The following is a 72,089-nucleotide window of genomic DNA, read 5'->3' as shown; positions in this document are numbered from 1 at the left end:
TTTATCCTTGCCGTTGTTCAAAGCAGCATTATCATCGCCAGCCCTAGACGCAACTTTGCCACGTTTTCTTTTTCCAAACCAAAGTACGCCATATTTTTCGTCTGCGACAGAGGTAGCCAGTTGTCCTTAAAATTATGAAAGACAGCCGCATCTCAGTAGCTTACGATTTTATTTTCCTGTAGACTCACGTTTATTTCTGAAACCAAGTTTCTCGCCAGGTTGCTATACATGGTACGGTTATCATCTGAGGCTCCGTCTAGATCGAGTTTAAAAGCCAGTTTGGCGGTAACGGGTACAAATACGTCGTCCATGCCTGAACCGGGTATCTTACGTTTAACGTGTGACCCGCGGCTATCGTACTCGGGTTACGGGTAATGGTTCCTTCGCGTCTTTCGCCTTTGATCGCGCAAGGCACTTTAAGCCTGCGACTCGAGTTTACTTTTTAGTGTATTGATGGGAGATATTAGTTTTATCTTATACGATTTTTATTTTACCGAAATATTTTAAAGAGGAAACAAAAGGCGATTAACGTTAAAACCGCTACGAAAAATAGATCTTTGTATTGCTTTCTAAACGTTTCACCTAGGATTTCTAAAACCATATCGCCAACGTGATCGACATCGGCACGCATGTCACCCAGGATTTGCTCGATGTTGCTTAGGTCAGCTTGATAGTTGATCTGTAATTTCGCTATTCATTTAATTTACTTATTTTAAAAATGGCCAGTGCTTTTATGATGGTTGGAGGAGCTATAGTAAACGTCGTGGCATTCACGGTTCAAATTTTTTATTTAGCAGTTTATCAAAAAGTAAAGTCGACGAAGAACAAAAGCGTCACGACCTTGCGTTAGAGCTATTGGCGCAAGCGAAGGAATCATGGGAACAAAACCGCGTACACATGCTAGATTTTCTGAACGAACGAATACGACAAGAACGCACGAGTCAGCAAACATTTGTAAACGTGGACAAAGAGTTACAAGCTTACAGCGAATTGACCGGTAAAATATAATGCCAGTACCACCAGAACCTAAATTGTCCGATTTTTACGCGCCTACCGAGGATCAAAAATTTCGTGAGTTTGTCTGGATTTTAGGAGGGACAGCTTTAGTTGGTTTCTTAGCTTATCGATTGTGTAACTTTATTTTAAAATGGAAGAAACTTTTAACAAATGTTTTACAGCCCGCAAGGCTTCTGGCAAGGAGAAAGCGCCGTCGATTATCTACACGAAAAGACCGGTGCGGACAAATCAGTTATTAGAAACTGGCTAAAAAAACAGGCCATTTGACAAATATATTTACCCGCACCTGCGTACGTACCGAGACCAATGACTATGCAATTAGAATCGGTCGAACCAAACGAAGCGCATGAAATGGATATATTATATTTACCCTGGGACCGCGTTAAAGAAAAACGTTTAAATACGCTGGTTTGCGGTATAAAGAAGCAGAACCATTGACCAGTAAAACCGCCGAGCAAGTGAGGGTAGCGATCAAACAAATTTACGAGCGATCACCTCTGACTTGGCCCAAATTCATAATGGTAGACTAGGGATCTAAATTTAAAGGCGAGTTTAAAAAGTTAATGACAAAAAATAAAATAGAAATTCAAGTGGGCGAGCCGGGTGTTCATAGGTCGCAGGGGATTGTGGAAAGGTTTAACTGCACATTGGCCGAGCATTTAGTCGGCCATCAATACGCTCAAGAAATGTTAAACGTTGGTGAGCGAAACGTAGAATGGGTAGAACGTTTGCCCCAGGTCGTGAAATCTTTAAACGAGGAAAACACGCGTTTAATTGATGCTGTTCCTGCAGAAGCCGTCAAATTAAACCGAGTGAAACAAGTACCTAGTGTACCTGTTAAAAGCGCGTCGCGTGAATTACCTCCAGACGTGGTCGTTCGGTATTTATATAGTCCGGGGTAAAAGGGTAAAGACGGGTCCCACTTTATATTATTTATTAAACGGGCCAAATAGGAGTTTTGTCAGAGAGGAACTTCAAGTCGTACCCGGAAATACAGAATTACCGCCCGAGAAAGCTTTTTAAACGTAACGGGCAAGTCGAGACTTGTAGTGAGGGGAAGTCCCTTTTTTGTTTGAGAGTCACAGGGTAGGTTGTTTGTGCGATCGGTACTGGACGGTGCACGTCACGAGTTGTTTACAGAAAGTTCGCCAAGGTTGAAAGGTTGTGGAAAAAAATACTCTGTTTGCTTAATCTGGCCATGCAGATTCGAGAAAATGCGTTCCAACATTTGAAAAGAAGAGATGGCAGTACAAAAGAGTAAAAAGGGAACATATTTTGGGAGCACATGTAAATGAATACATGCAATCCAGGTGCATGGCGTGCAATTCGCACTGAACGCTCTGCCGTCCATTGTTTCGCCCACTGCTTGCCCACGCTTTTCAAAATCACAGTTGCACGTGCAAGACTGGTGGTCTATTTGTTTATATGTCTGTGATGAGTCCCCCACCCCACCCCAAAAGAACACGCGTTCTTGGTTCCGCTCTGAGTGAACATAGTTCAACAGGGTTAATAACCGTATTGGAGCAATAAGTAATGGTGCAATATCTTATGGAATGAGTAAAGTGAGCAAAAAGGATCAAGACTAAATTAAATCAGACAGTAAGGAAAGCATTATTATCCTAGCAGCTGTGGGATAAGTATAGCCTACAGCATAAACTATGAACCACTCATCTAATTAATATCATGAGTGATTCAATAATCCGGGTGGCATCTCCAGTGGTCTACCTCTCAAGACATTTTTAACTCGAGGACAACTTCACGTTTTGTTGATGAGGACACACCTATTTCATTTCTTGGTCCTCGAGCAACCTTGAAAAGAATTAGTAAATAAATTATTTTGGAATGTTTTCGGACCAACCGTTCTAAGAAAAATTGATGAAATAGATAAAATTTTATTTTTATTCCAACCACCTCTAAAAGCTGTGCCACCGTTCTTTATTTTTAAGTCCTTTCATTTCCAAAATGATTTTTTCTTTTTTCATCCTCCGTTCTTAAATTTGGCAATTGATATTTTTATATGTTTTGTCGCCTTTCATTCCAAATGTTTTTGCCTAAAAGCTCGAGGACCGAGGAATAAAAAATATTAACCTGATTTTAACCTGTGTGCAATTTGATTCAATACCTACAATGCACACAGGCGCACGCGTCGAATCTCCAGAATGCCACAAATTTCAGGATAGGTGTATTCTGCTCCAAAATAATGACATACCAGCTCATCTTGTGAACTTTTATGTCAACGTGAAGAGTTAAATCATATGCAAATTTCAGAAAATCATTGAACGTGAAGTGGGGGAAAGTTACACGACAAACTAATTTCTGAAATCGAATCAACCGTTCGGGAACTGTTATATGAGTCATGGAATGGAAAGTGGCATCACGTACAGTACTAGCGAAGGTCGTTTAGTTTGGAAAGGGGAAATAACCACACCGTATCAAGCGTCGATAGCACTGTTCCTTCTGCATCTTCGGCGTTTTAATGGTTTTAAGGGCAAATGCCGGCCAGACCCATGCAATCCAAGTAACTGGGTACTCCTTTCCCCCTAGCCTTTTAGGTTTTATTTGTATCACATCATACAAAAAAGTACCATAAACAGAGCAAAAAAAAATAAAATTTTTAGGGAAATGGAAAGCATCCCGCAGTCAAGTTGGCCGGATAGGCACCGAAGAACTTTTTGCATGAAGACACAAAAAAACACTGTGCTGTTGCCAGCGCAAAGAAGGATTCTTTAATGTGTAATCTGATGAAGTTGTGTCAAGCAAAACTAGTTCTAGCACAACGACTACTAAAAAGACTCCATAACGTATATGCATATCGCAAGAGACTTGAGCCTTTTCCACAACCTACCATAAGAAATTACCCAAATTGTTATAAATCGTTATCAGATAGAATTAGGTCATCAAGTCTGTGGCTGCCGTCAAAACAGCGCCACCTACATGCTAGCGAAAAAAAATCACAGAAACGTTACAGTGACGGTGCGACGGCACGACGATGCGACGATCCCACGCATAAACTGGCAGTAGTGGAATTCCGTACAGTGGGGTCGTGGGCCGACTTGGGCCGAATCTGCGCGGCATGCTGGATCACGGCAACGGTGAACAGGCTCCGAGGCAAATTGTTAAATGACGTAGCATACTCGCTCATATCAGTTGTTTTAGACCACAAACACCACTGATTAACAACTTGATTTCAAGTCTAATAGAGAACCAGCTGATGCGTCGTCTACTGATTTGTGAACAAAAACTTCGTGGATAACTTGTTTGTGCTTAGTACCTATTTTGGCGAATGTTGGTTCAATAGGCACTCAATAAAAACAGGGCTCTAGATTTGGTTCTAGACGCAAAATGCAGCCTGTCTGCCCATCGGAATAGAGAGAATGCAAGAGAGTTCACAGATTCGATGGATGAGTCCACCCTCCCCACCACACGATGATGTGTAAAGCTTTTATTCAGCAGCGCATGGGGACAGAAGGGATCACATCATAACCACAGGCGAATTAAAGCGTGAACTTCAAGGCTATTAACAACCGAGAGATCAAGCAGTAATTGGCTATAATTTCAGTACTGTGCGCTCAGCCCTCTTGCCGTCATTTGATCCGCAAGTTTGTGCAACAGAGCAGCTGTAAGTAGAAAGTATACACATTTCTTAATGCTATACTACACGTGCCATTTTTCATTTTCAGTCCTCGGCGTATCAGCAACATCATCGTGTCGGTTTCAATGCAAGAAATCTAATTACAGGCGTACTAATTGCTGTATGTTTCATCAGTTACAGTCATTATCTTCATGCGTGGAGTGAACCCCGAGACATTCACGCTTATATAAGATATATTCAAACACATCAAGATTATAGAAGTCTTTGTCGTGGAATGTCGCCTCAGCAATCTAATTGCTCCGTAGAGGCCAACATCACAGTGTCTTGTCGTGCTTAGTGTCTCTTCATTAACGGATTTGTCTAAATCCCGAGTGACGGGAAGGCAGATCTACGGGATTGGGCGGTGGCGGATGCGAGCATGAAGTGAAAGAGATATCCTCTTAAAGAGAGACAGCTCTGAATCTATCCTCATACGAGCACAGACCTCCGTGTATGCAGACTAGGCATAAATGCAAGGCTTGCTGAGCGCTCAAAATGACCCATCAGATTGACTTAAGAGGCTATAGGAGCTATCGACGTGGGCCTGATTCAGAATGAAGGTTTGAGTAAGATTAATGTCTAAACTCACTAAAATCTGAAAAGCAGTCTGATATAGAAATTACACCGTCGCGATATAGCATACCACAAAATGCTGTCAATTTCGGAGTTAACGTGGTAACAAAATTCCGTTTGCCCTGATAGTATGATGTCGCTCTGTTGAACTCCTGCGTTGTGAGTGATTAAGCAGACACATCGAAAATTCCACTTAGAACAAAACTGACCTCTGAAGTTCTTGGCATTCTGTCCAGTATGGAGACTGGTACAACCTGGTTATTCACGCTACCAACGGAGTCTGGCCACGTCTCGAGTAAAGGTCATTCCGTGTGGCCCAATGACAGCAGTACGGCAACACTGACAATGGAATCCCTGAATGGATCATATTCCACGGCACGCCCTGACACTACTGATTTCTTACTTAATGAAAGCATCCTGACCGAAACCTTGCTTTATACCGAGTCCGATCCTGTCCAAGATACGCCCAAGATATCCACGTGGCTAATTCCTTTCGCCGTGATACGTGCAGTTGTCCTGTTCATTACATTTGGGGCGAATGTTTTAGTTCTTTACGCGTACGCAACAACAAAGAAACTGCGCACCTATACCAATTATTACGTCGCAGGCTTAGCAGTTGCGGACTTGGTCAGTGGCGGCGTTATGCCTGTGCTAGGATTTTTGGAAGACTTACACGAGAACTGGCCTTTCAGTGAGGCCTACTGCACTTGCACCACATATCTTGATCACATTTTCCTGCAAGCAACCTTCACGATGACGCTCGTCATCTGCTACGACCGGTTCCAAGCGACCAACATGCCACTGAAGCATCTGTCGGAGAAGACGCTGGGCCACGCATGCTTCCTGATATTCCTCGGTTACTTCATCCCTGTCATGCTGTGGACTCCAACCTTCATTATTCTACCGTACGCAGGGGTTATCTCTCGGGTGCGACCTCCCTGTTGTCACGGCCCATACGCCTTTTATCCGGGGTTGTTGACATTTACGGTGCTCTCTCTATCCTGGGCACCCATGAGCGTGGCGGTTGTCCTGTACGCTCTAGTCTACTGCGCTATTACTCGCAAAGGTCTTGAAGAAAAGCGAGGAAAGGCAAAACCGACTGTCTCCGGGGCAAATCACAACAGACATGCGTTACACAAAGAACCTTTCTCCACGAGTTATCGCTCTGATGGCGAAGTACCCGAACAGGGGAGAGACACGGGGAAGGCCTCCTCTGTGTTGAGTGTCTCAGCCGTAGTGTCCCAAGGAATGAGCAGCCCAGCCTTTGAGGTTTCTCTGGAAAAAGATCATAGCGCTGAAGCGGCAAAGTACCCCGGAACGACTGGGCCAACACGAAAGAGTGCTGCACCTTCAACAGGGCATCGTCAACCCCACAACAGACCGAGCTACGCTACCCACTTTGGACAATCGTCCAAACGGGCGAGTCGTTCAGCCACTGGACGTGCCACCCGTACCCTTACCTTTGTCTTCACGACCATGATCGTGTCTGCCATGCCGTGGTCGGTGTTTGCCTTGTGGGCCGTAGTGAACCCAGCGAGCTTACCGCCGTCACTTACGAACATCTTCAAGGTGAGAGTTGTTTTATGAGCATTCCAGTCGTCGTTGTTGGTGTGTTTGATTGCTGATTAGTTAGTTTGTTTGTTGGTTTGTTTGTTTTACAATACAGTGGGATTCCGAATTTATTCTTCTTTCTAAAGCTTGCGTAAAGCATACGCTTTACACAAGACTAGTGCATGGATGAGCATGAGAAATTAAGACTAGTTAGTCATTACTCTTAGCCGAGTTTATTGGTAAAATATTGGATAATTGGGGCCGAGCTGGATTAAGTGAGGGTGCAGTTTCCATAGCCACTGAGTCTCCTGTGCTAGTACATGTAACTTTGCATCGCTGGTTCACGAGCGTCTATGAAACTCAAACGTTTCAGTCGCAACACCACCAAGAAAATTAGCCCTCCCGACCAAAATGGCTTTTTCTAAACTATGAGGGGGTGCTTCTGCTCACGGCAGATACTGCATTCAAGCGGCAAGATTGAAACTAGTGCACGTTCTAACATTTATTGCCACGTTAAACTCTACCGATCTCGGTGATATAGCAGACAGAATGGATAAATGGGTAGTTTGTCCCCTTAGTAGTTAACCAGGTGTCCAAAATTTATGTATCAAACTGAGATTTTTTAATGGACAACTGGGGAAATCCCTCTTTTGGGCCAAGACCACTGGGTGTGGAGAGAGTTGCGGCAGAACGATTTTCAAGATGGGGGCAGTTGTGAGACCATAAGTCACCAGCCATTAATAGGCCGACCCATTAAGTCTCACCATATTGTAGAATCTGCAAAGCGAGGGGAAGGAATCATGCTCCTCCAAGTCAAAGGGGGGGGCACTGAACACCCCCCTCCGCGATTACACTATCAGTAATTGTCCTCTGTCTGTTCTGTTAATAGCACTTTACATCGTTGCATTCAACACTTGTTCCTCCTTAACTGAAGGACAGTCGATCGTTTTGACCACGTGCCATACTTTATTTCATATTCAGGTATCGGGCTGGATGGGTCATTTGAGCAGCACCTTGAATCCGTTTTGCTACGCCGTCGCTAACCCAGTTTTCAAGGACGCTTTTCTGCGTATTCTCCGCTGCCGTAAGAACACAATGCCACACAGCACGGGGAGGTCATCTAACGTGACTGGCCGTAGCTCAAACAGGGTTAACTGGGAATTTTGAATTTATTTTCAGTGACATAGGACAAATATTTCCTCGAGTACTGATATAAGAATGAGGACTGAATACAGTTCTGGGTGTAACTTCGTCATCGTGCACGACCAGGGACGTTTACCCATCCGTGTAAAGCACTTTCTTTTTGATGTGCGTACACGTTGTCCCCGTCTTTTCACAAATTTTTTTTTTCTGCTTAGCAACCGAAAAAATGGTTTAGTTCGAGGTCCCGCCCTTCCTCAGGCGCATCACTTTCAATATTTGCTGAGATCATCAGTTGTCACTGCTGTGCCCACTGTCGTTTTATAATGCCCAATAAGTAGGATTTAACGCGCAAGCGGTAAAAGGAGCATCATTTGTATACAGCAAATTCTCTTTACATAGTAATTTCAAAAAGTAAGCGTTCGCCTGAAGGGAACACCCCAATACAATACTGCATATTTCAGAGCACTGATTTGATCTTATATTCTTGTCGATATTCTGATCACAGTGCTACGCAGCCATTCCATATTTCTTTAATACAATATTGTGTCCGTGCCCAATACAAGCAGGACTTCTTGCTTTTTCGCAAATTAATTGCTTTCTTTGCACGATTCATTCTGAGACGTTCAAAGTAAGCAGGCTAGCACAGCAGAGGAACACGAGAATGAAAGTTGGTCTGTTTTATGCACGGTACTAAAGAAGTAGCAAAAACACGTGTTCACGTTAGTGGTCTCCTGACCAATTAAAACTAAGTTTATTCCGTAATTCATCCTACCAGGTTTTTATCAAACACAGTCGATAGCTGTAAGAAAGCAGCACCGAGACATTTAGTAGTAAAACTGAACATATGTCTACTTAAGAAATAGTATGCTAACACAGCGCACTCGCATGGTTCTGTCTGACATCCTCTACACATGACCACCTGGGGTCTGGTGATCATTAAGATTTAAAAGTGTACATTTACCTGATTCCGAAGAAGCGTTTAAGGTCCAAGTTTGTAAATTTCATTATTGACAGTCAAGTTGGTATAGTGTTAGCCTGATATAATGATGTTTTCCACCCCTTGGTATGCACGTTAATGTTAATGCTGTGAATGTCATTGAAACATGTCTCTGAAATGATGAGCATTCAAGTGGTGATGTCAAGGCAGTATAACACCATTTTGTTTTAAAAAAAAGAAGCGCAGCCGGTAACTGACCGTTCTCACTCTGAGTCATATCTCCGTTTACCATCTTTGGGCCGTTATCTGAGGCGTTGTCCCAAAAGTTGCGACTGTGGTCCGATAGGCTATAACATACGCGCTCGCACTAGCTAATGGCAAGTTGCTGGAGCCAAGGTCTGTACACACACGTGTTACTGCCGGCCCATCCTTTCCCGGCGGGAAAACAGGGGGGTGTGTTTTATCTAAATGTAATACTGACAGTCCTTTGGTACGGAATCACCGCATCGGCGCGCAAGTTTAAGCGCGTTTGACGCAGGGCAACGAGTTTATTTTCTGGAATGCATGGCTTTGCATGAATGCAAGAACCCAGTTGGGAAACTTCGTACCAGACTTTCTTTCTTTCGCCTATGAATGTGCTCTTCAACTCAGGGCGGAAAGCCAATTGATTTTGGACACTTCCTCAATCAGCATTGTACAAACCAATGTCCATTAAGAAAAGGTGTTATTGCGTTAACACCTGTATGTAACTATTTAAAATTCAACCACCTCTTTTGAAAGGAACGTGTTTCGTTTTTGAAAGAGCGTTACCACGAGATAAAGGTGTTTTGGCGTCATGTTCTTCAAACCCAAAGGTGTCTTTGTATTTAAATTTATGAGCACGTCAACAAGTCTTTGTTCAGGAAATAGGCACCACAACATGCTAAGCTTTGAATTATTAACACAACATAATTACCAGCTGAGTTACATTGTAGAGGAATGAAACGTAAGCCTTCCCTACCGCAAAATGAAAATTACCTTACCACTCACGTTTATTAGCAAACTCCGTGAAGATGAAAAACAAAATTCAAATCTAGAACGACATAAGCAACATTATACCACCCCAAGTATTCTTCTTTAAATCTGTCGGTTTGCCAATTTGTGTTGGTTTTTATTCCAGTTGACTGGAAATCCCAATCCTCCTCCCTTCAAACGTTGCGGTTAAATCGGACCCAGCATGGTGCAGAAAATCAAGTATAGTTGACTAGTTTGTTTAAAGAATGTGTCGAATTTTGTCGGTTTTTCATTCCAGTTGACTAAAAAATCCCAATGCCCCCGTTTCATTGTTGAGGAAGAAAGCAGCCAGCATGGTGTAAAAAAAGTTCATTTCTCTGCGTAACGAAGTATAGCAGAGAAAATTAGTTTGTGCGCTGCAAGCTTAACGCTTGCGCAAGCTTCATTAGAATGAGGCTGATTTGAATGGAATGTAAGGAAGTCAGAAGATATAGCAGATGGCCTTGGGTGTGGCCATTCTAGCCTGTGTCCTTCACTGCTCCACAGTCGGTTACTCCTTGACCACTTCTTTGATATATGATCAAATTAATTTGGCAGGCCATGAGGTTTTCTAGAGCCTTTTAGCTCATTGAGTTTTTTCTCAGGTTTTTTAACCTGGGCTGGAAATTGGCAACTTGTACAACGTTTAAATACGAAACTATAATTTTCAATTTGTTCGTATAATATTGTACAATGGCTGGAAGAGAAACTCCACTGATAAAGACTTATAATATATGTACTGATATAAATAAATGCAAAGGTTACTTTAGCTTAACTGATTTCAGGATCAAGAAGTTCAATATGTTCTAAAGAGTCTCGCCATACAATGAAGTAGGAATTTAGAATTGTTAACGGATATATGATTGATATTTTTGCTTTTATAAGTTCCAAGGCTGTACCATGTAACAAGATGTGAAAGTTTTCATGTTACATTGGTCGGAAAAAACAGCTGACGCTAGCAAGCAGACAGGCTACATGCAACTTGCAATAATTTCCATGGGTACCCAAGTTATGTTGTATATTGAGGTAAGCGCAAGGTGGTGCACATAGAACAGACTAGAGTATAATTGACTACTTTGGTTCAAACAATATGTCAAATTTTTGCTTTTATTCCAGTTGACTTAAAATCCCAACCCAACCCACCCCCTGTTTCAATGTTGGGGTCAAAAGAGCCAGCATGGTGCCGAAAATAGAGTATAACTGAGTAGTTTGGTTTAAAGAATGTGTCAAATTGTTTTGGCTTTTATTCCAGTTGACTAAAGATCCCGATTCTCCCCCGCCCCTTCAATGTTGCGGTAGAAAGGAACCAGCATGGTGCAAAGTTTCTCCCAACATTGAAACGGGGGGGTATTGGAATTCCGTTCAATGATGGTAACTTTTGCTTTTGTTTTCAATGAAGACTTCTTATATTATTTTAGAGTTGAACACTTAATTTCTTTTTTCCGGCTAGTGCCAACTAATAAGAATAGTTGTTTTTTGTGGAATTCGGTTGTGAAAACATTAAATCCAAACTAAGTGATTAGGTTGGTCTCTAGTTGGTTTGTTGGAACTACTCCACTATGTCAATGTTGGTTTATTGCTCACTGCACAGTAAAGTCAGGTTATGCCCATACAACCTGTAGAGGGCAGACTGCAAGCATGCACTACATCAGGTTGTGGTATTGAGCTGATAGTTTATCTCTTTTTGGGTCGGCATTCAAGGGGGGATAGCACTAGGGGCGGGCGCTGAAAGGGTTAAATGAAGTAAACACAAGTGCGTGGTGACTGCTACATGTCTTATAAAAGTCGTTTTATATAATCATCTCATTATCTTGAATTTAGATATAATTTCTAAACATGGACAGTCTGTACTTTTGAATACGGGGTGGCATAAGCAAGTAAAGTGTTACAAATACACCCACTATTCTAATTCTGGCGAGGTCCTTTGGAGTTGAGAGGAATGAAATTTTTCTCTCCTTTTTTCATCAAAAGAGCTTCCCTGTGCCAGGCATTTGAGCTATGGTGAATCTCCTGAAATTATGTAAATTATTAATCAGACAAAAAATTGGCATCAATGTACTATCGATATATCTGTGCTCGAGCAAAATTACTGGAATACTAGCATTTACATAATATAAATATAAAATGCTACAAATGAAGGGAATCATATTACTTTATAGCCAAGTAAAGAGTTCACTTTCAGAATTTCCAGACCTCATGAAGCCACTGTATTTAACATTTTTTTAATCCAAATATTTCTAGACCTACCATTTCTTCAGGATAAATAAGCGCCCTACTCATTACAACGCTAAAGCACGAATGTTCTGTTGCATTTCCGGACGTGGATGAAGAATCAGTTAATTAAGGTAGTAGTTTTGTTCGTTTCGAACCACCTTATAAATTACATATCCAGACGTGTAACCAGTCTTCCTTCCTCCATGGTAAAACTAAAACCACATGGATGGACCATAGCGCGATGAAATGTGCATGTAAAAAGGAGAGTGTTTATGGTTAATGTGTTATTTTGAACCAATGCTTCCATTGCTTTACGTTGAAAGAGAGCGCAAATGTTGCTTTAAATTAGGGCTCAGCTTACGGGAAACTGGAGACTAGAGTTAACATTGGCATGATTCGCCTACGCTCATGCCAGATGCTCGGCTGACTGCCCTGAGATGATTCTCAAATATGCTGAATAAAATTAGTCAAAGTTAATCGACAGCTCCCTTTGGGCCGGTTCAATCCTGATTTGTTCAGCGTGTAAATGTTTGAGAAATCCATCAGCAGGACATGCAAAAGGTTTTGTTATTAAATAGTATGTCCGTACTGTTCACGTGTTTTGCCATCAGGTTTTGATGAGCCAACACTGAAAAAAATATCAATAAAATGATTTTAATTTTACACATTCTTGGGAAAAGTGTGCGAAATAAAACTCATTCATATATTGAGTACATTTTACTAAAAACCGGCATGCGGCACACGGAAGTATGAGAATGTTTTCTGTGACCACAAAGTGATCGCAGCTTTAAATGAGAGACCAAACTAACTTACTGCCGTTTTAAACACAGACACTTATAAATCAGATAAAATTCCCTTGGTAGAGGGAGCGGCCTCTTTTGGCGAGTCCATTGGAGGAAATTAACGTGTATTTTGTTTTTGTCCAAATGCAACGACTATTCATCATATCCTATCCCTGTACATGCTGAAAGACCTGGTTTCGTCACTTTACAGCCAGGGCAACCCCTAGCCAGAAAGGAAATTAAAAATCCAGCCGGCCTCCAGCCAATTCCCATAGGACTGTGTGCAAAGTAGCCCCTTGTGTGCAATCTAATGGATTGTTTACAAAACGGTGCCTGGGGCAGACAGTGGAATGTTTTTCATCACTGACAGCTGTCTGGAACTTGTCAGAGGCCTCTTTCAGCTGTCTTTTGGGGGGGGGGTAGTTGTTATGGTTGTGTGGCTTGGCCCCCCCTCAAATCGGGATAGCCTGGGAAAACGGCCGCCACCGTATTGTGATGTACTTTTGGTGGTTTGTAAGAGCTGTACAGGCTAGGGGACAACCACTGAAGCATTAATATACCTTTAGGACGAACTCAGGGCTATGCAACCCTGAAAAATGATACGGACTCAACTGGTGAGTCCGCTCCTGAGACCGTGTGAGAAAATTCATACCGCATCGGAGGGTTTTAAAAGGTTGAGTTCACAACCTGACTTAGATTTAAATTAGTCATTCAGTTTCTAAACCACTTTTGCCAATAAGTAACATTTCAGACGGTCTCAACTTCGAGATAGAGAAGTTTCATATACAAAGCCTGATAGGCTAAATAGACTGTCGTAAATTTCTTACTAGGCCTATATAGGCTTAAAGCTAAGCATTATAAAGTACAATTAGTAGTATGGAAAAAAAGAGAGATGTGGACCACCTCCCTTTCACCCCCTTTCACCCACCCGCGCAGGGGATGCCCACTTCACTCACCTTGACCTTTTGACCCCGGCACACTTTTTTCTGTCAACAACTCGTGACGTGCGCCGGCCAGCACCGATCGCACAAACAACCTACCCGTGACTCTCAATCAAAAAAGGGACTTCCCCTCGCTACAAGTCTCGACTGCATACCTGCATAAAAAGAAATGGTAGACCATACAACGACCGTGAATTGTTATTTTTGCAAAGACACGAGAAATTCAATTGACTTGATACGATTGGTTTCGTTGTTTAAATTCCAACTGTTTATGCAAATACACCGATTGTAAAGAATGCCACCACTGTCACGAAAGCAACGACTGCACCAGATGTAATGACTGCTCCACTTACGACGATTGCGGTAGATGTATAAATTGCGTGGCTTGTTTTTAATTCATACGACTACCAAAAATCAAATGCCTTGGACAGTTGCAAGGACTGTTACGCGTGCGGCAATTATATCGAATGTTTTGGTTGTACATATTGTACCTGCTGCGTAAATTGTGTCGAATTGGAAGTAATGGATCACGTGGTGCTCGTAGACGGTAAGCATAAAAAGCTGAGGCACGCGCGAGAAAACGAGCCACTGCCCAATTTAGCGACTAATGTCACCTACGGTCCCTTCGACCCGAGTAAATTAATTATTTCAAAACCTGTGATTAAAAAGGGGGCTCAAGTTAGCCAATGCACTTCGCCCATTTTTTTACCATCACAACGGCCAAAATAAAGTCTTGTTGATTATAACAAAAGAGCCCTGTTACGGTATAAACTCGCTTTACAAATACGGCACTCGAGATAAAACCCCCGAAAACGTCAAAGGCTGTCAAATTTGCTACCAAATACAACAACCTACGACAAACATACTCGATCACATAAATTTAGCCGTTTATAAATTCATCGAATCTCAAGAGTCTAATCTCCTGTCTAACACCGTAAACGTCTACAAAGCCAGTCGCGATATCGATGAATTGAAGAAGAATATGTAGTTAAACCACCTTATACGGCTAAAAACCAAATGTACGTTAAAATAGATCCCTATGCCTCTCTATTTGTTCACCGAAAAAGACCAATAAATATCGATAAATTTATCGATGAGAGACGCGATGCGCAATCATTTATTTGTCCAAAAGACGATTGATGACGGAGCGCCTTTGTAGGAGGGCAGCCACTCTTTACAAACCTCCAAGTTTGCTTTAATTTTTTCGATGTTAAAGTCAGTTTTGATGTTTTGCCTGTACCAGCTTTGAGTTTTAAGGTTTGTGCACCAGTGGGATAATTTTTGGTCTGAAAAACTGCCTGATGTTGCCACATTTAGAGACTTTGGTGTCATTTCTTCGTCGTAAATGGTGAGACTATAGACATCTTGCGTTTTGCCACTTCACACTTAGCTGCATCTGAACAATTGGCTCCTCCTTTGTGACAACTGAACAGCGACGCTAACAAAGAACCTTCAACAATTAAACTTGATGCTTGAATGGAGTTCGTCAAGGTATGTGTCCTCTTGTTCATACTGTGTACATGGCCCTGCAACTGTGCTACAATACAAAATGGTGTTTCTGCCCACCATGTATCAGCATTTTACAAGAAAACACAACACAGGAGATACCATAAAGCTGCTATCAGCTACTATGCCAATTCTACTTCAACGTTTCGTCTTCCAATAATTTGCTGTGGTGACATACAACCGAACCCAGGGCCTGTGGCCGCAATTAATAGAAAAATCCAGCAATCAAAGCTACCGGACAATCCACTCCGCTACAGCATCAAGGAACTGTACCATATCCGCTCTGTCGCTCCAAAGACATTCTTGCCCCAGCAAGTTTGGAATACAATCGCTGATCTCAATATTAAACGTTCTCGTAGAGGAACCAGGGGAGGAATCCGAAAACACAAACTCAAATGGCAGACTATACCAACGATCATTACCCCTGTGCGTATGAGGCCAACCACTGACAGAGAACGGATCTTGAGCAGTCTTACCCCAGTCCCTCTCATACAAACCCATTGCGTTGAGAAAATCAAATTGCCGTCCTTTCTACTCTGCAACGCACGCTCAGCCAATAATAAACTTGATGAATTAGCTTCCATGTTGCTTGACGGTGACATTGACGTATGTGCAGTAACGGAGACCTGGTTTAGGCATGATCTACCTCCACAACTTGTCTCAATACCAGGGTTCTCTATGTTCGCTAAGTCCCGGCAGAACCGCCTTGGGGGCGGAGTCGCTTTCTATGTTAGGCATTATCTTCGTGCAACTTACATCACAGGCATTACAGTCCCGATGGACTTGGAAGTTGTCTGGATACAACTCCACCCTAAAAGACTGCCAAGATCAATATCTTGCCTTTTTTGTGCGGTCGTTTATTATCCCCAACCTGACAGAGAGCTAGAAACTAGGCTAATTGAGCATATAATATCTACAATCGACTGCCTCACCACAAGACACCCTGATGCTGCCTATGTTATACTCGGAGACTTCAACACACTGGACACCTCTCCTCTTCTTACTGATCCGCGTTTTCGGCAGGTAGTTAATAAACCTACAAGAGGAGACCATATACTTGATAAGATCATATCCAACATTGGAAATTACATGTGTGATAGTGTCCAAATACAGTCACCAGTTGGCCAATCAGATCACAACACTGTGCTCTGGTACCCCAAATCTCGGCAAACTACAGGTGAAAGCTCCAGTAACAAAACACAGTACCGGATAACTCGACCTATGCCTGACAGTTCTATACGGGCCTTCGGCAGATGGATCAGCAGTTATGACTGGGCAGAGTTAACGAACAGTAGCAATGTCAATGATCAATATGGCCAACTTCTCCACACACTCCAATTTTCAATTGACGTATATTTTCCTCTACGCAAAGTTAAATTTCATCCAACTGACAAACCTTGGATGACTGCCAGAATCAAGAGTTTGATTTGTGATCGGCAGAGGGCGTTTCATTCTGGCGACACTGTGAGATGGAGGCAACTGAAACAGTCAGTGATCACTAGTATCATCCTAGCGAAGAAACAACACTATTCAACTCGTGTGCAAAAACTCAAACAGTCAAACCCATCTGCCTGGTTTCGTCAGATTCGCACCATCACTGGGGATGCGAAAGATCCCATACCTATTCAAGTCCCTGGTTTGAATTTGTATGACGATACTGCAGTTGCTAATGCTATCAACGATCACTTTACCTCTACAGCGGCTGAACTTGACCCTTTGGACCTCCACCAGTTACCGGCTTATCTCCCTGCACAGAAACCATGCCCCATCGTGTCTCCTTGGGAAGTACAAAAAGCACTTGAAAAAGTGCGGAAAACCTCGGCCAGCGGACCTGATGAAATCTCAGCTCGCTTCATTCATTTGTTTTCTGTTGAGTTAGCTACCCCCCTGGCCCACATTATCAACACTTCATTCCAACAATCGCAGGTTCCATACGACTGGAAAAAAGCTGTTGTTGTTCCAGTCCCCAAATCTAGTCCCCCCACAATTGATAAGCTGAGACCGATCTCTCTCACAAGTCACTTTGCTAAAGTAGCAGAGGGATTCATCACCAAATGGCTACTTCATGATGTTATACCGAGCTTGGACCCCAATCAGTTTGGCAATCGTCGTGGTCTATCCACTAATCATTACCTTATCAACATGCTTCACCTCCTCTACTCCAACGCCGAGAAACCCAAATCAGCATCTACAATAGTTCTTACTGACTTCACAAAAGCCTTTGACAGAATTGCCCATACAGTAGCTATTAGAAATTTGCTCGATCTAGACGTTCGGCCCGCACTGATTCATTGGATTGCGGACTTCCTGAGCGGCCGCCAACAGTGTGTGAGATATCATTCAGCGTACTCGAAGTGGGCAAACCTTCATGCAGGTGTTCCACAAGGGACTAAGCTAGGACCAGTCATATTTCTTACCATGATAAACAGTATTAAACCAGTGAACTCTGACGATGTTTCTATGTTCAAATACGTGGATGACATGTCAATTGTAGAATGCAGGAATTCCGCAAAGCCATCCAATATGCAGAGTACACTTAATGAACTGGTGAACTGGTGTGAACAAAAACAAATGAAACTGAATCCAGCCAAATGTTTGAAAATGGAAATATCGTTTACGCGTAATCCTCCTGATTTTCCAATATTGCGTATTGCAGACCACGATCTTATGACTGTGAATGAAGCTAAATTGTTAGGTATCATTGTTCAAAGTGATCTTAAATGGACCAAACAAGTGCAAAGTATGACAAAGAAAGCCAATAGTAGAATTCATATGTTACGAGTCTTAAAACGCCACGGTCCTCCACGACAGGATTTAATGACAATATATACTAGCTTTGTTAGGCCTGTTACTGAATATGCAGCACCTGTGTGGAGTGGTGCGCTTACTAATTACGACAAATCAAGCCTTGAGAGAGTGCAAAAACGAGCACTGCGTATAATAATGGGCCATGAGTACACTACATATGAAGACGTTTTATCTGTGGTTAATTGGTTTCCCTTGAGGCTCGTAGGGTCTCCTTATGTGTTTCTTTCATTGACAAAACCTTAAAGAACACTGAACAATTTAGGCAATTTCTTCCCCCTGAAACTACGAATACTAGGCCTTCTAGAAGTAACAGGCGAAGATATACAGAACTGCCATGTAAAACAAATCGCATGCAGAAGAGTGCCATCCCTTATCTCATTCGCTTATTAAACACTCCTAATATTTAATGATTTGTTTGCATATTTGGTTGTTTTTACAATTTTTAAATGGGCCTTTTTTGTTTTGCCAATTTTAAACTGAATTTTAGTTACATGTGTACTGGCATTTTAATCAACTCATTTGTAAATTTGCATTTTTAACCATGAACGGTTTTTTCTTATTTGTGTCTATATAAGATGTTTTCTCTGTAATTTGGTTTTTTGTTCTTTTTGTTTTTTTTTATAATGTTTAATTGTTTATAGTTTGTGATGTTTTAAACTTTGTAAATCATGTTCAATTCAGCTGACGCTGCGAGGCATGATTATTAATAAACCAATTTGAATGAATGAATGAATACTACCTTAACCACGGTTCACTGTCTTGCGGCACCAGCGTTCGGTATAGACTGACGGCGGCAGTGTTAAAAATTAGAAACGACGGACTAATTCCAAGTAAGTTGGCGTTGCAAGCGTTTAACATATCTGGATCTGAATCTGGATCTCAATCGAGGAACTAAAAGTCGATTAGATTTGAATAATTAACTTATAATTACCTTAGCAAAAATCAATTGAACCTCGGTTATTCCTCGGAAAAATTGAGGTTAATCTCGAAGGCAGAGATTTATCATTTAACCGGTTCATTACCTAAATGGCCAACCCCACAACCATAACCCCAAAACACGTGCAAACACGACATGTTTGAAATGGACGAAAGATATGTAAGCCGACATAGCAGGCTAATTTTTTTGGTGGGTTTCCTCGTACACATAGATATTACAAGCATCACGTTTGGAAAAAACTGCTACCGCCAAAATGGAGAAAAACTTTAAAAGAGTTTAACGTTCAATTGGAGAATGGTGAAGCGGGCGAAATAGAATATAAGTTAAACCGAGTTCTAAACGGCAAGATCTCAAGAGGTAAACCATTGAAGACTTTAATTGCGGTATGCTATCAAAACGTAACTGGGGAAACCGAATCTAACATAAAAGACCTATTTCAAGTTTCGGATAAGCACTGGGAAAACGCCTTTGACAAATTAAACCTCGCCAAACAAGATTTCCAAAAAAGTATAGATTGCTAAACAAGACTTTTCAAAACGTATAGATGAACCAAACAAGATTTTTCAAAGCGTATTTAATAAAATGGAGACTCACACGTTTTACTTAACCGAGAGCGAGCAGACTTTTAATTGAAAGATGTCATTAAAAACATCAAAAGTGGCAAAGTCGTCCGAGTAAAGGATATTCAGTTTGAAGCTGGATATTTTAACGTAACAAACGCGACTGGAATTGAATGGGATGCAAACTTGGACGGTAGGCCCACGGGGGTGCTTGGCGAACTACCGCCTGGAATACCTTCAGAGGAAAGAACAGAAGTATCTCCCAATTCAGAATTAGTAAAAACAGCTAAAACCAGATTGATCCAAGCAAATAAAAAGGCACTTTAGCGGAAGAAATCAGAATCATCGCTGAGGAAATTAATCAAGTAAACCAAGAAATCGCAACTTAGGAAGAGCAATTAGACAAAAGAAAACCATTAGAAATGCAAGCTCGTTTACCTAATGGTATCGACGATAAAAAAGTCAAATCAGCTTCACTGCTCGAGGGGCAAAGACAAGCCTTGGATGAAATTTATGAAGGGAATCCCCCAACTCGACCTACAACAAACTCTCCCGTACAACCAACGAGTCCCAGAAGAGAATTAACTAAAAGGCTTTTTTGACGGGGCTAACAGAACCTATATACGATAGACTTCATTCTCGAAGCGCATCTCAACCATTGTCCGAGTGTCAAAGAGGAAGCATCGTGGTATCTCCCGGTTATTATAACATGGAATGGTTTCACATTTTGTTAAACTCGATTCCAGGCGTTTCCTATAAGGTTCACTCAGAATGTAAAGGGTGACTTTGGCCATTACGGATCCCAATCTCAAGTTGCAACTAAAAAAAGAGAAGTGTCTAAGCTATTGAACTTACCCAAAATAAAACTTTACGATTTAAACCCCTTGAAACTTGCGTTTATTCACTGAAACAAATAAATACATTTAACAACTTTTATAACGGACAGCCTTTAGACTTGCTATACGTGACTGCTACCGAGCCTTGCACCTTAACACCCATGACGTGTAGAATGCCTACAAAGTTAATACACAGAAATATCAGTGAATTGACTTTTCTGTTAAAAACGATCGAGGTGAGTTCTTGAATAATATCGGCGAAATTTCAATCGAGCTAGACATTTTTAAAACGCGTATACAATAAAAAGATGATTTACCAGGATTTAAGTAAACACCCAGATATGACTTTAAACTTGGCCGAACAATCATAAACTAAAATTTACCACCTTTGCAAGATCGAAGAAATCAAATATCAAATCCAAAGAGAACGTAAATCGCGCGAAACTACCTACAAAAAGATTAAACGACTTTTAACCGCACTCACATACGTGGAGTACGGCGTGGAAGCATTGGGCGCGACCTTGGCAGCCGTCGGCATTCCCGCCATTTTGGGCGTCGTTACCGGACCGTCGGACTTGTCATGGAAGGCATTGCTATCGGTGCGTCGGTGAAAGCAAGCGAAGCGAACGGTAAAGAAGAATTTGTACGCCAAGTAAACGAGAGAGCAGAAGCGTTAGCCAACGAACGGGCGGCGGTTTTTAAAAACGATCTTATGAAAAAACTTGGCGAGTAAGTTTTACAAAATTCGGTTAAGTTCGAAGACCTACCACTCGCTTATCAAGCGACCCAACCGACCGCAACTCCTCTAAAATACGTATAAATAATTGGGAGCTAATTTTAATAGTTTCACAATTTTAGTCAACGAAGAAAATTTCTTTTCAGCCGAGTTTCCAAATTTAACGCACGCGTATAAATTACCAAAAGTAGCCATCGATGAAGCCGTCAATCGCTGGGTGACCTATCCAATTTCGTTTTATCAAAATCAAGTTAATTTCGCGGTCTATTGTGCAACGACGGCCTGCAGCGTGGGTTTTGATTTGCTGCTCGATCCCAATTCATACGTGTCGGCTTTATTTAATTTTCACGTATATTACACCGTACAAAAAATAATTTACGACTGCGTGATGTCCATTCCTAGTGACGACATATTTGACGCGTTACACAATACTTATGACCATCGGAAGTTTACGGACACGTGCCTTTTATACGGAGTTGATCCGAATAAATCGTATAAACAAACTTGCGACACTTTGTCAAACGGATTAGGTACCACTTATTATTACAACAACGGTTACGTACCTGTTCCAGGTAAAAACTATGACGCACAAGATTTACACGTGACCAACGGTAAATATGCAGGATCTACTTACATGGGCTTTGGCTGGGCTAAACCGCGTAAAGGCTCAGGTCACGCGAGTACCTACACGGTCAGTTGGATTTCACAGTTGGACGCGGTCAATTTGGCCTGGTGGGATCGTTCCTATAAAGTGTAGGTTAACGGAATTGGGAATCACCAAGGTAAACAAATCAATTCGAGCTTACGTATACACGTTACTCGGGGCACAAGCACAGACGAAGACTAGCGCTCCGGGGTTATACCTAGTGCCTTCAGACATGGACTTACGCATCGGCACTTTTGAGGGTTATAACAATAATTTACAAATCGCCACTGAGGATATGAAGACTGGTTACGTACCGAGTTTAAATTTGGGAGAAAGGCCCGAAGCGAGCGAACCAGAACTGTTACCCAAACCAAAGCAACTTCAACAATCGAAGGAGAAAAAGCCTTTAGACGTACACAACGAAGAACCGTTGGAGCCATTGCCATGGTTGTTATCGGTTTTATGTTATATAAAGTTTTAACTTAGACTAGACGAAAAGTAAAAGGCATAAAAAATCCACTTGTTCTCCACGTGGAAAACAAGCGTTTAAGTTTTTTTTATAACACGATTTACGTTGGTACAAAAGTCAAAATTATATAACCAACCGCTTAAAACAAAGTCCACGCGTGCTCTGCCATCCAACCGCTGTACTCGCCACGTTGAATATCCAACTTAAAACGCTACCTATGATTCCCGGAAATGCTGCAAGCACTTTCAACCCGAGTTTCTTCAATACATTGGCCAAATTCCACAGTTGACGCTTTATGCAATCGGTTACACCACCTTTGGAAGGAGGAGCTGGCGTGGGTTGTGGCGTTGGTTTAGGTTTAGGTGCAGGTGCCGTTCCAACAGCCATGACACAAGCTTCGATGCTACTAACGATTGTGCTCACGGCCATTCCAAAAGCCGTTAAAATACTTCCGATCGTTACACCTTGCTCCCGAAATAAAATGTTAATTCTCTCGCGTAGTGCCAAACCCCAATCCATTACAGCCGTAATCGTTTCTTTAATTGGATTGATTTGCGTACGAAGTTTAACCGTATTTCTATTTATAAGTTCCAATCCCCCGGTTCTCTCAATTTGTAAATTGTTTAATTGCCCCCGGAGTTCTTCTCTTTCTAATTCATTTTTAACCTGTTGAATCTTATCGTCTAACCAATCTAATTTACCCTGATTTAAAATTAATGCCCCTTTGGTGGTTTGTGACGACTCGTCTAAAAGGGCTAACTCACGATAGTTTGATCCTTCTGTTTGCACAAATTAGTTTCCGATGAAATCTGTTTGAACTTCTTTATTTTCTCCGATCAGATCTTGGACAATTTCGCTAACTCGATCTGCAGCTGCCGGTTATTCATTTAGCTCGATTTGTTCCGGTTAAATCATTTTTAAACTTTGGTTCGCCCAGGCTACTTTTTTGCCGTAATCACGGAATCTTGGAACGTTTTGAACAAAACCGTCCCGCCATATCCAGCCTCTCTTGCGTGGGCGGCAATCACATCGAGAGTTACAAATTGACCGACTTGCTTTTTACTCGTTAGTAGTACTTCCCGTTTTGGCCCTCATTCCCCACCTTTAAAAAATAGCCCTTCATTTTCTTGATATTCAAATAAATTGTAATATGGGTCATTCGGTATGTCTGTTCTACCCATGTCCCGGTAATTTTCGTAAAATTTATCGACCTTTGGATTAGTTACCTCTGGGCCTAAACCTGGTCGGTGTTTGAAACCAATTTCGGTCTAACTGACGTTGTTGTCGTTACTAATTCAACCGTGCCTGAAAAAAGGACCCCTCCAACCCTGACAACCCTCTCAACCCACCCCAACCTTCGTACACGGTAAATCAGACCCTAAGCATCCCCCAAAGAAATCCAAGGTCTCTTCCTCTCCGACGACTGGCAGGGGCGGCGCTGCTTCTGCAGGCCGAAGTTCCGCGTCTCGGCTGGGGCCTTGTGCCTCGCAGGCCGACGATGATCCCTTCTGCTCTGCGGGTCTCCCCACTTACCCGACGAACTCAACTAAGACCCATGAAAAACAGCCCTCTTCTCAAACGAAACTTGCAGCAGAGGACTTATAAACTCATTAAAAAGCTAGATGTCTAATTTCGTCCCTTTTTATTCTCATTATGGAATTTACTCGCTTTACTGTTCGTCTCCGATTAAGCATGCCTCTCTTCACACATATATTGACTCGCTTTGCAATAAACCGGCTATCATTTTTCTCCAGGAAACCTATACTTTTAATGATCAGTTTGAATCCTGGAGTTCATGGCCTGGCTACACTCCCTACTGTAATCCCAGTCCCTCTCGTTGAACCTGGGTCACTACTCTAATTAAAAATAATATCTCTGTCCTTGAATCTTCCTCCGTTTATGACGGACATGTTACTTACACTAAAATCTCTCGAAATAACGCCATATTTTATCTGCATAATATTCTCATCCCCCAATCTGACAGTGAAGCCTTAAAAGCCGTCGACTGCATTTACAAGCAGTGCAACCCCATCAGTGACGGTGTCATTATAGTTGGTGGTGACTTCAACTGCACTTTTGATCCTGAGTTAGACCGCTTAGGCATGCCAGCCGAGCATCGTCCCAAAAGTTCCTTGGCTCTCAAAAATATTCTAAACAAACTGTCCTTGTACGACGTCTGGCGTAGACGGAACCCTGATGAACAGAACTACACTTGGTACAGAGTTAACCCCTCCAGCCAGTATGGTGTTTCAACAGCCACTTCGGAATTCTTTCAGTCCTTTTGGCCTGTTTTCAAAGACGATTTTCTTTCTGTGATCTCCCTCACTTGCAGCTCCGGAATTCTTCCGCATACCTTTCGTCGAGCTGTCAATTTTTGCCTAGTTGCTCGCCAGTCGCCTCAAACAATCTATTGGTAATGTGGTCCACCAGGACCAGAGTTACTGTTTTCCTGGTCGGACTATTTCTGATAACATTTCTCTCACAAGAGATATCATTAATTTCTGTAATTTTAATGATGTTCTTGTAGCCATGGTCAACAAGGACCAAAAGAAAGCTTTTGACAACGTTGACCACGGTTTCTTGTTTGATACTTTGAGAGCCATGGGTTTTGGGGACGCTTTTATATCATATATTGAACTTTTGTATAATGGCGCCGAGAGCCTGGTAAAGGTGTGCGGTTCCTTGACTGCACCCTTCACCTTCGACAAGGGCATCCGTCAAGGATACCTGCTCTCGAGCCTCCTTTACTCTATTGAGATAGAACCCTTTTTAAACAAACTCCGTAAAAGTCTCAATCATCAAAGTTTTCTCCTTCCCGGTACTGATAAATATTGCTTGGTATCGGCATACGCCGACAACATTTCCATTTTTGTCCCCTCCGACGCTGGTTTTAAAATAATTGAGCACAAATATGGTCTTTTCAGCAGAGCCTCTGCTGCAAGGTTAGACACCAAAAAATCCCAGGGATTGTGGGTCGGTTCGTGGACCGGACGAGTCAACGGGCCCCTGAACTTTCAGTGAAGCAATCAAGGTCTCACTTTTCTCGGAGTTCGCTTAGGAAACACTTAAGACTTTCTCAAACAAGAAGGGATTATCTGTAAAGAAAAACTTAGCAAAACTCTCAGTCAAAGGAAACGTCTCTCTTCTACTCTGTCCTTTGAAGGCAAAATTCTCGTTGCCAATCAACTAGCCGTGTCAAAACTCTTTCACGTCTTGGCCGTTCTCTCTCCCCCCGAAAATGTCCTGAGCGAACTCCAAGATTTGCTGGTCGACTTTGTCTGGTCTGGGAAAAGACATTATCTTAAAAAACAAATTCTTTTTCAAAGACCCGACAGGGGTGGTTTCGGTCTTGCATGCCTCCAAGCACGCACGCTTGCCTACAGAATGTCCACTGTTCAACGTTTTCTTGATCTTTGCCCTCATCTTGCCTACGCCATGGTCAGTTATTTTCTCCAGCGGTACAAGAAACTCGACTTTGGCCTTCAACTCTTTCAAATTAATCTCGAACCAAAATTTTTCATCAGCATTCCTCCATTCTGGGGCGAGCTACTGAGTGCTTGGACGGCATCCGGAGTTCGGATTGACATACCTTTGGATTCGATCAGCCATGTTGTCAATATTCCTATCAATAGTACTCTTTTCGACATGTGGCTGACGATGGGAACACCTGTTCCCGGCTCCTCTCGTGCGGGATCAGGATCTCCTGCCATTTTCTCTACCCCTCCACCGGTCGCTGGCTGGAAGCCGGGGATTTGCCTTGTGTCTCCTCGAGAACCCGTCGTCATTCCCTCCGCCTCATCAACAAGTGGCTTTATCGTCTACATCTCGCCCTCCGCTCGTCTTTTCCGTCGCTCTTCGGCTTCTCCGGTCTGCTCTCTCCTCCGACCCTTCTCCGCACCATCCCCTGTTTTCCGGACACCCCGATACCCTTCGTCATCCCTCCCGACCTCAACGGACTCTCGCTATCTTCAAAGACTCTCTACGACATCTTCAACGTTTCCGTCAACTCTCTGAACCCCCCCCCCCACAGCAATCACCCACTGACATTGACTCGGCTTTTTCAAGAGCTGTAGTCTCTCCATCCCCTGGAATCAGATCTACAAGCTCCCCACTTCCAAGAAAGAAGGTGACGTTCAGTTCTGTCTGCTTCACAACTTCCTGTTCTTCATCATCTCAACTCTGACATCTCCCCCTTCTCATCCTGTGCCATGCCATCCAGCCAGCCCTCAACCTACTACATGCCCTGCTCTCCCGTCTTCTTCCCGATCTCCGTCTCAACTTTGACCTCTACTGGATCCTGATCCCAAACGCCAGGAGTCGGGACCGGGAAGCGGTCAAACTCGCAAATTATCCCATCGTCAGTCTCAAAAACGTCTTCTACTGGTCATATCGCTCTACTGCCTTTTCAGATCCTCTTCTCGTCTGGTCCCACCGCCTAAGTTCAAAAATCGTCATAGAATATCACTATCACCGCTTGAACTCCTCTCTTGATCTGTTTTTCAAAAAATGGTATATTAACAACTCTCTCTTTACAGTAGTTTACGACAAGATAACATTTGGCTGATCTAATCACCGTCTTCTTGCTTTTTTCTCCCTAACGGCCCAAGTCCTGGACGGCTGCTCGCTTTGTCGAGCGAGGGGATCCCACCGTCCCGTGACGCAGGCCTTTCTTTCCCTATTTCTTTTTGTAGTAAATTGTGTTTGAGTGACATCTATTATACTTGGATTATACTTCGGTTTATATTCAGTGTGTCATAAAGTCTTTAATCATGTTTTTGAGGCTTAATTTTCTCAATGTAATCTTTTATGCCCAAAGTTTGCATTTTTCTCGTGAATTTCTTTACCATGTTTAATGGGTCCCCCCGGGAGTGGCTGTTCGTGTAAACGAAATGTGGTGTAATTCATCTACTCCCGGGTGAGACCCTCCAGTTTTTTCTCCACTGTTTATCTGTTTCTTTAATCTAATTATACTTTGTGAGTTTGGTTTCTCATTAGTTTTTGTTACTTATCGTTAAATGTTCCTTTTCCGTCTCACTTACCTATTATTCTGCTAATACATTTGTGTAATTGTATGTGTATTGTTATCAGCTATTTGTTTTTCTTTGAAATTTTCGCTCCCCTCCCAGGATCGCCGTTGCGTGGGTAGTCACTGCTGACCCAAAAGCAGGACGTTGTGCCTTGTGCACAGCCCACTTCGGCGGTCCTACCACTTCCCAACCGGGGATTCGAGACAGTGGGCGTTTAAGATGCCCACACCAGTGATGCTTGGATCCCCAGTCCCCTTTCCCTTCCTCCCTTTATTCTTCTTCTCTTCCCTCCCTTTAATGCTGCCTTCGCTTATACCTACTAAACGAGTTACTATTGTGTGGAATTTTTCGAAAAGCTTGTCCTCGTTTTTTACAATTTTCTCTGTATCCCTTTCTTTTTTGATTAACTTACTTTAACGTACATATGTATTCCACTTCTATTTATCCAAGTGTAATCTTTGGTGAAATTCGTAGTCGTTTACTCCTGTCTGTCTCTTCGTTTAGTTTAATTATTATTTACAATTCTAGTGTATGTCATTTTGTTAAATTTATTTCTGTCCTTGATTACAAACTTTTGGTTACATTTGACACTAGTACAATTTTATTGTAATCCTTCTCGTCAATGATCTCATTTGTATATTTTGTACTTTAATTTGTGATTCTTGGTCTTAGGATTATTCAGTAACTTCTTGTTTGTATTCATTCTTCATTTGTATTTTTTCACGTGATCTGTTTTCAACTTTATTTACGTGTCTTTTTCATTGTTAGCAAATCTTTATATAAATGTTATATTAACGACTCTCTCTTTACTGTGGTCAATCGTACGATAACAAGGCTCATCTAATCAGTGTTCTATCCCCCTCCCCTTTCCCTTCCAGGAGCTTGGCCACGGCAGTGGGCAGAATTACCCACGTCCAGAGACACCGGTGGCCTACTCCGCCCCTTCTCCCACCTCCCCTCTCTCAGCCCGGCCTGAGTCCGGGGCAGCAGCTTGCCTCGGCGAGACATGGGCCGTAGTCCCTCTGCCTCATGACACAGGCCCTCCACCTCTCCTTCCTGTAACCCTCCCTGAGCCACATAGAATATTTTCATTTGTTAATTTTGTCAATAGTGTATATTTCCTTCCATGTATTGTACAATGTTCCTGACAAAATTTCGCTGCTGCTTTTTTCTCCTTTGTTCACCCTACCTGTCTTCTTGTCGATTGTAATAATTTCAACTCTTAAAAGTGGTTATCGGCTATATTGTGTTTCTTTATACATTCTTCTGATTTTTTCTCAATTATGTTAAAACAAATCTTTTTTGTGTAAATATTCAAATTTCTTGTAACTTATTGTATTTTTGTTCATTTCAATGGAATTAAATAAAGTTTCCATTTGAAAAGTCTTCTTCTTCCGGAGGTGTTGTAAAATCGTCTAGTTCAAATCCTCCTTCTGCCATTTTACTTTAACTTAAAAATAAACAATTTAAAAAACAACTTTAAGTCGTTGGTAGGCTGGTGGTCAATTTTCAACTGCTTCTTCATCTGTTTATTATGTTAGCTTTAGTTACCGTCCAAATTTGAGATTTTACCGGGTTGGTTGGTGCTGGCGTTGGTGCTGAGCTCACTTCGTTCGGGCTCACTTCCTTCGCTTCTATAGTTGTCGACATCTTTTATAATAGAAGCATTTTTATTTATCGATAGATGCTTAGTCGTAATTAACGTAACTGCTAATGGCGATAGATATACGCCGTATTTATAGCAAATTTCAGTTAAGTAGGTGTCCCATCGTCTGACTAATAATGGGTTCGTCGTTTTAATCTTTTGTTAGCGCTTCTTCTGATTTTAAGTTGCGGTAAAACCCGAAAAATTCAACCGGGTTTGCAAGCCCGAGTAAACGCCTGTATAAACTTAGAATCGCGTTACCTAATGTAACAATTACGGTAGCTTCAAACGCAAACCTACATTCAGTTTCTAATAAATTTAATATCCAATTTGTTTTTCCGGTACCCGTTTTACCCACGATCAAAGCGCAAATTCCCATCTTCCTCCGTCAGATGGACATCCATAACCAAGAACACGTACATCGTCAACGGACTCACGGTCTCTGACCGCGCTCCATTTGAATTAATATATCTCCGCCGCCGCCAAGTGGTCTACCTGAGCCGTGATCCGAGTTATCGTCGGGACTTCTGAAATCTAGCCACAAACCATATTTATCTTTCAAATAGTCAGCCATATCAAATCCCTTTTAAATTTAAATCTTTCACCACTGCTCTTGCCGATTCCGTTCCCGAGTCACCGAAGTACTTACTGATTTCGTTCCGATGTTGATACTCAAACAGTCCCTGCGAATAAAGTTGATTTGGCTTACCCTCAACCGTGACAACCGTTTGACTGATATGCGGATTGTAAAATCTCTGCAGGTTTTTAATAGCAAGGTTTCTAAACAAAATCAAAACGCCTTTTAAGCTCTTGATCGTTTGGTTGATGCTGATATTCAATAACGTGTCTGATTTATTGACCGCTTGTTTTTTCCACGGGGGTACACAGTCAAATAGATAATAAACGGGCCCCTTATGCTTGCTCCTCAAAGCCTGCGCCAGATGTGGGTTCGTGATAACTCCGTATTCCAAAGTCAAATCCAAAATTGAGTACCACTTTATCATGGCCGTATAAATTGATACGTAAGGGGCTCTTTACAACCCGACGGGTAAAAAGGGGAATGATCCGTCAACATCGGCGTGTCTCAAGGAATTGCGTATCGATTTTGGAAGCTTCGGCAATTGCACCATATTTTTCATCTGCGACAGAGGTAGCCAGTTGTCCTTAGAATTATGAAACACGAGGGCATCTCGGTAACTTACGATTTTATTTCCCTGTAGATTCACGTTTATTTCTGAAACCAGGTTTCTCTCCACGTTGTTGTACACGGTACGGTTATCATCTGAGGCTCCGTCTAGATCAAGTTTAAAAGCCAGTTTGGCGGTACCGGGTACAAATACGTCGTCCATGCCTAAAGCCGGGAATTTTACGTTTAACGTGTGACCCGCGGGTATCGTACTCGGGTTATGGGTAATGGTTGCTTCGCATCTTTCGCCTTTGATCACGCGAGGCACTTTAAGCCTGCGACTAGGGTCTACTTTTTAAGTACATTGATGGGACATATAAGTTTTATATTGTGGGGAACGCAACTGACACCTCTTGTGGTGGACCCACTAACCGGCCGGGTCAGGGATGGAATTGACCTGGCCCAACCCAAATATATTTATTAACCTTGAGCAAGGATGAACGGCTACCCTGACACAAGGGGGGATATCAGTTAACAAACAGCGGACTAAGCCTAGGGGCAGTTGGGTGGACGTTTACTACCAATTAGGAAAGACTGGATTTATCTGGTAATACAGTAATGAAACACAGGGAAACCTAAGGGACGGCGACCATTTAGACCCAGTTTGAAAAAGGCCTCCCGGTAGCCCACCCGGTATAATGCCTGCCCAGTATTCAGCCTACTCCAGGCCAGTATAAGGCCTGCCTGCACTTTGGCATTTCAAAGTCCCTGATGAAAGGCTTCCCCCACCATGCTTGCACAGATGAATAGGGGTCTAAGCGGATTAGTGTAAACATTGTATAGAGCTGAGGGATTAAAAACCACAAGCAGGTTCCTTCTGGGATAACTTACACGTACCAGTACTAACTTGCAAACAATAGACCCCAGGATGAAGAAGTTCGAGATCAACAACCAGTCCAGCATCCCAGGCCGGTAGCCAGGCCGGTATGAAAGGGGTCTTTGCAACCGGGCGAGCTTACCGGGGGCCCTTTTTAAACCGGGTCTAAATGGTCGCCGGCCCTAAATAAACCTCACAGTGACACAGGATTCCCAAGGTCAGTAATCAAGTATTTGATTTATTACAATGAAAATCAATAAGGTATATAAATCACACCAGGTTTATGTACACAATACATCTCACAAGGCAATACAATATGCCTCACGTGGTTAACTAACCATCCGACTAACTTAAACACAGGTAGTCTACAACCCAAGGGTTACCTCATTAAATAGTGATAACCCTCACACAAATAACACAGAGTGTCATGCAAAACAGGGTCGATCTAACGAAAGGGAAATTACCCTCATAGCAATCTGAGTACATCAAGTAAACCTCAAGGCTAGCTAGCACAATGACAAGATTGCCTTCCAGCCGTCACCCCACTATCAGTGCTTACAGACGACAAGCAATCCAACAGCAAAGACCACTAGCTCCCAGCCTAGGTTCACGACACTCAGCTCTATCACTAACGTAATCTAGACCCAATACGGTTCTCTACTACACCTACCCGTTATAGTCACTACACGCAACGCCCCTGGTGCAGTGTCCACGCTATACCTCGCACAGTCACAGCACAGAACGGTAGACAGCGTCCTCCACGATCCTGCCACTCTGCGACCCAGCAGCGAAACTCAATAACTGATCGTGCTCTCTCTAAGCACGCCGCAAGCGCCCAGACCTAGTGCTCTACGCAACGCTGATTGGTCAACGCAATGCTTTATAATTCATGTCTGCGACTGGCATTCATGCCTACCCCTGTTTCGTCACAATATTATTCGATTTTTATTTTACTGAAATATTTTACAGAGGAAAGAAAACGCGATTAACCTTAAACCCCTATGAAAAATAGATCTTCGTATTGCTTTCTAAATGTTTTACTTAGGGTTTCTAGAGCCATATCGCCAACGTGATCGATTTCGGCACGCATGTCACCCAGGATTTGCTCGATGTTGCTTAGGTCAGCTTGAATTTCTGACAGTTGATCTTTAATTTCACTATTCATTTAATTTACTTATTTTAAAAATGGCCAGTGCTTTAATGACGGTTGGAGGAGGTATAGTAAACGCCCTGGCATTCACGGGTTCAATTTTTTTTATTTAGCAGTTTATCATAAAGTAGAGTCGACAAAGAACAAAAGCGTCACGACCGTGCGTTAGAGCAATAAGTGCAAGTGAAGGAATCCTGGGAAAAAACCGCGTACACGTGCAACGAACGAAAGCGACAAGAACGCGCGAGTCATTAAACATTTGTAAACGTGGACGAAGCGTTATAAGCTTACAGCGGATTGACCGGTAAAGATAATGCCGTTACCACCAGAACCTAAATTGTCCGATCTTTACGCGCCTTCCAAAGATAAAAAAATTCGTGAGTTTGTCTGGATTTTAGGTGGGACAGCTTTAGTTGGTTTCTTAACTTATCGATTTGCGTAATTTTATTTTAAAATGGAAGAAACTTAAAAAAAAAAAAAACCTGTTTTACAGCCCACAAGGCTACTGGCGAGGAGAAAGCGTCGTCGATCATCTACACGAAAAGGCCGGTGGGGACAAATCCGTTATTAGAAACTGGCTAAAAAAACAGGCCATTTGACAAATATACATACCCGCACCTGCGTACGTATTGAGACCAATGACTTTGCAATCAGAATCGGTCGAACCAAACGAAGCACATCAAATAGATATATTACATTTACCCTGGGACCGCGTTAAAAGAAAAACGTTTAAATACGCTTTAACGATTGTAGAAGTGGGTTTGCGGTATAAAAAAGCAGAACCGTAGACCAGTAAGACCAACGAGCAAGTGAGAGTAGCGAGCAAACAAATTTAAGAGCGATCGCCTCTGACTCGGCCCAAATTCATAATGGAAGACTTGGGATCTGAGTTTAAAGGTGAGTTTAAAAAGTTAATGACAAAAAATGAAGTAGAAATTCAAGTGGGCGAGCCTGGTGTTCATAGGTCGCAGGGGATCATGGAAAGGTTTAACTGCACATTGGCTGAGTATTTATTCGGAAACGTTAAACGTGGGTGAGTGAAACGTAGAATGGGTAGAACGTTTGCCCCAGGTCGTGAAATCGTTAAACGAGGAAAAAACGCGTTTAATTGATGCTGTTCCTGCAGAAGCCGTCAAATTAGACCGAGTGAAACAAGCACCTAGTGTACCTGTTAAAAGCGCGTTGCGTGAATTACCTCCAGACGTGGTCGTTCGGTATTTATATTAACCGGGTGAGCAAGAGGGCGGCACCGTCAGAAGGGCAACCGCCGGTCTGGTCCGTGGACGTTTATCAAGTGGAAAAGCGCACCTGTCAATTTAAACGAGCCCGGGGTAAAAGGGTAAAAACGGGTCCCACTTTATATTATTTATTAAACGGGCCAAATAAGATATTTGTCAAAGAGGAACTTCAAGTTGTAGCCGAGAATATACAATTACTGCCCGAGAAAGCTTTTAAACGTAACCGGGCAAGTCGAGACTTGTAGCGAGGGGAAGTCCCTTTTTTGTTTGAGAGTCACGGGGTGAGTTGTTTGTGCGATCGGTGCTGGCCAGTGCACGTCACGAGTTGTTTACAGAATAGTTCGCCGGGGTCGAAAGGTCAAGGTGAGTTAAGTGGGATCCCCAAGGCGGGTGGGTGAAAGGGGGTGAAAGGGGAGGTGGTCAAAAATTCTCTTTTTCCAAACTACTCAACCTGAGAAAATTTCTGAAACTAAAAAAGTGCGACTCTCCGGTAATTCACTGCTGCGAACACCTCAACCATTATTCTTTCCAACTTCAAGTGCAGTTTTCTTCCGAATTTGACGATTGCAGCACACAAACCTCAACCGGTTTTTGAAAAACTCCATTTGAAAGTACATGCAACGAAATTCGCAACGCTTGTTATTTACCCTCCTGAAAATACGCATACGCGGGACGCGTGTTGGACGCAATGTCCCATCCGGGCTATAATGGAGATCAAGTACCACAGATCCATAAACACATGGACGCACGGCTCCTATTCAAAACAACAGCGGGGTACCTTGGCCGAGACGGCACCGGGCTAAATCCAAAGCGTGGGTAAATTCACCCCTCGGTATGAGGAATTTACACACAGGTGAAGAATTTCAGCCATAAAATTCTATGAAGCCATTTTTTGATTGTGAAAAAATCCTCTTTTTGCTTAATGTGGCCCATACAGCCTCGAGACAATGCGTTCCAACATTTGAAAAGAAGAGATGGCAGTACAAAAGAGTAAAAAGGGAATGTTTTTTGGGAGCACATGTAAATGCCTACAGCATATGCTATGAACCACTCATCTAATTAATATCATACAACTGAGTGATTCAATAATCCGAGTGGCATCTCCATTGGTCTACATCTCAAGACATTTTTAACTCGAGGACAATTTCACGTTTTGTTGATGAGGACACACCTATTTCATTTTTTGGTCCTCGAGCAACCTTGAAAAGAATTAGTAAATAAATTACTTTGGAATATTTTCGGGCCAACCAATCTGAGAACAATTGATGAAATAGATAAAATTTTATTTTTATTCCAATCACTGCTAAAAGCTGTGCCACCGTTCTTTATTTTTAAGTCCTTTCATTTCCAAAATGATTTTTTCTTTTTTCATCCTCCGTTCTTAAATTTGGCAATTGATATTGATATCAGGTTGCCTGATGAAGGCTAGCAGCACTAGCAGCCGAAACGTCGCTACCAGCAACACGACACCGCGAGTCATCGATTATCTTTTTACTGTATTTGATATTTTTATATGTTTTGTCGCCTTCCACTCCAAATGTTTTTTGCCTAAAAGCTCGAGGATCGAGGAATAAAAAAGTTTACGCTGAGTTTAACCTGTGTGCAATTTGATTTAATACCTACAATGCTCACAATGCGCACGCATCGAATCTCCAGAATGCCACAAATTTCAGGATAGGTGTATTCTGCTCCAAAATAATGACATACCAGCTCATCTTGTGAACTTTTATGTCAACGTGAAGAGTTAAATCATATGCAAATTTCAGAAAATCATTGAACGTGAAGTGGGGGAAAGTTACACTACAAACTAATTTATGAAATCGAATCGACCGTTCAGGAACTGTTATATGAGTCATGGAATGGAAAGTGGCATCACGTACAGTACTAGCGAAGGTCGTTTAGTTCGGAAAGGGGAAATAACCACACCGTATCAACTGTCGACAGCACTGTTCCTTCTGCAACTTTCTTGTTTTAATGATTTCAAGGGCAAATGCCGCCCAGACCCATGCAATTCAAGTAACTAGGTACTCCTTCCCACCTAGCTTTCTATGGTTTTAGCTGTATCACATCATAAACAGAGCAAAATTAATTGATGAGTTTCAGGGAACTGGAAAGCACTCTGCGGTCAAGTTGGTCGGATAGGCACCGAAGAACATGCATGAAGTCACAAAAGGACACTGTCCTGTTGCCAGCGCGAAGAAGGGTTCGTTAATGTGTAGTCTGATAAAGTTGTGTCAAAAAAGACTCCGTAAATTATAAGCATATCGCAAGAGACTTGAGCCTTTTCCATAACGTACCGTAAGAAATTGCTCGAAATTTTATAAATCGGTTACAAGATAGAATTATAAGACTTAAAGGTTTTCATGGTGAAAGAAACTAGATATATAGTAAAGATTGCGGTAACACCATGTATTTATCTCTTCTTTGAGTATGTGTGGTTCTGAGAAGAACCGGGGAATAAGATAGAATTAGGTCATCAAGTCTACGGCTGCCTGTAAAACAGCGCCACCTACATGCTAGCGAAAAAAATCACAGAAACGTTAAAGCGACGAAGCGACGGCACGACGATGCGACGATCCCACGCGTAAAATGACAGTAATGGAATCCCATATAAAGGGGTCATGGGCCGACGTGGGCCGAAACCAGTGATACTGAACAGTCCACGACCACACGTGGTAACCGCGCCGAATCAGCGCAGCACGCTGGATCGCGGCAAGGGTGAACAGGCTCCGAGGCAATTGTAAAACGACGCAGCATGCTCGCTCATATCTGTTGTTCTAGACCACAAACACGACTGATTAACAACTTCATTTCAAGTCTAATAGAGAACCAGCCGATGCGTCGTCCACTGATCTGTGAACAAAAAACTACGCAGATAACTTGTTTGTGTTTAGTACCTATTTTAGCGAAGATTGGTTCAATATTTTAGTTCTAAATTTTAGTTCTACACGCAAGATGCAGCCTGTCTGCCCATCGGGATAAAATCGGTTCAGAGAACGCGAAAGAGTTCACAGCTGCGCAGGATGAGTCCAACTTCCCCACCACACGATGATGTGTAAAGCTTTTATTCAGCCGCGGATGGGGACAGAAGGAATCACATCATAACCACAGGTGAACTAAAGAATGAACTTAAAGGCTATTAACAACAGAGAGATCAAGCAGTAATTGGCTATAACTTCAGTACTTAGCTGTAAGTAGAAAGTATACACACTTGTTAATGCCATAATAGACGCGGCATTTTTCATTTTTCAGTCCTCAGAGATTCAGCAACATCATCGTGTCGATTTCAATGCAAGAAATCTAATTATATGCGCACTTATTGCTGTATCTTTCATCAGTTAAAGTCATTATCTTCCCGCGTGGATTGAACCCCGAGACATCTACGCTTATATAAGATATATTCAAACATGTCAAAATTGTAGGAGTCTTTGTCGTGGAATGTCGCCTCAGCAATTTAATTGCTCCATAGAGGCCAACATCACAGTGTCTTGTCGTCCCTAGTGTCTCTTTTTATTAACGGATTTGTCTAAATCCCAAGTGACGGGAAGACAGATCTACGCGATATGGCGGTGGCAGATGCAAGCATGAAGTGAAAGCGATATCCTCTTAAAAGGAGGCAGCTCGGAATCCATCCTCACACGATCACAGACCTCCGTGTATGCAGACCAGGCATACATGCAAGGCTTGGTCCGCGCGCAAAATGACCCATTAGATCGACTTAAGAGGCTATAGGAGCTATCGACGTAGGCCTGATTCAGAATGAAGGTTTGAGTAAGATTAATGTCTAAACTCACGGAAATCTGAAAAGCAGTCTGATATAGAGATTACAACGTTGCAATATAGCATGCCACAGAAAGCTGTCAAAGTTTGGAGTTAATGTGGTTATAAAATTCCATTTGCCCTGATAGCCTGATGTCGCTCTGTTGAACTCCTGCGTTGTAAATGATTGGCAGACACATCGAACATTCCATTTAGAACAAAACTGACCTTTGAAGTTCTTGGAATTCTGTCCAGTATGGAGACTGGTACAACCTGGTTGTTCACGCTACCAACGGAGTCCAGCAACGTGTCGGTTGAAGGTCTTTCAGTCTTTCAGCATGGCCAAATGACAGCAGCATGGTAACAGTGACAATGGAATCCCTGGATGGATCATATTCCACAGTGCTTTCTAACACTACCGACTACTTACTGAATGAAAGCACCCTGACCAAAGCCTTGCTTTATACCGAATCCAATCCTGCCCAATATGCATTCGAGACACCCACATGGCTAATTCCTTTCACCGTGATACGTGCAGTTGTCATGTTCATTACATTTTGGGCGAATGTTTTAGTTCTTTATGCGTACGCAACAACAAAGAAACTGCGCACCTATACCAATTATTACATCGTAGGCTTAGCAGTTGCAGACTTGGTCAGTGGCGGCGTTATGCCTGTGCTAGGATTTTTGAAAGACTACAATGAGAACTGGCCTTTCAGTGAGGCCTACTGCACTTGCACCACGTATGTTGATCACATTTTCCTGCAAGTAACCTTCATGATGACGCTCGTCATCTGCTATGACCGGTTCCGGGCGACCAACATGCCACTGAAGCATTTGTCGGAGAAGACGCTGGGCCACGCATGCTTCCTGATATTCCTCGGTTACTTCGTCCCTGTCCTGCTGTGGACTCCAGTGTTGATTATCCTACCGTACGCAGGGGTCATCCCCCGGGTGCGACCTCCCAGTTGTCATGCTCCATACGCTCACTACCCAGTGCTGTTGACATTTACGGTGCTCTCTCAATCCTGGGCACCCATGAGCCTGGCTGTTGTCCTGTACGCTCTAGTCTACTGCGCTATTATTCGCAAAGGTCTTGAAAACAATCGAGGAAATGCAAAACCGACATTCTCCGGGGCCAATTTCAAGAGAAACGTGTTACCCAAAGAATCTTTCTCGACAAGTAATTGCTCTGACGCGGAATTACCCGAACAAGCGAGAGACGCGCAGAATGCCTCCTCTGTGTTCAGCGTCTCGGCTGCAGTCTCCCAAGGAATGAGCAACCCAGCCTTGGACGTTTCTCTGGAAAATGATCACAGCGTTCAAGCAGCAAGGTACCCTGGAACGATTGGGCTAACACAAAAGCGGGCTGCGCCTTCAACAGGGCATCGTCAAACCCACAACAGACCGAGCCACGCTGCCCACTTTGGACGATCGTCCAAACGGGCGAGTGGTGCGGCCACTCGACGGGCAACCCGCACCCTCACCTTTGTCTTCACGACCATGATCGTGTCTGCCATGCCGTGGTCGGTGTTTGCCTTGTGGGCAGCAGTGGGCCCAGAGAGCTTACCGCCGTCAATTGATATTATCTTCAAGGTGAGTGTTGTTTTAAGAGCATTCAGTTTCAGTCGTCTTTTGTTTGTTGGATGTTTGGTTGTTTTACAGTTGAAGGGGATTCCAAACTGATGCTGTGATAGAAGTTGATACACTGTTTTGCTGAAGCTTCTTTCTAAAGCTTGCGTAAAGCATACGCTTTGCACAAGACGAGTGCATGGATGAGCACGAGAAATTGAAAATGGTAAGTCATCACTCACCGCCGAGTTAATTGATAAAATGTCATGACAGCAGGCTGTAATTGGGGCAGAGCTGGATCAAGTGAGGACGCATTTTTCCTAGCAACTGAGTCTCCTGTGTCTGTACATGTAACTTCCCTTTGTTGGTTAAAGGGCGTCTATGAAACGCAAGCGTTGCAGTCACATCACCACCGAGAAAATTAGCCCTCCCCAACCAAAATGGCTTTTTCAAACCGATTAGGGTGCTCCTGCAGAGTCATGCTCAGGGCGGATACTACATGTTAGCTTCAAGCGTAAAACTAGTGCACGTTGTACCATTGAATCGTCGCGTAAAACTCTACCGATCTCAATGGTAGAGCATACCAGACAGATGAGTGCGCAGTTTGTCCACTTTGTGGTGAACCAGGTGTTCTAGATTGCTGTGTCAGGCTGAGATGGTGAACTGGGGAAATCCCTCTTTTGGGCCAAGACCAGCGGGCGTGGGGAGAGTTGTGGCAGAATGATTTTCAAAGTGGGGGTATTGTGAGACCATAAGTCATCAGCCATTGATGAGCCGATCCATTAACAACTTGATTTCAAGTCTAATAGAGAACCAGCTGATGTGTCGTCCACTGATCTGTGAACAAAAACTTATCTAATAACTTGTTTGTGTTTAGTACCTATTTTAGTGAATGCCGGTTCAATAGGCGCCCAATGAAAACAGGGCTCTAGATTTAGTTCTAGACGCAAGATGCAGCCTGTCTGCCCATCGGGATAAAATCGGTTCAGAGGATGCAAGAGATTTCAAAGCTTTGCTGGATGAGTCCAACCTCCCAACCACACGATGATGTGTAAAGCTTTTATTTAGCCGAGCATGGGGACAGAAGGGATCACATCATAACCGCAGGCGAATTAAAGAGTGAACTTAAAGGCTACTATTAAACAACTGAGAGATCAAGCAGTAATTGGCTATAACTTCAGTACTGTGCACTCAGCTCTCTTGCTGTCATTTGACTCGCAAGTTCGTGTAAGAGAACAGCTGTAAGTAGAAAGTATACACATTTCTTAATGCCATACTAGACGCGCCATTTTTCATTTTTCAGTCCTCGGCGTATCAGCAACATCATCGTGTCGATTTGTCGTGTCGAAAGGTTTGAGTAAGATTAATGTCTAAATTCATTGAAATCTGAAAAGCGGTCTGGTATAATTTAGAACGTCGCGATATAGCATGCATCAAAATTTGTCAAAGTTAACGTGCTAACAAAATTCTGTTTGCCCTGATAGCAGTATGTCTCTCTGTTGAACCCCTGCGTTGTGAGTGATTGAGCAGACATCGAACATTCCACTTAGTACAAAACTGATCTGTGGAGTTCTTGCCATTCCGTCCAGTATGGGGACTGGTACAACCTTGTTGTTCACGCTACTAACGGAGTCCGGCGACGTGTCGAGTGAAGGTCTTTCAGGGTGGCCCAATGACAGCAGCCCGACAGCAGTGACAATAGAATCCCTGAATAGATCATATTCCACGGCACGCCCTGACACTACTGACTTCTTACTTAATGAATGCACCCTGACCGAAACCTAGCTTTGTACCGAATCAAATCCTGTTTAAGATACACCCAAGATATCCACGTGGCTAATTCCTTACGCCGTGATACGTGCAGTTGCCATGTTCATGTAATTTGGGGCGAATGTTTTAGTTCTGTACGCGTACGCAACGACAAAGAAACTGCGCACCTATGCCAATTATTACACCATAGGCTTAGCAGTTGCAGACTTGGTTAGTGGCGGCGTTATGCCTCTGCAGGGATTCTTCGAAGACTACAATGAGAACTGGCCTTTCAGTTAGGCCTACTGCACGGGCATCAAATATAGCGATCACATTTTCCTGCAAGCAACCTTCATGATGACGCTCGTCATCTGCTATGACCGGTTCCGGGCGACCAACATGCCACTGAAGCATTTGTCGGAGAAGACGCTGGGCCACGCATGCTTCCTGATATTTCTCGGTTACTTCATCCCAGTACTGCTGTGGACGCCTGTGATCATTACCCTCCCGTACGCCGGAGTCATCTTCCGGGTGCGACCTCCCTTGTGTCACGGCCCATACGCCTTCTATCCGGAGTAATTGACGTTTACGGTGCTCTCTCTATCCTGGGCACCCATGAGCGTGGCTGTTGTCCTGTACGCTTTAGTCTACTGCGCTATTATTCGCAAAGGTCTTGAAATAAATCGAGGCAATGCAAAACCGACTGTCTTCGGGGCCATTTTCAAGAGAAAGGCGTTACCCAAGAACCTTTCTCGACAAGTAATTGCGCTGACGCCGAATTTCCCGAACAACCGACAGACACAGAGAATGCCTCCTCTGTCTTGAGCATCTCGGTCGCAGTCTCCCGAGGAATGAGCATCCCAGCCTTGGAGGTTTCTCTGGAAAGAGATCGCAGCGCTGAAGCGGTTAAGTACCCCGGAACGACTGGGCCGACACGAAAACGGACTTCGCCTTCAACAGGGCATCGTCACCCCCACGACAGACTTGGCCACTCTGCGCGCTTTGGACAATCGTCCAAACGGAAGAGCCGTCTGGCGACTGGACGTGCCACCCGTATTCTTACTTTTGTCTTCACAACCATGAGCGTGTCTGCTATGCCTTGGTCGGTGTTTGCCTTGTGGGTTGCAGTGGACCTAGTGACCTTACCGCCGTCAATTGTGAACATCTCCAAGATGAGTGTTGTTTTATGAGCATCCAGTTTCAGTCGTTGTTTGTTCGTTTATTTGTTTGTTTGTTTGTTTGTTTGTTGGGGTGCTTGTATGTCTGCTCAGGGCGGATACTGCATGTTAGCTTCAAGCTTGAAACTAGTGCACGTTGTACCAATATATTGCCACGAAAAACTCTACTGTTCTAAGTGATAGAGCCGAGAGGCCGGGTTTACGTCGCAGTTCGTCCACTTTGTTGTAAACCAAGTGTCCCAAATTCCTGTGTCAGCGTGAGATTTTTTTATTGACAACTGGGACAATCCCTCTTTGGGCCAAGACCAGTGCGCGTAGGGAGAGTTGCGACAGAATTATTTTCAAAGTGGGGGCAGTTGTGAGACCATGTCATCAGCCATTGATGAGCCAACCCATTTAGTGTCACCCCATTATAGGACCGGCGAAGCGCATACGCTGTCAGTAATTGTCCTCTGTCTGTTCTGTTAATTCATAACACTTTTTATCGCTGCATTAAACACTTGCTCCTCTTTAATTTACTGGACGGCAGTCGATCGCTTTGACCACTTGCCATAATTTATTTCATTTTCAGGTGTTGGGCTGGATGAGTCATTTGAGCAGTACTTTGAATCCGTTTTGCTACGCCGTCGCCAACCCACTGTTCAAGGAGGCCTTTCTGCGTATTCTCTGCTGCTGTAAGAACGCGATGCCACGCAGCACGGGGAGGTCATCTAACGTGACTAGCCGTAGCTCAAACAGAGTTAACTAGGAATTGTGAATTTATTTTCATTTACTTGGACGAATTTTTCCCCGAATACTGGTATAAGAATAAGGACCGAATACAGTTCTGAGTGTAACTTCGTCATCGTGCTCAACCAGGACGTTTACCCTTCCGTGTAAAGCACTTTTTTCTCTGATGTGCATACACGTTGTCCCCACTTTTTCACAAAGTAACATTTTCAGCTTAACTACGGAAAATGGTTTTAGTTCTGAGTCCTGCCCTTTCCCGAGCGAATCATTTTCATTACTTGCTAATGCCCTGTAAGTAGGATTCATCGCACATGCGCTGAAAAGAGCATCACTTGTATACGGTAAATTTTATTCACATAGTAATTTCAAAAAGTAAGCGTTCGCCTGAAGGGAACAAAAATAGAGCAGTTCGTACACCAGTACAGTACTGTGTCTGTGCCCAAAAAATCAGGACTTCTTGCTTCTTCGCAAATTAATTGCTTTCTTCGCACGATTCATTCTTAAACGTTCTAAGTAAGCAGGCTTGCACAGTAGAGTAACATGAGAATGAAAGTTAGTCTAAAAAGTTTGTGTTTTATGTCCGGTACCAAAGAAGTAGCAAAAACATGTGTTCACGTTAGTGGTCTCCTGGCCAATTAACTATTTTATTCCGTAATTCATCCTACCAAGCAGCACCGAGACATTTAGTACCAAAACTGAAAATATGTCTACTTAAGAAATAGTATGCTAACACAGCGCACTCGCATGGTTCTGTCTGACATCCTTTACACATGACAATCTGGGGTCTGGTGATCATTAAGATTTAAAAAGTGTACATTTACCTGATTCCGAGGAAGAGTTTAAGGTCCAAGTTTGTAAATTCCATTATTGACGGTCACGTTGGTAGTGTTAGCCTGATATAATGATGTTTTCCACCCCTTGGTATGCACGTTAATATTCATGCTGTGAATGTCACTGGAAAATGTGCATCGAGTAATCTCGAGTTGAAACTAAAGAAAAACAATAGGACATGTCGATTTCTAGAATACTGTGAAGTGATAGAATGTAAACCAATAGAGTGTAGCATTAAAAAGGTAAAATTAGGATATATTTAAACGTCTCCTTGAAAATGATTCAGGAGGCTTTTATGTGTAATTTCTGTTCCAGTTAGAGATAGAAATAGGCAGCTGAGCTTTTCGTGTTGATGTACATGTATCACTTACTTTGGTATGACGAAGGAAACAAACATTATGTGGGTCAGAAATATGGAAGGCTCCTTCTGATAACCATGGTGCAAAATTCTTCTACAGGTCTGTCACCCGAGAGTGGTTTTGGTAACTTGTGGTCGCTCTTTTTAAAAGATCTTTTTTAAAATGTTTTGTTACATTTTGAATCATGAATTCGAATCAGTCAACCAGTGCCAGAAAAGGGCACAATATTCAACCGAATCTGAGGATCCGGTGGCAGTAACACAGACTGAGGTGGCAATGATCACCTGATCATATACACGTGGAACCAATCGAAATGATCCTCACGCTGTGGGGATCAACGCCACAATGATCTCTGAAATGATGAGCATTCAAGTGGTGATGTCTTGGCAGTATAACACCAGTTTGTTTTAAAAAAAAAAGAAGCGCAGCCGGTAACTGACCGTTCTCACTCTGAGTCATATCTCCGTTTACCATCTTTGGGCCGTTATCTGAGGCGTTGTCCCAAAAGTTGCGACTGTGGTCCGATAGGCTATAACATACGCGCTCGCACTAGCTAATGGCAAGTTGCTGGAGCCAAGGTCTGTACACACACGTGTTACTGCCGGCCCATCCTTTCCCGGCGGGAAAACAGGGGGGGTGTGTTTTATCTAAATGTAATATTGACAGTCCTTTGTTACGGAATCACCGCATCGGCGCGCAAGTTTAAGCGCGTTTGACGCAGGGCAACGAGTTTATTTTCTGGAATGCATGGCTTTGCATGAATGCAAGAACCCAGTTGGGAAACTTCGTACCAGACTTTCTTTCTTTCGCCTATGAATGTGCTCTTCAACTCAGGGCGGAAAGCCAATTGATTTTGGACACTTCCTCAATCAGCATTGTACAAACCAAAATCCATTAGGAAAAGGTGTCAATGCGTTAACAACTGTATGCAACTATTTAAAATTCAACCACCTCTTTTGAAGTGAACGTGTTTCGTTGTTGAAAGAGCGTTACCACGAGATAAACGTGTTTTGGCGTCATGTTCTTCAAACCCAAAGGTGTCTTTGTATTTAAATTTATGAGTACGTCAGCAAGTCTTTGTTCAAGAGATAGGCACCACAATATGCTAAGCTTTAAATTGCTAACACAGCATAATCACCAGCTGAGTTACATTGTAGAGGAATGAAACGTAAGCCTTCCCTACCCCAAAATGAAAATTACCTTACCACTCACGTTTATTAGCAAACTCCGCGAAATATCGAAACAAGATGAAAAACGAAATACAAATCTAGAACGACATAAGCAACATCATACCACCCCAAGAATTCTTCTTTAAATCTGTCGGTTTGCCAGTTTGTGTTGGTTTTTATTCCAGTTCACTGGAAATCCCAATTCTCCTCCCTTCAAACGTTGTGGTTAAATCAGAGCCAGCATGGGGCAGAAAAATCAAGTATAATTGACTAGTTTGTTTAAAGAATGTGTCGGTTTTTCATTCCAGATGAATAGAAATCCCGATGCCCCCCGTTTCAATGTTGAGGAAGAAAGGAGCCAGCATGATGTAAAAAAAGTTCATTTCTCTGCGTAACGAAGAATAGCAGAGAAAATTTGTGCGCTGCAAGCTTAACGCTTGCGCAAACTTCATTAGAATGAGGCTGATTTGAATGCAATGTAAGGAGGCCAGAAGATGTAAAAGATAGCCTTGGGTATGGCCATTCTAGCCTGCGTCCTTCACTGCTCCACAGTCGGTTACTCCTTGACCACTCCTTTGATATGTGGTCAAATTAATTTGGCAGGCCATAAGGTTTTGTAGAGACTTTTAGCTCATTGAGTTTTTTGTCTGATTTTCTACCCTGGGCTGGAAATTGGCAACATGTACAACGTTTAAATACGAAACTATAGTTTTCAGTTTATTCGTATAATATTGTACAATGGCTGGAAGAGAAACTCCTTACATTAAGAATTATAATATATGTACTGATATAAATAAATGCAAAGGTTACTTTAGCTACACTGATTTCAGAATCAAGAAGTTCAATATGTTCTAAAGAGTCTCGCCATACAATGAAGTAGGAATTTAGAATTGTTAACGGATATATGATTGATATTTTTGCTTTTATAAGTACCAAGGCTGTACTATGTAACAAGATGTGAAGTTTTGATTTTACAGAGGTCGGAAAAAAACAGCTAGCAGCGGACAGGCTACATGCAGCTTGCAATATTTCCATGGGTACCCAAATTATGTTGTATATTGAGGTAAGCGCAAGGTGGCGCACATAGAACAGACTAGAGTATAATTGACTACTTCGGTTCAAAAAATGTGTCAATTTTTGCTTTTATTCCAGTTGACTTGAAATCCCAACCCAACCCAACCCCCGTTTCAATGTTGGGGTCAAAAGAGCCAGCATGGTGCCGAAAATAGAGTATAACTGAGTAGTTTGGTTTAAAGAATGTGTCAAATTGTGTTGGCTTTTATTCCAGTTAACTAAAAATCCCGATTTCCCCCCCCCCTTCAATGCTGCGGTAGAAAGGAACCAGCATGGTGCAAAGTTTCTCCCAACATTGAAAAGGGGGGATTGGAATTGCGTGTAATGATGGAAATTTTTGCTTTTGTTTTCAATGAAGACTTCTTATATTATTTTAGAGTTGAACACTTAATTTCTTTTTTCCGGCTAGTGCCAATTAATAAGAATAGTCGTTTTTTGTGGAATTCGGTTGTGAAAACATTAAAGGCAGACTAAGTGATTAGGTTGGTCTCAAGTTGGTTTGTTGGAACTACTCCACTGTGTCAATGTTGGTTTATTTCTCACTGCACAGTAAAGTCAGGTTATGCTCATACAATCTGCAGAGGGCAGTCTGCAAGCATGCACTACATCGGGTTGTGGTATTGAGCTGATCATAGTTTATCTCTCTGTGGGTCGGCATTCAAGGGGGAATAGCACTACTGGCGGGCGCTGAAAGGGTGACTGCTGCATGTCTTATAAAAGTCGTTTTATATAATCATCTCATAAGCTTGAATTTAGATATAATTTCTAAACATGGACAGTCTGTACTTTTAAATACAGGGTGGCATAAGCAAGTAAAGTGTTACAAATACACCCACTATTCTAATTCTGGCGAGGCCCTTTGGAGTTGAGAGGAATGAATTTTTTCTCTCCTTTCTTCATCAAAAGAGCTTCCCTGTGCCAGGCATTTGAGCTATGGTGAATCTCCTGAAATTATGTAAATTATCAATCAGACAAAAAATTGGCATCAATGTACTATCGATATATCTGTGCTCGAGCAAAATTACTGGAATACTAGCATTTACATGCATGCGAATATAAAATGCTACAAATGAAGGGAATCATAATATTTTATAGCCAAGTTAAGAGTTCACTTTCAGAATTTCCAGGCCTCATGAAGCCACTGTATTTCACATTTTTTAATCCAAATATTTCTAGACCTACCATGTCTTCAGGATAAATAAGCGCCCTACTCATTACAACGCTAAAGCACGAATGTTCTGTTGCATTTCCGGACGTGGATGAAGAATCAGTTAATTAAGGTAGTAGTTTTGCTCGTTTCGAACCACCTTATAAATTACATATCCAGACGTGTAACCAGTCTTCCTTCCTCCATGGTAAAACTAAAACCACATGGATGGACCATAGCGCGATGAGATGTGCATGAAAAAAGGAGAGTGTTTAGGGTTAATGTGTTATTTTGGACCAATATTTCCATTGCCTTTACGTTGAAAAAGAGCGCAAATGCTGCTTTAAATTAGGGCTCAGCTTACGGGAAACTGGAGACTAGAGTTAACATTGGCATGATTGGCCTACGCTCATGTCAGATGCTCGGCCAACTGCCCTGAGCTGATTCTCAAAAATGCCGAATAAAATTAGTCAACGTTAATCGACAGCTCACAAGTTTAGTCCATCGTACTCTAAGTTTGGTTTTTACCAGTTGAAATAAAAAATAATAACGCGAATTACGTCTATCCGTGGCGGTTCTTCTTTGACACAAATAATGCTAATGTTTACGTCTGTAACAGTCATGTTTTCCCATGGTTTTTGAAAAGGGCATCCTCCGTGAAATTACACTCTTGCGCCTTCTTTTGTTTGTGTATAAGTTATTGTCTTTTCCGTGCAGTGCGGGAAAGGCTTTGTTTCTCTACTTGTTTTTCTTTTTCTTTTGGGGGGGTTGCTATTCCGCATAGTACGATATGCGGGAAAGGCTATGTTTTTCTACTTATTTTTGTTTTTTTTATTTTTTTTTTTAGTTCTTGCACGCCATCTGCGTGTACGCAAAGACCATACATTAAGGAAAATCGTTACTTGTACCCAGCGTGCTCTGTGTCAACGCGCCTTTTATCACCATCATACGAGCGCACCTATGCAGTGAGTACATCCATTATATACACTGGATAGGACATTGCACATTGTTTGTACACAAAATACGCGGCAGAACAATGGCGGCGCTTCAGGAGGGTAATGCAATACTGTGTTCTGTGCATTTCTAATCAACATAACCCTTTTCTCATGGACTGATGGATAAGCCCTCGGCCTCCCTCCCGAAAACAAGCCAAACATATACACGAAATGCAAGAATATCATTTCTGGGATTAACTGACCATTTTCTTATCAACCAACCTACTCAATATGAATAATGTTAACCTGTTTTGTGGGTGTTGTTTTTCATCCATTTTTTTACACCTACTGTTTGCGGTCTCGCTTTAGCAATATTCTTACTTTGGGTCGGTTCAATCCTGATTTGTTCAGCGTGTAAATCTTTGAGAATTCCATCAGCAGGACATGCAAAAGGTTTTGTTAGTAAATAGTATGTGCGTACTGTTCATGTGTTTTGCCGTCAGGTTTCGATGAGCCAACACTGAAAAAAGTCATCAATAAAATGATTTTAATTTTACACATTCTCGGGAAAAGTGTAATAAATAAAACTCATTCGTATATTGAGTACGTTTTACTGAAAACCGACATGCGGCACACGGAAGTATGAGAATGTTTTCACTGAGCACAAAGTGAGCGCAGCTTTAAATGAGAGACCAAACTTACTTACTGCCGTTTTAAACACAGACACTTATAAATCAGCTAAAAAGTCTTGACCGGCCCGTTATAAAAAAAATGAGTAAAATAAATAGAAACCTGCATAAAAAGAAATGGTAGACCATACAACGAACGTGAGTTGTTATTTTTGCAAAGACACGAGAAATTCAATTGACCTGATTCGATTGCTTTCGTTGTTTAAATTCCAACCGTTTATGCAAATGTACCGATTGTAAAGAATGCCACGATTGTCACGAATGCAACGACTACACCAGATCTAATGACTGCTCCACTTACAACGATTGCGGTAGATGTATAAATTGCGTGGCTTGTTTTTGATTCATACGACTACCAAAATCAAATGCCTTGGACAGTTGCAAGGACTGTTACGAGTGCGGCAATTGTATCGAATGTTTTGGTTGTACATATTGTACCTGCTGCGTAAATTGTGTCGAGTTGGAAGGAATGGATCACGTGGTGCTTGTAGACGGTAAGCATAAAAAGCTGAGGCACGCGCAAGAAAACGAGCCACTGCCCAATTTAGCGACTAATGTCACCTACGGTCCCTTTTACCCGAGTAAATTAATTATTTCAAAACCTGTGATTAAAAAGGGGGCTCAAGTTAGCCAATGCACTTTGCCCATTTTTTTACCATCACAACGGCCAAAATAAATTCTTGTTGATTATGACAATAAAACCTTGTTACGGTATAAACCCGCTTTACAAATACCGCACTTGAGATAAAACCCCCGAAAACATCAAAGGCTGTCAAATTTGCTACCAAACACAACAACCTACGAAAAACATACTTGATCACATAAATTTAGCCGTTTATAAATTCATCGAATCTCAAGAGTCTAATCTCCCGTCTAACACCGTAAACGTCTATAAAGCCAGTCACGATATCGATGAATTGAACAAGATCGAATATGTATGTAGCCCAGCCCAAAATATACATAGCGCCCTCAAGCGACCACTGAGAGAGAGGCAGAAAAAGCTCATGGATGCAGCCATCTTTTTCCTTCGGAAAGCGACCGGCAGGAAAACAAAAGGGGCCTAAAATTGTAATTTAATGGCCAAAATCACTTCCTATATTACGCATTCCTGAGTTTAATAATCATTGCTTCCAGGGATACTGCAAGTAGCTACTGGCTCTCAGGTAAGGCCAAACTTTGATGATAGAAAAATAGTCGTTTGGGAGCCATGTGCTTGTACCATAACAGTTCAGTGCTATGCATACATTACTCAACCTAGGGGGATTTTGTCAATAAGCCTGTAATTGAAATCTGAAAGTAAAACCATCATATTTGCGAACAATATAGGTCTGTAACAGGGGGAAATTTAATATTTGTAAGCCTACTTATGGGACTTAACTATCTGGATGAGAAAACCAATAATGTTTGTGGGGGATATTTTGCATATACATGGGGACATACGTAACTCATGGGTGAATATTGTGCATTAAAGGGATACCATACCGGCAAGATCTATAATTTGCATAACGTAATACTTGTTTCTCAAATTAAGAATGTTGTGAGGAACATATCTCTTTGGAAATTTGTGGAAAATGCCAAGAGGTAATAATTCCCAAGCTGATTTACTATTAAAGTAAATATGATTACCAGTGGAATCTAGAAGTGTCTAGTGTTTGTGAACAAGCTTCACATGTTGCATGTGACAGGATATGTAATTGAGCCACCAGAAAATGTTACATGTATAAATGTTACATGTATATTAGGTTCAAATTTGTTTACTCTCAGGCCCAGTGCGCTGACCCGAGAGAAGTATTGGACAACTCCCACATTCAGCTCCTCTTCCTGAGCCCAGGTGTGCCAGACAGTACCGTGGGATTGTGCACTCGGGAGTTTTTGACCTGATTGGAGAGTTCCGTGATCAGCCCAGTGTGGACTTCTTCCTCCAAAGACGTCTATTGCATCTTCAACTCTGAACGTAGGCTTCAGACATCTGTGCTCTGCATACTGGCCCTACCTGATCAGGGAACTGAACAGTTGCAGTGCTGGTGTTGGACCAGCCAGGATCCTTTTGAATTTAAGAGAACTGACCATTTGTGGTTGAAATCCAAGATCTTGGTGAAAACTGTGTAGATCTACATATTCTATATCTTGTGTGTGTGTATCGAGCGCTCATTGTTATCTTGTTGTCATTGTTATCATTGTCATCGGTTTTACTACTGTTTGACCTTTGCTTTGTATTGTTATACATTTACAAGTGTTAATTCCAAATCTGCATAATGATAAGTGATTTACTGTTGCCAGAGGAAATCAAGGTTGAATTAAAGTGTGAAGTTTAATCTGAGAAATACTTGTCCTGGTTGTTTGGATTGTGTGGGCTACATTTTTGGCGACCTTGCCAGGACCTATTAAACCAAACCACATTTCCAAATTCAGACTAGCAGATTGAACTTGACTTTGATTCTTCCCACAATTTCACACATCAGATTCCTCCAAATTGGATCCATGTAATTTGGAGTGAAGTTGCTTTTTGTCATTCATCGTAAAGTTTTTCTTGAGAGCCAGTAGTTATGTAATTGCCGTATCCACACTACCAAACATGTACTAAATTTTCCTCTCCCATGTGATATTTGAGATAGTTGGTAGCGCGACTTTCATTAACTTTGGACAAGCGTTCAGCGATGGCGGCCGGCAGCGAGTTTCAACCGATCGGACTTGCATGGTGCAAGAAAGACGATGTACGTCCCTCCCATTCCCTTCTGCTAGTTTCAAATCCCATCGCTATCTCAACTGACTCCATATTGGTTGCACTCTGTGATGTCATCCAACATCTAACTGGTGTCTCCCGACGCGAAGAATCGGGTAAGACTCTCCTTCTTCTTGAGTTTGACCAAAATACGTCAGATGTGGTTCTTCCGCCAAGTGGTGAATTGAAGGTGACATTGTCTGGGCGAGAAGTTGTGTTTGCTGTTCATCGACTTACCAGAGTTCGAAGTGACAAAGTCACAGTAGCAGACCTCAAGGCCAGGGGTTTGCTGTCGTCTACTGATAAGGATGAGAGTGCACAGCCTGCAGGAGTGGAAGGACCCACTGTGGCATTACAAGCAGCTCTCTCCAAGTGCAAGATAGCTAGTTCAAGGAGACTTGCTCCATTTTCAGGTGTTGCTACAGGGGAAACCTTTGATGCTTGGGTGGAAGTGGCACAGGGACAATTGGATGAAGAGGATGAGGAGGCTGAGAAGAAGAGGCGTATCCGGGAGGCCCTCCGGGCCCCTGCGGCCAACATCATCACAGACCTGAGGCGTGAAAATCCCCAAGCCACATCAGAGGATTATCTCCAGGCACTTGAGCTAGCATTTGGAGACACTCACACTGCAGATGAGTTGAGTATCAAGTTCCATTCTCTCCATCAGAAGCAGGGAGAGAAACCCTCCGAGTTTCTGACACGTTTGCAGGGCATCCTTCGGAAACTTACACGAAAAGGTGGTGCCCCGGCTGACAAGACAAATAAAATGCTACTTACCCAGTTCATGAAGGGGACACTGTACAACGAGATGCTCTTGGTTAATCTTCAGCTGAAAGACAAGATTGAGACTCCACCTACTTACCTGGCACTACTCAAGATGGTCCGACGAGAGGAGGCTGAGCAGGCAGAAAAGGTGTCCCGGCGAGAGCCTAAGCCGGTGCCTCAGCCTATCAAGACGGCCAAGCATGGAAAACTGAGTCAGGGAGAGTCGAAAAGAACAAACACCAAAGAATCAACGCACCAACGCCCAAATTTCTGCTTTAAGTGTGGCCAGGACGGTCACTATCGCACCAGATGTGATAACCAACCTGACCCAGAGAAAGTGAACGAGAGGTTTGTTAGCTTCTACCTGCAGGGAAACGAACGGGGGCGTCAGAAGAAGGCCGATTCGGCGCCCAAAAATTGAGGCCACCTAACAGTCGACCCGTCATCTATCAACCCAACACAGACATTCCAGAGGGGTTGGTGGGGGATCTCCATACAAGACCCTGCTACGTGGATGGCATGAGGACCGAGGCACTACTGGATAGTGGTTCACAGGTGACCCTCATATATCGAGACTTCTTTGAAAGTCTTGGTCTGCCACTCCGTCCACTGCAGGATCTTGTGTTGCTGCATGGTGGTGATGGAAAAATGCCCTATCTTGGGTGGACAGAGATTAACCTTGGATTTGATGCCACTTTTTGTGGGACGGACCGGGCCTTCCCTACCTTGGCCTTGGTTGTCCCAAATAGCAAGAATACAGCCAACTACAAGTTGATTGTGGGGACAAACAGTGGAATATTTCGCGAGTGCTATTCCTCCCTTCAGGGTGGGCCGCAAAGGGTACCAATAGACAGAGTCTGCGAAGGTATTTATAAAGAAATCCGTGGCCTGCAGAGGATTGGATCGGAGGGGTTGATAGGCTATGTGAAATCCAGAGCTGCTGCACGCATGATTGTCCCAGCAGGATCTACACAGTATGTTGTTGGGCAGATAAGGAACAGGCTTGGAAGAGCCGTGAACGGGTTACTGGACTCCACTGTCCCCAGTCGACTGCCAGGAGGGTTAACAGTTTCATGTACCCTTATCAACATCGCTCAAGGCTTTGGGAAGGTCAAAGTGTGTCTTTTGAATCAAACTGACCGTGACATATTCCTGCCCAAGAAATGCGTTCTGGCAGGGGCCTACCTTACCTCATGGGTGGCTGGAAGGACTGGCAAAGTGGAAGACAAACCTTGCACCTCCGCTGAGTTCCTAAGGGTTGCAGCGACAAGCTCCACTGAGGTGAGGGGAGACCAGAGACCTTCACTTTCAGAGAAGGAATTTTACAAATTGCCATTTGTTTGGGGCCCAGTCAGCGCAGAAGAGAAAGAGCGAGTCCTAAAAATTGCCTACCAGAGATCAGAAATCTTTTCTCTGCATGAATGGGACATTGGCTCTACGAAAGAGATCTACCATGAGATCCGCCTGACAAACGATGAGCCATTTCGTGAAAGATCACGTCGAGTTGCCCCTGGGGATCTGAGGGATCTACGGGAACACCTTCAGCACTTGATGGACATCGGAGTAATCACAGAGTCCAAGAGCAAATACGCTTCACCAATTGTGATAGTAAGAAAGAAGAACGGCCAGATAAGACTCTGTATTGACTACCGCACGTTAAATGCCAGAACCATACCTGACCAGTATACTGTGCCGTTGGTACAGGAGGCTCTTGACTCCTTACATGGATGCAGCTGGTTTTCCGTAATAGATCTTAAGTCGGGATACTATCAAATACCCATGCATCCCAGTGACAAGGACAAGACGGCTTTCACTTGCCCAGTCGGTTTTTACCAATTCGAGAGGATGCCACAGGGTGTAAAAGGTGCACCAGCGACGTTCCAGAGATTAATGGAGCGGTGCATGGCTGGCCTCAACATGGCGGAAGTGTTGGTCTATATGGACGACATAATTGTGTTCTCCTCAAGTTTGGTCCAGATGGAAGAACGACTTGGCAAAGTTTTTGACCGTCTTGCCAAGTACGGCCTAAAGGTATCCCCGGAGAAGTGCCAACTTTGTTGTACATCCGTAAAATACCTTGGCCATATTGTCTCGAAAGAGGGAGTTCAGACAGACCCTGCCAAGTTGGAGGCACTGAAAACTTGGCCCCGCCCCGAAAACGTCAGTCAGCTTCGATCCTTTTTAGGATTTTCAAGCTATTATCGCAGATTTATTGAAGGGTTTTCTGCCATAGCCAAACCACTGTTCCAACTGACTGGAGGTGCTCGAAAGAAAACAGCAGTGGCTGGGAAGGGTGATGGGTTTGTTGATCACAGAACCCCCTTTGAGACCAGATGGACGCCTGATTGTGAAAAGGCATTTCAGACATTGAAAGTAAGACTCTGCACAGCTCCAGTGTTAGCCTTTGCCGACATGTCTCGCCCTTTTGTTCTTCATGTTGACGCATGCCTTGAAGGACTGGGGGCCGTGCTCTGCCAAGAGGCTGATGGAAGACTTCGTCCCATCGCTTATGCAAGTCGGAGCCTGAGCCGGGCTGAGAAAAACTACCCAGCTCATAAGCTGGAGTACCTTGCCCTGAAGTGGTCTATAACGGAAAAATTCCGAGACTATTTATATGCGGCAGAGGGTACCCAAGTGTTCACAGATAACAACCCATTGACATACATATTGACCTCAGCAAAACTTGACGCAACAGGTCATAGGTGGTTAGCTGCCCTTACTACCTTTGATTTCACCATACACTACAGACCCGGACGTGCGAACCAAGATGCTGATGCTTTGTCTCGAAGACCAGCTGTAGGTGGTGGTGGGACCAAAGAATTTGATCAGCAGGAGAAAATTCGGGATCTTGAAGCACGCCTGCGAGGAGAAAGCAAGGACATTGATCAGACCTGCAATCGTGAGGAAATCAATGCCATTTCAGCCCAACATCTGACTAACTCAGAGGCCAGACAGCGGTCTTCTATCTCTGACCCTACCGATGGTGAGTCTTTGGTGTATTGCATGGCAATGAGTGCAGATGCAGTCCCAAATGACTATTCCAGCCCGGGCGCTGACTTGAAAGTGTGTGGGTTGGAATCCGTTGACTGGAGAGAAGCACAAACAGCTGATGAGGACATTAGTCAAGTCATCCAGTTTGTCAAGCAGAAATCCAAACCCAAGGTGTCAACCAACTTTTCCAAAGAGTTGAAAGCCATGTGTGGACAGTTCAGCAGGTTTGTGCTGAAAGATGGTGTATTGTACCGAAGCTGTGTTGGCCCATCTGGATCTAGATTGTTTCAGTTAGTGGTGCCGCAGAAATTCCGAGAACAGGCTATGAGAGGGGTCCACAATGATGTAGGTCACTTGGGGATGGAGAGAGCAGTTGCTCTGGCAAGACCCAGATTCTATTGGCCCAGGATGGCATCCCACCTAGAGGAGTGGATTCGGTGTTGTGCCAGGTGTGTAGCGCACAAAACTGCTCCCAAGGTTTCAGCTCCTCTTGTGAATATCTCAACTACTTACCCGTTAGAGTTGGTGTGTTTGGATTTCCTCAAGCTTGAGAAGGATCGCAGTGGAGCTGAATACATCCTGGTCATAACTGACCACTTTTCGCGCTATGCGCAAGCATTCCCAACTCGGGATAAGTCTTCCCGAACTGTGGCAAAATTGCTGTGGGAGAAGTACTTCCTACATTATGGCCTGCCAACACGACTTCATTCAGACCAGGGACGTGAGTTCGATAATAGACTCATTAAAGAGCTCACAAGCCTCCTTGGTGTGCAGAAATCAAGAACGACACCTTACCACCCGCAAGGGGACCCCCAGCCAGAAAGATTTAACCGTACCTTACTTAGCATGTTGGGTACTCTGCCAACTGAGGACAAGCCAAACTGGAGTAGGTATGTAAGCTCTCTGGTACATGCCTATAACTGTACCCGCAATGATAGTACAGGATTTTCCCCGTACTACATTATGTTTGGCAGGGAGGCTCGCCTCCCCATAGACCTTTGTTTTGGCACATCCCCTGATGGTGTTGCTAATAGCGATCACTCCAAGTATGTACAACAGTTGCGACAAAATTTGGAGAGTGCCTATAGACTAGTATCCGAGGAGTATGCTAAGACAGCAGCAGCCAACAAGCGTCGATATGATGCAAAAGTGAGAGGTAATGAGCTCCACAAGGGAGATAGAGCTCTCATACGGAATGTTGGCCTTAAGGGCACTCACAAGCTTGCTGACAAATGGGGTAAGCAGGTTTATGTTGTTGTTGGTCGTCACAATGACAGTATCCCAGTCTATCAGCTTAAACCAGAGATTGGTTCTGGACCAATCAAGACACTCCACAGAAACATGATTCTTCCTATTGGCCTGCTTACGGGAGAGATGAGTCCCACCCCTGTTCCAAGGAAGGCAGACCGGCCACGCACACGGCAGTTGGGAATGAATGAGCCATCTCTGATTTCTTCCAAGGAGGCCGACTCGTCTGACTCTGAGTCTGACGAGCCTGAAGTAATTACTGTTTGGCCAAAGGAGGATGAGGCAACCACAATTGTTCACCAGCCTCAGCCACTTACCAACTTGGGAGAAGATCTGATAGGTGTTGAAACAGACACACCCAGAGAGCAAGGCACCCAGGAGACTACTTCTGATTCAGCTCTGAGTCCGTATGCTGAGGAGTTTGTTCCTCAAACCTTTTCTTTGGACCTTAATGAGAATGCATGTGACTTGATGGGATCTGCCTTGCCATCACCAGATGATCAACCCTGTAGTGCTCCGCTAGTGAGAGAGTCCTCGGAGTCTGAGGCAGAGCCAAGTGAACAGCAGGGTAAATCTGACCAAGAGTTTGTCGAGCAGTCTGGGGTTTCCTGTGACCAGGAGAGTGGAGACAAACCATGTGTTAATGTTGTTCCTTCAGACACGTTCCCAGGAACGAGTCCTATGTCAGAAGCTGAACAAAACCCTTGTGATGAAGTCCACAAGGAGGCTACACAGGAGAATGAGCTGTCATCTGATGGTCAACGTCAGGAGTCAGAACAGTTAGGTCCTGTGGTAGAGGAAAGCTTGTCTAACAAAGATGACATCTCAGATGATGGTAGTGCAAAACCAGATGCCTCAGCTCAACCTGCTGAGCATGATCTTTGTTCTCTCAGACCTGTGGTTGGCTCTGGTGTGGCCTCTAATGCGGATGGCTCTCTTTGCTCAAACACAGAGAGTGGCTCAACCGAAAATGATGTTGGCAATATGCCTGTTGTATCAGGGCCTAGCCCTAACACAGATACACATCCTTTGAGTCGTGAGAATATGGAAAGTGCACGTCCATCTAGAGAGCGAAAACCACCACAGAGGTTCACATATGATACACTGGGTCAACCTACCCGAACTTATGTAGTGACATCTTCTACCTTTGGGAATCTAGTCCCAACACTTTATGACACTATTTTTGGAACTGGGAGAGGGGACAGGATCGGGACGATCCAGCATGTCTAGAAGGGGAGGGTGTAGCCCAGCCCAAAATATACATAGCGCCCTCAAGCGACCACTGAGAGAGAGGCAGAAAAAGCTCATGGATGCAGCCATCTTTTTCCTTCGGAAAGCGACCGGCAGGAAAACAAAAGGGGCCTAAAATTGTAATTTAATGGCCAAAATCACTTCCTATATTACGCATTCCTGAGTTTAATAATCATTGCTTCCAGGGATACTGCAAGTAGCTACTGGCTCTCAGGTAAGGCCAAACTTTGATGATAGAAAAATAGTCGTTTGGGAGCCATGTGCTTGTACCATAACAGTTCAGTGCTATGCATACATTACTCAACCTAGGGGGATTTTGTCAATAAGCCTGTAATTGAAATCTGAAAGTAAAACCATCATATTTGCGAACAATATAGGTCTGTAACAGGGGGAAATTTAATATTTGTAAGCCTACTTATGGGACTTAACTATCTGGATGAGAAAACCAATAATGTTTGTGGGGGATATTTTGCATATACATGGGGACATACGTAACTCATGGGTGAATATTGTGCATTAAAGGGATACCATACCGGCAAGATCTATAATTTGCATAACGTAATACTTGTTTCTCAAATTAAGAATGTTGTGAGGAACATATCTCTTTGGAAATTTGTGGAAAATGCCAAGAGGTAATAATTCCCAAGCTGATTTACTATTAAAGTAAATATGATTACCAGTGGAATCTAGAAGTGTCTAGTGTTTGTGAACAAGCTTCACATGTTGCATGTGACAGGATATGTAATTGAGCCACCAGAAAATGTTACATGTATAAATGTTACATGTATATTAGGTTCAAATTTGTTTACTCTCAGGCCCAGTGCGCTGACCCGAGAGAAGTATTGGACAACTCCCACATTCAGCTCCTCTTCCTGAGCCCAGGTGTGCCAGACAGTACCGTGGGATTGTGCACTCGGGAGTTTTTGACCTGATTGGAGAGTTCCGTGATCAGCCCAGTGTGGACTTCTTCCTCCAAAGACGTCTATTGCATCTTCAACTCTGAACGTAGGCTTCAGACATCTGTGCTCTGCATACTGGCCCTACCTGATCAGGGAACTGAACAGTTGCAGTGCTGGTGTTGGACCAGCCAGGATCCTTTTGAATTTAAGAGAACTGACCATTTGTGGTTGAAATCCAAGATCTTGGTGAAAACTGTGTAGATCTACATATTCTATATCTTGTGTGTGTGTATCGAGCGCTCATTGTTATCTTGTTGTCATTGTTATCATTGTCATCGGTTTTACTACTGTTTGACCTTTGCTTTGTATTGTTATACATTTACAAGTGTTAATTCCAAATCTGCATAATTATAAGTGATTTACTGTTGCCAGAGGAAATCAAGGTTGAATTAAAGTGTGAAGTTTAATCTGAGAAATACTTGTCCTGGTTGTTTGGATTGTGTGGGCTACATGTAGTTAAACTACCTCATACGGCTAAAAACCAAATGTACGTTAAAATAGATCCCTATACCTCTCTATTTGTTCACCTAAAAAGACCGATAAATATCGATAAATTTATCAATAAGAGATGCGACGTGCAATCATTTATTTGTCCAAAAGACGTATACTACGGTACCCACGGTTCACTGTCTTGTGGCACCAGTCGATATAAACTGACAGCGGCAATGTTAAAAATTAGAAAGACGGCCTAATTTCAAGTAAGTTGGCGTTGCAAGCGTTTAACATACCTGGATCTGAATCTGGATATGAATCTCCCGTGAAACTAAAAGTCGATTAAATTTGAATAATTAACTTATGATTGCCTTAGAAAAAATCAACTGAACCTCGCTTATATTATTTTATTTATTTTACACGTATCTAAAATACGTATAAAATAAATTGGAGCTAACTTTAGTAGTTTAACAATTTTAGTCAACGAAGAAAATTTCTTGTCAGCCGAGTTTCCAAATTTAAAGCACGCGTATGAATTACCAAAAGTAACCACCAATGTAGCCGTCAATCTCTGGGTGACCGACCCAATTTGGTTTTATCAAAATCAATTTAATTTTGTGGTCTATTGCGCGACAACAGCCTGCAGCGTGGGTTTTGCTTTGCTGCCCGATCCCAATTCATACGTGTCGGCTTTAATTAATTTTCACGTTTATTACACCGTACGAAAAATAATTTACGACTGCGTAATGTCCATTCTTAGCGTACTTGATGCAATACACAATAACTATGACCATCGGAAGTTTACAGACACGTGCCTTTTATACAGAGTCGAATCCGAATAAATCGTATAAACAAACTTGCGACACTTTGTCAAACGGATTAGGTACCACTTATTATTACGACAACGGTTACGTACCTGTTCCAGGTAAAAACTATGACGGCACGATTTACATGTGACCAACGGTAAATATGCAGGATCTACTTACATGGGCTTTGGCTGGGCTAAACCGCTTAAAGGCTCAGGTCACGCAAGTACCTAAACGGTCAATTGGATTTCACAGTTGGACGCGGTCACTTTGGCCTGGTGGAATCGTTCCTAAAAAGTGTAGGTTAACGGAATTGGGAATCCCCAAGGTAAACAAATCAATTCGAGCTTACGTATACGCGTTACTTGGGGCACAAGGACAGAAGAAGACTAGCGCTCCGGGGTTATACCTAGTGCCTTCAGACATGGGCTTACGCATCGGCACTTTTGAGGGTTATAACAATAATTTACAAATCGCGACTGAGGATATGAAGACTGGTTACGTACCGAGTTTGAATTTGGGAGAAAGCCCCGAAGAGAGCGAACCAGAACTGTTACCCGAACCAAAGCAACTTCAACAATCAAAGGAGAAAAAACTTTTAGACGTACACAATGAAGAGCCGTTGGAGCCATTGCCATGGTTGTTATCGGTTTTATGTTATATAAAGTTTTAACTTAGAGTAGACGAAAGGTAAAAGGCATAAAAAACCACTTGTTCTCCACGTGGAAAACAAGCGTTTAAGTTTTTTTTGCCTTTTATAAAACGATTTACGTTTTTGTACAAAAGTCAAAATTATATAACCGACCGCTTAAAACAAAGTCCACACGTGCTCTGCCGCCCATCCAACCGCTTTACTCGCCACGTTGAATATCTAACTTAAAACGCTATCTATGACTCCGGGCAATGCTGCGAGCGCTTTCAACCCGGGTTTCTTCAATACATTGGCCAAATTCCACAGTTGACGCTTTATGCAATCGGTTACACCACCTTTGGAAGGAGGTGCTGGGTTCTGTTGTTGTTGTTGTTGCGCGGAAATTCACCCCAAACATCCCCGGCCTTGTTGCTCAACTAAGACCCCTGAAAAACAGCCCTCTCCACAAACAAAACTTGCAGCAAAGGATTTATAAACTCATTAAAAGTTAGATGTCTAATTTCTTCCCATTTTTATTCTCAATATGAAATTTACTCACTTTACTGTTTATATTTTTTTAATGGCACTGTCACTGCCGACTTTGAACGCGAGGGGCTGTTCGTCTCTGTCATGTATTTGCGTGGGTTATACCGGGGGTAACAATGTGGACAAGCGACACTAGGAGCTGCCATGTTGGAAAAGGTGATTTATTATGCTGACACTACGTGACGTCATCAGTTACATGAATATTCATGGTGTGCATAAGTAATGCAGTTCTGATCATGCACAATACATTACACTTCCTCCTCACCATTCATATGATTATTGAAATGTTAAGGAAAGTTCAAATTGGGATTGTTCACAAGCTAGAGGAGGCTTCCAAATAATGATGATGCAAGTGAGTATGTTGTTAAGGTTTTGCAAATGAGTGCATCATACCTTGTGATACAATAAACCTTAATATAATGTTCATTTTGAAGGTATCCTGGACGAAATGGCAATTTCTTCTTCCTTTTTTTAAACAGGTAACACAACACTTTTTTGATTTGCTTTTCTTAATTTTTTTTGCTTATGCTGGTCTCTAGACTTGTAGAGAAGATGCAAACCAAGGTATAGAAATTAACTGGTTAAAACATAATGCATGTGTGTTTCAGGTTGGGTTTTGTTTGAAACAGTCACAGATTGAGTCTGTCTGGGGGTTTGCGATTGCGCGATGGGTAGCGGCGTTCCACCACAGTTGGGCTTGGTTGTATGGGTGGTTCTACTGGAGTTGGTGTTTGACTGGGCACAGCTTATTCAGGCTTCGCATGTGCAGATGGTGATGCAGGAACGACTGGGTCTGGTAGAGGTATCTCTGGAACTACATCCGGTGTCTTGTTCAGATCCGGTGGTTTTCCAGTGTCGGAGTCGATAAGTTGGTCAACATGTCTGCGCCAAATCATGTTTGGTCCAACGCAAACTTGGTATGACAGCGGACCAGATCGTGCATGTATGATCCCTGGAATCCACTTCTGCTTACCACGGTAGTCGCGAACAGAGACTGTCTGGTCAATGTGAAACTCTCGGGTCACATTGGCAGCATTGTGTGATGTTGCCTGGTCCACCTGCTTACTGCTGACATGGTTGCGAATGTTGGGTTTCAGAATGTCCAATCGCGAACGAAGATTGCGTCCCATGAACAGTGTAGCTGGGGACTGTCCAGTCGTGGAGTGAGGAGCATTCCTGTATGCTAACAGGAAATTAGCCAGTTTAGCAGATGTGCTTTCTTTCTCACCCGTCATGGATTTCATTGCCTGTTTGAAGGTCTGCACGAAACGTTCAGCTAGGCCATTTGTTGCCGGATGGTACGAGGCAGATGTGATGTGTTTCACACCATTGCGCTTGAGGAACATTTGAAACTCGTCAGATGTAAACTGAGGCGCGTTGTCGCTCACGAGTTGCTCTGGCACTCCATTTCTCGCGAAGATGGCTCGGAGAATATCGATGGTGTGCGATGAATCGGATGATTTGGTGCCTACCACTTCTGGCCATTTGGAGTGCGCATCCACTACGATCAGGAACATTTGACCAAGAAATGGTCCAGCATAGTCAGTGTGGATACGGTGCCATGGAGACATGGGCCATTCCCAAGTGTGAAGTGGTGCTGATTTGGGATTGTGTTGGACTAACTGGCATCCAGAATAACCATTGGCAAGCCGTTCAATGTTACTGTCAATGCCAGGCCACCAAGTGTAGCCATGAGCGAGGGTTTTCATTTTCACAACCCCCAAGTGACCTTCATGGAGCTCGTGGAGTACTTTGTCGTGGAGCTTGGCTGGCACTACAACACGTAGTCCCCACATGATACATCCATTGTGCACAGAGAGTGCATGTCTGCGTGCATGGAATGGATTAAGTTCAGAGTCATGGGAGTGAGGCCAGCCCTTCATGGTGTACTCGTAGACTTTTGCGAGTGTGACATCGCGAGCAGTTTCCTTACGAGTTTGGTCACTGGTGACTGGTAGAGTGTCGAATTGCGACAAGTGTAGGAGGTCATCTGGGTCAGTGTGTTCTCCCCTGACCTCAGGAAGTGGCATTCGCGAAAGTCTATCCGCGATACAGTGTTTAGTGGTGTTCTTGTACTCAATGTCATAATCATAGCTGGCAAGGAATACAGCATAGCGAACCATGCGCGAAGCTGTTGTTGCAAGAACGCTCTTGGTGGGGTGGAATATTGAAGTTACCGGCTGGTGTTCAGTCACTAATGTGAACTTTCGTCCACACAGGTAATTGTTGAATTTCTTGACACCTCACACGAGTGCGAACGCTTCCTTGTCGATTTGCGAGTAGTTTCGCTCAGCAGATGACAATGAACGCGTAGCGTACGCAATTGGTCGCTCTGTGTTGTCCGGCATTACATGGGACATGACGGCGCCCAACCCATACGGTGATGCATCGCAAGCTAATTTCACAGGTAACTGTGGATCGTAGTGGGTCAGGACTTCCTTAGATGTGATCAGAGCTTTTGCTTGTTCAAATGCTTTCTCACATTCTGCAGACCACACCCATTTGTGATTCTTTCCCAAGAGTTGGTTGAGAGGGTGCAGCACAGTGGAAAGGTTGGGCAAGAATCTGTGGTAGTAGTTAATGAGCCCGAGGAATGAACGTACCTGTCCAACATTGGCTGGTCGGGGTGCGTTCTTGACTGCGTTGATCTTGTCCTGCGTCTTGTGCAGCCCCTGTGCATCAATTTCATGACCACAGAAAGCAACCTTGCTCTTGAAGAATTCACACTAATTGGATTTGTTGAGACGCAGTCCTCGATCGCGTAACATAGAAAGAACTTTCTCCAAGTTGTGAAGATGTTCTGTGTTGTTGCGACCGGTAACGAGCATATCATCCAGAATGCACTGCACGCCTGGAATGCCCTGGATAATTTGCTCCATTGTTCGTTGCCACATTGTGGGTGCTGATGCTACTCCGAAGGCAAGTCGATTCATTTGGAACAGTCCCTTGTGGGTGTTGAGGGTGAGTAGCTTGCTCGACTGTTCATCCATCACCATGTGCAAGTAAACCTGTTTGAGGTCAAGCTTACTAAAGCGCTGACCACCCGCTAGTGCGGCAAACACATCCTCAATCTTTGGCAATGGGTAATGGTCAACGTGCAAGTTGACATTCACAGTCACTTTGAAGTCACCGCTAATTCTCACCCCACCATTTTTCTTAGGAACAGGCACTATGGGCGTGGCCCATTCGCTAGTCTCTACCGGTGAGATGATGTTCTCCTGCTGAAGCTTTGCGAGTTCAGCTTCAACATGTGGTCTCAGCGCATATGGCACTTGCCTTGCCTTCAAGAACACTGGGTGGGCATTGTCCTTGAGAGTCAGCTTGGCTCTCATTCCCTTAAATTCTCCAATTTCGTACCTGAACAGCCCAGGATACGAGTCCAATACAGTTTTCAATTTAGCCTCCATATTCATTTGTGGGTGCTCTGACATAGTGAAAATGGTTGGCCTGTCCAGTTTGAAGTGTGCGAGCCAATCGCGACCGAATAATGCCGGTCCACCTGGCTGAACGACATACAAGCGTCCGGTGTGTCGTTGTTCATGGTAGTTAATATCAACTTGCAGACAGCCGACCGGTGAGACTTTTTCACCTGTGTGAGTCTGCAGCGTCACTGGAGTCGAATCGAGTTTTAAGTTTGCGAAATGTCGCTGATACTCTGCTTTGGAGACCACCGAAACAGCTGACCCTGTATCCAGTTCCATGCGGATTTTGGTGCCATTAATGGTTGGGGTCAACCAAATCGTGCTGTCTTTGCGAGAGTCCAGATTATTGACTCCGAGTCGACCAACGTATGTGATGTCGTCATCATCACTTGTTGCTTCTTCAACCGATTTCATCGGTTTTGATTTCGCTTTTCCGCCCTGGGGTCGGCTTTTGCGAGAGTTACGTGGGCGACCACTCTGCTGAGGGCTTGCACTCGAGCGGCAAACTGGTCGCATATGCCGCTTTTTGTTGCACTTATGACAAGTAGCATCTTTGAAGTGACACTGATTGGTCGAATGACCAGATTTCCCACGGCGATAACATGATGATGTTGATTGTGATTTGGCTCCAAATTTGTGCACCGACGTTTCTGGTTTAACATGTAGCTGTTGCTGGAATTCCACCGCATCCTTAGTTGCGGCTTCCATTGCAGTGGCTATTTCAATGGCTTTCTCAAGTGTGAGCTTTGCTTCTGCAAGAAGGCGTTTTGTTATGTTGCCTGCTCGCAACCCACAAACTAGGCGGTCACGAAGCGCTTCATTGAGATAACTGCCAAAATCACAGTGCTCGGTCAATCTGCGAAGCTCAGCGAGACATGCTGTGACAGACTCCCCTTCATGCTGGTCCCGCTTATGGAAGCGAAATCGTTCAGCTATAACTAAGGGTTTAGGAGCAAGGTGCTTCCTTAGTATGTCCACCAATTGCTGGTATGATTTAGCACTAGGCTTATCAGGAGCCGTCAGATTTTTCAACAGTCCATAAGTCTTTGGTCCAATCAGGCTTATAAATGCAGGCACTTTTCTATCGTGACGTCATCAGTTACATGAATATTCATGGTGTGCATAAGTAATACAGTTCTGATCATGCACAATACATTACAGTCTCCGATTAAACATGCTTCTCTTCACACATATATCGACTCATTTTTCTCCAGGAAACCTATACTTTAAATGATCAGTTTGAATCCTGGAGTTCATGGCCTGACAGCACTCCCTACTGTAATCCCAGCCCCTCTCGTTGATCTGGGGTCACTACTCTAATTAAAAATAATATTTTTTGTACTTGAATCTTCCTCTGTTTATGACGGACATGTTACACTAAAATCTCTCGAAATAACGCCACATTTTATCTGTACAATATTCTCATCCCCCAATCTGACAGTGAAGTCTTAAAAGCCGTCGACTGCATTTACAAGCAGTGCAACCCCATCAGTGACGGTGTCATTATAGTAGGAGGTGACTTCAATTGCACCTTTGATCCTGAGTTAGACCGCTTAGGCATGCCAGCCGAGCATCGCCCCAAAATTTCCTTGGCTCTCAAAAATATTCTAAACAGACAGTCCTTGTACGACGTCTGGCGCAGACGGAACCCTGATGAACAGAACTACACTTGGTACAGAGTTAACCCCTCCAGCCAGTATGGTGTTTTTTTTAAAAGCCAGACTGGACCATTTTTATCTTCCCACTACTCTTTTGTCCTCCGTCTCTATGTATAACATTCTTCCCTGTTTTTTGTCAGACCACTCGGCTGTGATCGTCACCATTAAGCTTCCTTCCTCCACTTGTAGAGGGAGCGCCTATTGGCATATTAATAACTCTCTTTTAGACGCTCGGGCCTACAGGGAAATGATAACAGACTTTGGACTGGCTGGAGGGAGAGACAAAATGAAGTCCCCGACATTTGCTCGTGGTTGGACTTCGACAAGATTCAAATAAAAACTCTCATCCAAATGTACGGGTCGAAAGTAGCTAAAGAAAAACGTGACACCCTGCTTAGGATTAACAAAACTATAGAAAACCTTGTGTCTGCGCCAGATTTTAATGACGATACCAAATGTATTCTTAACGAACAAAGATATCAATTAAATAAGATTCTTAATAATGAAGCTCGGGGTGCCTTCGTCAGGGCCCGTTTTCAACATGTCAATGAGGTTGACACTTGTTCTTCTTACTTTTTCAACCAAGAAAAATCTCACTCTCAGTCAAAATCTCTATCGAGTGTCCGTCCTCCCCCCGGTGATCTTACGGACGATCCCGTTCAAATAAAAAACTATGTCCGCTATTTCTATCGAAACCTGTACAGTCGACCTCAAACTGACGAGGGTGCCCTGAACCAAATTTTAAATGATTTACCGAAACTTGACCCTACCGATTCGGAGGATCTTGACGTTCCTCCGAGTCTGGAAGAACTGGATGCAGCGGTCTAGCAACTTGGCAGAAATAAAACTCCCGGCCTGGACGGTCTCACTTCGGAATTCTTTCAGTCCTTCTGGCCTGTTTTCAAAGACGATTTTCTCTCTGTGATCTCCCTCGCTTGCAGCTCCGGAATTCTTCCGCATACCTTTCGTCGAGCTGTCATTATGCTCATTCCCAAAAGGGAGAACTTTCTGATGTAGCCAATTGGCATCCAGTTTCCATCCTAAATACGGACTATAAAATTTTAGCCAAGTTGCTGACCAATCGCCTCAAACAATTTATTGGTAATGTGGTACACCGGGACCAGAGTTACTGTATTCCTGGTCGGACTATTTCTGATAACATTTCTCTCATTAGAGATATCATTAATTTCTGTAATTTTAATGATGTTCCTGTAGCCATGGTCAACTTGGACCAAAAGAAAGCTTTCGACAACGTTGACCACGATGTCTTGTTTGATACTATCAGAGCCATGGGTTTTGGGGACGCTTTTATATCATATATTAAACTTTTGTATAATGGCGCCGAGAGCCTGGTAAAGGTGTGTGGTTTCTTGACTGCACCCTTCACCGTCGACAAGGGCATCCACCAAGGATGCCCGCTCTCAAACCTCCTTTACTCTATTGAGATAGAACCCTTTTTAAACAAACTCCGTAAAAATCTCAATCATCACAGTTTTCTCCTTCCCGGTACTGATAAATATTGCTCGGTCTCGGCATACGCCGACGACATTTCCATTTTTGTCACCTCCTACGCTGGTTTTAAAATAATTGAGCACAAATTTAATATGGTCTTTTCAGCAGAGCCTCTGCTGCAAGGTTAAACACTCAAAAATCCCAGGGGTTGTGGGTCGGTTCGTGGACCGGACGAGTCAACGGGCCCCTGAACTTTCAGTGAAGCAATCAAGGTCTCACTTTTCTTGGAGTTCGCTTAGGAAACACGACTTTCTCAAACAAGACTGGATTATCTGTAAAGAAAAACTTGGCAAAACTCTCTGTCAGTGGAAACGTCTCTCTTCTACTCTGTCCTTTAAAGGCAAAATTCTCTTTGCCAATCAACTAGCCGCGTCAAAACTCTTTCACGTCTTGGCCGTTCTCTCTCCCCCCGAAAATGTCCTGAGCGAACTCCAAGATTTGCTGGTCGACTTCGTCTGGTCTGGGAAAAGATATTATCTTAAAAAAAATTCTTTTTCAAAGACCCAACAGGGGTGGCCTCGGTCTTGCATGCCTCCAAGCACGAACACTCGTCTACAGAATGTCCACTGTTCAACGTTTTCTTGATCTTTGCCCTCATCCTGCCTACGCCATGGTCAGTTATTTTCTCCGGCGTTACAAGAAACTCGACTATGACCTTCAACTTTTTCAAATTAATTTCGAACCAAAATTTTTCATCAGCATTCCTCCATTCTACGGCGAGCTACTGCGTGCTTGGACGGCATCCGGAGCTCGGATTGACATACCTTTGGATTCGGTCAGCCATGTTGTCAACATTCCTATCAATAGTACTCTTCTCGAACATGCGGCTGACGATGGGAACACCTATTCTCGGCTCCTCTCGCGCGGGATCAGGATCGTCCGCCATCTTCTCCACCCCTCCACCGGTCGCTGGCTGGAAGCCGAGGATTTGCCTTGTGTCTCCTCGAGAATCCGTCGTCCTTCCCTCCGCCTCATCGACAAGTGGCTTTACCGTCTACATCTCGCCCTCCGCTCGTCTTTTCCGTCGCTCATCGGCTTCTCCGGTCTGCTCTCTCCTCCGACCCCTCTCCGCACCGTCCCCTGCTTTCCAGACACTCCGATACCCTTCTTCATCCCTCCTGACTTCAACGGACTCTTGCTATCTTCAAAGACTCTCTACGACATCCTTAACGTTTCCGTCAACTCCCACCCTCCAACCGCAATCACACACTGGCATCGACTCGACTTATTCAAGAACTGCAGTCTCTCCATCCCCTGGAATCAGATCTAAAAGTTTCCTATTTTCAAGAAAGAAGGCGACGTTCAGTTCTGTCTGCTTCACAACTTCCTGCCTTCTCTCCCTGTTCTTCATCATCTCAACTCTGACATCTCCCCCTCCTGCGGATGGTGCAGTGAGGAAGGAACTGTCGTCCACCTCTTCATTCTGTTCCCTGCCATCCAACCAGCCCTCAATCTACTACATACCCTGCTCTCCCGTCTTCCTCCCAATATCCGTCTCAACTTTGACCTCTACTGGATCCTGATCCCAAACGCCAGGAGTCGAGACCGGGAAGCGATCAAGCTCGCAAATTATCTCATCGTCAGCCTCAAAAATGTCCTCTACTGGTCCTATAGCTCTACTGCCTTTTCCGATCCTCTTCTCGTCTGGTCCCACCGCCTAAAATAAAAAAATCGTCATAGAATATCACTATCACCGCTTGAACTCCTCTATTGATCTGTTTTTCAAAAAATGGTATACTAACAACTCTATTTTTACAGTAGTTAACGACAAGAAATATGGCTGATCTAATCACTGTCTTCTTGCTTTTTTCTTCTTAACGGCCCAAGTCCGGGACGGCTGCTCGCTTTGTCGAGCGAGGGGATCCTACCGTCCCATGACGCGGGCCTTTTCTTACCCTATTGCTTCTTGTCGTAAATTGTGTTTGATCTATTATACCACATAAACTTCGATTTGGATTATACATGGGTTTAAATTCAGTGTGTCGGAAAGTCTTTAATCATGTTTTGTCTTAATTTTCTCAATGTAATCTTTTATGCCCAAAATTTGTATCTTTTCTCGAGAATTTCTTTACCATGTTTAATGGGTCTCCCCGGGAGTGGCTGTTCGTGCAACCGAAGCGTAGTGTAATACTTCTGCTCCCGGGTGAGACCCTCGAGTTTTGTCTCCACTGTTTATCTGTTTCTTTAATCTAATTATACTTTGTAAGTTTGGTTTCTCATTAGTTTTTGTTACTTAACGTTAAATGCTCCTTTTTCCTTTTCACTTACCTATTATACTGTTCATACATTTGTGTAGTTGTATGTGCACTGTTATCAGCTTTTTGTTTTTCCTTGAATTTTTCCCACCCCTCCAAGGATCGGGACGTTGTGCCTTGCGCACAGCCCACCTCGGCGGTCCTACCCCTCCCCAACCGGGGATTCCCGACTGTGGGCGTTTAAGATTCCCACACCATTGATGCCAGGATCCCCTTTCCCCTTTCCCTCCCTCCCTTTACCCTTCTTCCCTCCCCTCCCTTCAATGCCGCTGTCGTTCATATATATTTAACGAGTAACTATTGTGTGAAAATTTTGCTAAGCTTCTCTTCGTATTTACATTTTTTTTCTGCGTATCTCTTTCTTTTTTGATTATCTTACTTTAACATACATGCGTATTTTACTTCTGTTTATTCAAGAGTACTCTTTGGTAAAATTCGTAGTCGTTTATTCCTGTCAGTATTTACTTTTATTTTAATTCTCATTTACAATTCTGTTGCATGTCATTTTGTTAAATTTAGTTTTGTTCATCAGTTAATTTTTTTCTGTCCTTGATTACAAACTTTTGGTTACATTTGACATTAGTACAAATGTATTGAAATCCTTCTCGTCAGTGATCTCGTTTGTATATTATTTTCCAATTAATGATCTTTTTGTACTTTAATTTGTGATTCTTGGTCTTCTTATGATTATTTAGTAACTTCTTGTTTGCATTCATTCTTCGTTTGTATTTTTTCACGTGATCTGTTTTCAACTTTATTTACGTGTCTTTTTCCTTGTTTATAAATCTTTAGATAAATGCAATATTAACGACTCTCTCTTTACTGTGGTCAATCGTACCATAACAAGGCTCATCTAATCACTGTTCTATCCCCCTCCCCTTTCCCTTCCAGGAGCTTGGCCACGGCAGTGGGCAGAATTACCCACGTCCAGAGACACCGGTGGCCTACTCCGCCCCTTCTCCCACCTCCCCTCTCTCAGCCCGGCCTGAATCCGGGGCAGCTGCTCGCCTCGGCGAGACATGGGCCGTAGTCCCTCTGCCTCATGACGCAGGCCCTCCACCTCTCCTTCCAGTAACCCTCCCTGAGCCACATAGAATATTTTCATTTGTTAATTTTGTCAATAGTGTATATTTCCTTCCATGTATTGTACAATGTTCCTGACTACATTTTGCTGCTGCTGTTTTTCTCCTTTGTTCACCCCACCTGTCGTTTAGTCGATTGTAATAATTTCAACTGTTAACAGTTGTTATCGGCTATATTGTATCTCTTAATACATTCTTCTGTTTTTTTTTAATTGTGTTAAACAAATCTTTTATCTGTAAATATTCTAATTTTTTGTAACTTATTGTATTGGTGTTCATTTCAATGGAATGAAATAAATCTTCCATTTGAAAAGTCAAAAAAGTCTTCTCCTTCCGGGGTTGTCGTAAAATCTTCTAGTTCAAATCCTCCTTCGGCCATTTTACTTTAACTTTAAAACAAACGATTTAAAAAACAACTTTAAGCGGTGGGTAGGCTCGCGGTCAATTTTAACGCGTCTTCTATAGATAATTTATTGAAATCGGGTGGTTTGATTTTAAATAGCTTGCTCGATAGCATAGCGTAACCTATGGAAATCGCTGAAACTTCAAGGCCGTGTTGGCAATTCCTTTACGTCGATTGATTTAGCGTTACTCATTTTTAATATAAGGAGTTTTTAAATTTGTTCCATTTCTAAAATTTCGGGCCGCTCGCTAATTGAGCAATTGGTTTGGTCGTTTCAACTTTCATAGGCGTTGATTTATTTTTCCAAATTAAATATACAGCGACCGCACCAATCGCTAAGCCACCCAGGATTAAATTTCTGTTCTCTATAGCCGTCCCTCGGTTCACTAGCTTCGCCTAATTTTATTGTAGCCTTCATCTCTTTATTATGTTTGGCAAATTTCTTGCCTGGTTCCACCCGCTTCGGATTTTTAGCTTTAGTTACCGTCTGAATTTTAGATTTTACCGGGCTGGTTGGTGCTGAGCTCATTTCGTTCGGGCTCACTTCCGTCGCTTCTATATTTTTCGACATCTTTTATAATAGAAGCATTTTTATTTTTCGATAGATGCTTAGTCGTAATTAACGTAGCTGCTAATGGCGATAGATATACCCCGTTAATTCTTTTGTTAGCGCTTCTTCTGATTTTAAGTTTACGTTAAACCCGAAAAATTCGACCGGGGTTGCAAGTCCGAGTAAACGCGCGTATAAACTTAGAATCGCGTTACCTGATGTAATAATTATGATAGCTTCAAACGCAACCCTATATTCAGTCTCTAATAAATTTAATATCCAA

The 72,089-nt window shown here is 43.2% G+C and overlaps 2 protein-coding genes and 1 pseudogene across 2 annotated transcripts; all 3 read left to right on the top strand.

Annotated features, from left to right (window-relative positions):
* The first annotated feature begins 37,103 nt into the window (after positions 1-37,103).
* Positions 37,104-46,265, top strand: LOC147796400 (muscarinic acetylcholine receptor M4-like). Its single transcript, XM_087147634.1, has 2 exons — positions 37,104-38,737; positions 42,212-46,265. Exons 1-2 carry the CDS (start codon positions 37,499-37,501, stop codon positions 42,386-42,388), a joined length of 1,416 nt encoding a protein of 471 aa, XP_087003760.1. The 5' UTR covers positions 37,104-37,498; the 3' UTR covers positions 42,389-46,265.
* Positions 40,304-41,287, top strand: LOC147796401 (muscarinic acetylcholine receptor gar-3-like; annotated as a pseudogene).
* Positions 46,266-49,509: 3,244 nt separating the features above from the next.
* On the top strand, positions 49,510-52,481 carry LOC147796399 (paraneoplastic antigen Ma1 homolog). The gene is made up of 2 exons (XM_087147435.1): positions 49,510-49,736; positions 50,338-52,481. The coding sequence occupies exon 2, from the start codon at positions 51,231-51,233 to the stop codon at positions 52,479-52,481; it is 1,251 nt and encodes a 416-aa protein (XP_087003561.1). The 5' UTR covers positions 49,510-49,736; positions 50,338-51,230.
* Positions 52,482-72,089: the final 19,608 nt, after the last annotated feature.

Source organism: Acanthaster planci, linkage group LG16, assembly GCF_054643075.1.
Source record: "Acanthaster planci isolate LZ-2023a linkage group LG16, COTS_SCS, whole genome shotgun sequence".
Classification (NCBI taxonomy): Eukaryota; Metazoa; Echinodermata; class Asteroidea; order Valvatida; family Acanthasteridae; genus Acanthaster; species Acanthaster planci.
The sequence above is the reverse complement of the archived record's forward strand: the minus strand, read 5'-3'. Positions and strand labels throughout refer to the sequence as shown.

Excerpts from the sequence above, each read along its gene's own strand:
- LOC147796399 (XM_087147435.1), top strand. The coding sequence starts at position 51,231 with ATGGCGGCCGGCAGCGAGTTTCAACCGATCGGACTTGCATGGTGCAAG.
- LOC147796400 (XM_087147634.1), top strand. The coding sequence starts at position 37,499 with ATGGTAACAGTGACAATGGAATCCCTGGATGGATCATATTCCACAGTG. Across the intron at positions 38,738-42,211 it reads CAATTGATATTATCTTCAAG|GTGTTGGGCTGGATGAGTCA; the intron begins GTGAGTGTTGTT and ends TTTCATTTTCAG.